Raw genomic sequence first — 72,089 nt, 5'->3', positions numbered from 1 at the left:
TAAATTGATTAATATAAACCAGTAACAAACAGAGTGTGCTGTGCAGGTTCATATAGGCTGTGCAGGCATAAAGGCAGGGTCTGTAATCTCAAAACCATAGGCTATAGCATCTATAATAACACAATTTCACATATCATTTTATTGGCAGGATTGTTAATTGTTTTATTCCCTAGATCAAGATTAAAACTCATCAAACCTCCTTATCACTATTCCGACCTTGTAACAACTGGATGATACCAGATGACTCACCGCTATAATCCTATTCCGACCTCCTGAATTAATCATATTCTTTGCTTCTTAGCTCAAGTCAGTCCTGTATCTACTTTTCAAGACATTTGATTCACATTGATTTTGCCAAATGCTCTTACATATGCTAAAGACATTGAGTACAGCACAAAGACTGCAACATAACCTTGTCCCCAGGCTCAGTTGTCAGCGCAGAGAGGGAGCCAGTAGGTGGACAAGATTAGGATCCCGTTATTTTAGGGCCTTGCGACAGACAAGCATCCTGTCTAGGGGGTGTACTTGCACAACCGAAGGCTGTTGCGTTTTTAACAACTAGCTGACCAGGTGAAATAAGTTAAGGTGTGGAAGTAGGCCTAAACTGTTTACATCTGGTGATGCTGAGTCATGATGAGGATATACCAGCAGATCCTACACCACTTTAGAATAATAAAATCCACATGTGAAACATCCAAGTAGACGTCTATGCTACGAGCTCCAAGGCTGTTGTGTAAGACCCGGCATGGCAGACTCCCCTACAGATGGAAACCCTTTGCTCTCCCCTCCTTATGTGCCCCTTCTTAAAATCATGTGTATGTTGTGTCAAAGGATTAGGCCCAACAGAGAGGTTGAATTATGTGTTATTATGATAAAAGGTACAGGGGCAGCTGGCAAAAAAACCTCTTACAGCTCCCAAATGATTCCAATAAGTGTGTTTTTTTTCTTGACACTGAAGTGTTTAATGAGACACTCCAATGTTCCAGGACAGAGGAGGGTGAAAGGTCTTCTGTCTGGAGTAGTGTTGTAGTATTGGAGTCCGGTCTCCAGACCACATATTGAGTGTCTCAATCTTGTCTCGGTGTCAGATATTGGACATTGGGGACTGCTAATTTCTTCCTGAGACCAGCCGAGACCAGCGGAGTAAAAAACTCATAATTATCAGTTTCCATTCAGTCAGCGCATTAAACCACTTCGCCAGGCCAAATATATACACTCCTTTCTTGAAACATTAAGACTATAGCTTAACAGGTTAACAGTCTGACAGCAAAACAGTTCATTCAGCCTCATTTACTACCTTTAAAAAAAAACAACTCGGAAGTTTACATACACTTAGGTTGGAGTCATTAAAACTCTTTTTTCAACCACTCCACACATTTCTTGTTAACAAACTATAGTTTTGGCAAGTCGGTTAGGACATCTACTTTGTGCATGACACAAGTCATTTTTCCAACAATTGTTTACAGACAGATTATTTCACTTATAATTCACTGTATCACAATTCCAGTGGGTCAGAAGTTTACATACACTAAGTTGACTGTGCCTTTAAACAGCTTGGAAAATTCGGTGACAAGCCAGCCTCTTGTGGTTGAAGAGGCGCTGTTGCGCCTTGTTCACCACTCTGTCTGTGTGGGTGGACCATTTCAGTTTGTCCATGATGTGTACGCAGAGGAACTTAAAACTCTCCACCTTCTCCACTACTGTCCTGTCGATGTGGATAGGGGGCTGCTCCCTCTGCTGTTTCCTGAAGTCCACGATCATCTCCTTTGTTTTGTTGACGTTGAGTGTGAGGTTATTTTCCTCACACCACACTCCGAGGGCCCTCACCTCCTCCCTGTAGGCCGTCTTGTCGTTGTTGGTAATCAAGTCTACCACTGTAGTGTCGTCTGCAAACTTGATGATTGAGTTGGAGGCGTGCATGGCCACGCAATCATGGGTGAACAGGGAGTACAGGAGAGGACTCCCAGAACAACAGCAAAGGACCTTGTGAAGATGCTGGAGGAAACAGGTACAAAAGTATCTATATCCACAGTAAAACGAGTCCTATATCGACATAAACTGAAAGGCAGCTCAGCAACGAAGAAGCCACTGCTCCAAAACCGCCGTAAAAAAGCCAGACTACGGTTTGCAACTGCACATGGGGACAAAGATCGTACTTTTTGGAGAAATGTCCTCTGATGAAACAAAAAATAGAACTGTTTGGCCATAATGACCATCGTTATGTTTGGAGGAAAAAGGGGGAGGCTTGCAAGCTGAGGAACACCATCCCAACCATGAAGCACGGGGGTGGCAGCATCATGTTGTGGGGGTGCTTTGCTGCAGGAGGGACTGGTGCACTTCACAAAATAGATGGCATCATGACAAAGGAAAATTATGTGGATATATTGAAGCAACATCACAAGACATTAGTCAGGAAGTTAAAGCTTGGTCGCAAATGGGTCTTCCAAATGGACAATGACCACAAGCATACTTCCAAAGTTGTGTCAAAATGGCATAAGGACAACAAAGTCAAGGTATTGGAGTGGTCATCACAAAGCCCTGACCTCAATCATATAGAAAATGTGTGGGCAGAACTGAAAACACATGTGCGAGCATGGCGGCCTACAAACCTGACTCAGTTACACCAGCTTTGTCAGGAGGAATGGGCCAAAATTCACCAAAGTTATTGTGGGAAGCTTGTGGAAGGCTACCAGAAACGTTTGACCCAAGTTAAACAATTTAAAGGCAATGCTACCAAATACTAATTGAGTGTATGTAAACTTCTGACCCGCTGGGAATGTGATGAAGAAATAAAAGCTGAAATAAATAATTCTCTCTACTACTATTCTGACATTTCACATTCTTAAAATAAGGTGGTGATCCTAACTGACCTAAGATAGGGAATTTTTACTAGGATTAAATGTCAGGAATTGTGAAAAACGGAGTTTAAATGTCTTTGGCTAAGGTGTATGTAAACTTCCGACTTCAACTGTAGCTGATATGGCTGATTTGCTTAAACAAATGTGGTTACTACTAACTCCTTTTGAATTTGGGTAAGTCAATAAGAACCGCATTCTCCTTCAATAATAACATTTTTACATTTACATTTTAGTCATTTAGCAGACGCTCTTACCCAGAGTGACTTACAGTAGTGAATGCATACATTTCATGCATTTTCTTTTTGTACTGCCCCCCGTGGGAATCGAACCCACAACCCTGGCGTTGCACACACCATGCTGGCGTTGCAAACACCATGCTCTACCAACTGAGCCACAGGGAAAACTCCAAAATGAGTTTTGACTTTTGAACCATATACAAACCTTATTACATTTATTTTCACAAATTCATCATGTTTATTCTAATATTATTAACACTTAGCTCTAAGTAAAAGCACGTGCAAGCAAACGTGCTGCGACGATGTAGGACTACTCCTTCAGCCCTTTCAAAATGGACACCGACAGAAATTCAGATAGATGTTAGTGCAGATATATTCAGCAAGATGTTGCGGCCTTAACTTTACTCTTCTTTAAGTCCCCACACAGAGAGCGAGCGAGAGAGAGACGGTTAGTCTATCATTTAAAGTATTTTATTAGGCATATGTGGTCTAAAAGGGAAGGAAAATACAATCATGAGGATCCACTTTTATAGACAATATACTGACACACAACCTTCGCAATATGGAATTACTGGCAAACATGGTTACAGACCCAACAACATTATATAGTATTTTCTCCTCCTCAAGAAAAGCACATGAGCTAATTATAATACACAAAGTAAGCAAAACAATGATATCATTCCAACATTGCCTAAAATGATGAATAAGATACCAATGAGCTAGACTTATATAAGCAATAGGCCAATAACACTTGAGATGTACAAACTATGGCATAAGGGATTGATGAGTGATAAAGAGGCAATCCGTCAATTCGATTAAGACATTAATGAGCGAGCTAAAATGGATGTAGTCAATATAACTATTTTTTCAGCACTTTTGAAATGTACAGCGACAGAATTCAGAACATGGGCCGTCTTACAGTGTTCTCCCTGTACACCAAGTCAGAACCATAGGATAAATAAAGGGGGCATTTAAGCAGACAATGAAAGCTCTTACAATATTCAGTGATAACATTTCTCTAAAACATGCTATAGGCAACATGTGCACCACCAAGTCAGAACAGTAGGCTAAGTTCTGAGGGGGAAAGGGACAAAATGATTAGGGTGAGGCACATGGGCTACTAACAGCTTACTACACAACATACACTTAGTATTACTTTCTTAGCTACAGTATACATAACTCCCTGACATATTACATCATTTATGCAGCAGCATACAAGACATTTTTGGACTCACCATTGTCGTGCTGTGCTCACTTGAACAGGAAGGTGGCACGTCAGTCCTTCTAATGGGCAAATGTTGTCATCAAACTTTGTCATCAAAGTCTGGCATTCTCTGGATTTATGGTGCTTTCAAGACAACTGGGAACTCTGAAAAAGGTTCAATCATGACGTAAGTGATCTTCAGGTCAGAGCTCTAGAAAGAGGCCCGAGTTCCCTACTTGGAATTCCGAGTTGGATGACCGTTCAAAATGTATTTTCCCAGTCGGAGCTAATTTTTTTCAGAGTTCCCAGTTGTCTTGAACTCACTGAAGTCTGAGATTTCCCAGTTCCAAGTTTCCAATTGTTTTGAACAGGGAAGAAGTCATGCTGGATTGACAGCATGGCCAATGTATTCAACTTTTTCTGGCCCATGGTGTTGCGTGTGTATGTTTATCATTTTAAGCTTGGAAAAGAGACCCTGTCAGAAAGATGTTTTAAATACTTAAACCCAGACTTGGACCACACACCCTCTCCACAGAATAGCAGGCAGGGAAGCAAAATGGTGATTGCTTTGCAACACTTTCAGTTAGCCACTGATTCCTTCCAAACCACTCATTGTTGAATTTGTGATTTCTGAATTGTTGTGTAATGTTTATGTCCAATGGCCGATGAGCACCGATACATTTTATCTATAATTTATCTTAATATGACAAGGTTGAAAAGGATTTGCCAGTAGATTGTCGACTTGATTCATGATGATGACTGCTTGTCTAGCTTGCTAGCTAAGATTTTCAAAGTATGATGTTGATATGATCAGTCCAATCAAAGCTATGGTAGATATAATGTGCTTTGACATAATTTTATCTGTGGCTAATGACCATGAGCCTTCTTAGATGGGCAATTCTAATGTAAATCTATGGTAGCACCCAAGGGGGATTGAACTGTCTAGCTCTCCCTGTAGATACTGCGGTGACGTAGTGTCCCCATGAGTGAACACTGACAGAACACTGAGCCAATCATGGCGCAACTAGAGAAGATTACCAACGCCTATGCTCTGTATTTCCCGCTGGATGCCCCTCCACCACAGAAAGCACTGAGATAAACTGAAACACCTGCATTTTGGAGCTGCCTTACTCAATAAAGAAACCCTGTTTGTGTGCAGCTTTATTCACTCAATAAATTTGTTTTCACATTGTTTGCAAACTGATATGTGACATGAATGAATGCCAAAATAACATGCAAAACAGACAACGCATGAATTAATTAATTTGTATTTTTTAGCTAGCCCCACCTGCCCTGAATGATGAGTCGCCACTGTAAACCGTATACCCACTTTTCTTTCAGTGAGCATTGCATATACTCACTTCTTAATCCTTACTAATGCATATCAAAGTAGTGTAGTGGAGGTATACGATTTATCAATTATGTAGTACAATAGAGAAATCATGCACAAAGTAGTCTACACATTCGCAAAGCACGTGAAATATATTTGCATGCCTGCTGCACACATCCTAGTTTAGCGGAATATCATCAGCAGGCAGCAAGAGTGTGCAGCTCTCAGCTGGTTTTGGCATGGAGCAGCTCACAGAAGAATGACATCGGTAGCCGGTAGGGTAGGAAAGACGTTTCAACTTGTGATATCTACCATTATATGCTAACTAAGGCAACAATGGCTATGCAAACCAAGTATTGAAAAAGTTTAGTCCGAAGTGTTGGTAAGTAGGCTATTTGTGAACCGTAATCAGGGGCACAGACATGGATGAGCCTGGGTGGTCAGAGGCCCACCCACTGGGGAGCCAGGCCCTGACAGGCCCACCCAATCAGATTGATGTGATTTAAGCATTGTTGTGGACTTAGACCATCACATTTTTATTATATAAAAAAAGGTGTGGTTTTGAGAGTGAAAATCTGAAAAATCTATCGGAAACTCATTAAAAAACATTGGAAATAATAGGATTTTTCCCACAGGGTGCTTTCCTTCGCTGGGCGAGCTGTTTGGGACTTTTTGGCAAAATTAGAGTATACCCAGTTCTCCAGGCACCACTACACCACTGCATAGGGCTGATGGAAAGACAGCAGTCACACACAGCATGACGTTAAAGGATAAGCAGTCCATAAACATGGACATAATAAGCCAGTAGGTCCCAATCATAAGAATACAAAAACACCCAACCATTAAAACCTCTTAAGGATCGGCCCCTTTTTAAAATGTTCATCTAAAATGACATACCCCAATCTAACTACCTGTAGCTCAGGCCCTGAAGGCCCTGAATTTGTTTATTAATAACTTTTCAAAACTGTGCACTCTCCTCCTAGCATGGTATTCTTTCATTGTAATAGCTACTGTAAATTGGACAGTGCAGTTAGATTAACAAGAATTTAAGCTTTCTCACAATATCAGATATGTCTATCTCCTGGGAATTGTTCTTGTTACTTACAACCTCATGCTAATCGCATTAGCCTACGTTAGCTCAATCATCCCGCAGAGGACCCACCAATCCTGAAGAAGTTTTAACTTAACGATTTCCTTGCCCAAAAAAACTGAAGAGATTAAATCAGAACATAATTGAAAATAATAGTATAATCATCATGATTATTATATTATTATAATAATTATTTGATAAATCCTTAGCCCCTCTCTGATGGTGCAGAAGGCCCATTGTTCCCCACTGTGTTTGGGTTAGTAATAATGTGTAGAGTGGCTTTATTTTTCCTCAGCAGCATTTTCTCACTATTCTGAATGTCTAAAGAATCCATATGTTGTTCTGAAATATGAACACAGAAATACTGGACATTTTGTAATGTTTTGACAACATTACAATCATTGTCTTGTATTGGACTAACATTTTCTGGCCTCCGTCTTGACCTCTGTCTCGAACCCCTTGTCCCCCTCCCAGTGTTGGTCTTGTCCCCCCCCCCCCCTCCCCTCCCCTCCCCTCCCGGTCTTGATCTTGACTCTGACTTGATTTCCTCCGAGCTTGGTCTTGAATCGGTCTAGCTTTAGGTGGTCTCGGACACAACACTGGTCTGGAGACATATGCTATTGTAACATGTCTTGGTTGTTTTGAAGTTGGACAAGATGGGTGTGTTATGAAAATAATTCAATTTATAAATCTGATCAAGCTGAAGCAAATATATGGATTGACTAACTTTGGACTTAGCCTTAAGTCTAGTCACAGGATTGACTACCACCACCTCAACACATGGTTCATCATTGAGCCTCTGGCTTTATCAGCAATCACAGGCTGAGAAGGACCGTCACTGGGAAACAATCAGCTTCCTCAACTGACACAAGCTGCCTTGTGATAATAAGGACACATAACAATGCATGGCTGAAATGACCATGCTCCCTGAGAGGATAAGTAAGTGTATTACTTTAAAACATGAAATGATATTAAAAACAACTGAGTGCATGATGCATGTAGAATCACTTGGTGCTAATAGAACTTTAAGCATTTCCATCTGTTTCTGTTGTTACGTGTCTCTCAAATATTATTGGAAGAAAGTATTTGGTTCACTAAAGTCAATGGTTTGGGTCTGCAGTTTTAAATCTTACTTAGCACACTATTGTATGTGTATGGCACTCTAGACTAAGGATAAAGATAGTATAAAGATGCTCAATTTTGTAAAAGAAAGCAGGTGTGTATCGAGTAAAGTCTCTGCCCCACTTACACGCCCATTTTTTTTCTTCCAGTGGTCAAAATTGAATTTTACAGAGAGAAGATTGATCCCATTAGATAAAGAGCTGTAAGTGAGGTTAGTTCTATACTTCTCTACCATTTAGAATGTCGTTTTAGGTCTAAAAAGGCAACCCAATCGGGGAAAAAAGTGCAGCTTTATTTATGTTTTAGGTCAACTGAATGTATTGCATTTGCATTGGAATATACATAATTCATGACCTGATTATGAGTTATCGACCAGCGATAAACCAAGAAAATGCCACATGTAAACAAATAATACATAGAAATATAAACAACTTCATCATAAGCGCAAAACTGTAAACATTTCTTTACACAGTCAAAGGAAAAGAATGAGGGAGAATAAGAGGAACGGTCTATGGCTCCGCTCTACTATCTAAAAGTGGCCATTGTTTCACAGGCCATTTGCTACCAGACCATTTCACATGGGCCCCATTTGGGCCTTACACCTTAACATGTATAGTGGTGGATAATCCTACCACAGGAGGCTGCTGATGGGAGGACGGAGCATAATAATGTCTGGAATGGAGCAAATGGAATGGCATCAAACACATGGAAACCATGTGTTGGATGTATTTGATACCATTCCGCTCCAGCCATTACCAGGAGCCTGTCCTCCCCAATTAAGGTGCCACCAACCTCCTGTGAATCCTACATATCTGACTCTCTGGCTTTAAAAATGAATATATGTCACCACTGTTAGAAGCCCACTCCAGAAATCCATTTCATGGAACAATGGGGGCGAACGGGCGTGATTTCCACTGTGCTGTGGTGAAGCCTTCAGGCCTGCAAGGCTCAGTCCAGAGAAACATTAGAAAAATAACACAAAATCAGAATGGTGACTCCCAGGAGGCCTTTGTCCTCATCATAGCCCTCTTGATCTGCTCATAAGACACAAACATCACAATGTTCCAGGACCCCAGTCGCAGGAAGGAGGGCACAAACCTGTGAGAGAGTGGAAAGGAGATGCTATTATAGCTGTGTAGCAGACAGGTGTTTTCAAATCAAAGTTTATTAGTCACGTACACAGTTTAGCAGATGTTACAGCGGGTGCAGCAGTTTTCCATGCTAATCTAGGATAATATCATTCAAAGTGTTTTCTAGCAAGCCTTAATGATCAAACTCTTACCCCTTGTAAAAGGCTGTTGGCCCCTCCTTAGTCACCATAGTGTAGGCACAGTTCATTGCACTGCTGTACTGGCCTGACGTTGAATTCATGAATCTGGTCTTAACCACATCTACTGGTGATGCGACAATGGTGGTACAGAACCCTGCACCGAGCGCAGCCGTGAAGTGGCATGGAAGGTTATCTGGGGGAGAAATATCAAACATTCAATACATTAACATTACATAGCTACATTAATATGTTATGTAACACTGTTCTAGGTCAAAACTAGAGAGTAACCTTACCTGTCATTAGGTCGTACTTCAATATGAGTTCCTTGATGATGTCGTAGGTGACCAGCTCGCAACAATTCACAATGGCATTGCGCGTTATATTCGGCATGCAGCCTAGAACAGAGGAACATAGATTTAAGTAAGTGTTTTGTTCTTAGTTGCTCTAATATTTTCAGGTCAGGCATTTTTCCTTCCTGACTGTGAGATTGCTACCAACCTTTCCAAAGGCCCCGCACCCCTTCATCTCGGGCGATGGACCGATAAGCGTCCATAGTACCGTTGTATCTCTTCACCCCGTCAGCCAGACGTACTTGAGCCTGGAAACGTACCTTGACCACGTCTGTGGGCTGAGCAAACATCACAGCCATTGCTCCTGTGGTGCAGCCTGCCATGAGCCGAGTAACGATGCTAGCACCTGAAGAGAGGTGTGCACAGTTAGTTATGGGTCCCCAATAAATTAAGTGTATAAGATAGAGGTCAGCACAAGTGAGGTTATAAGGTTATATAGGGGTTTTAAAACTTACTGTCAGAGCCATGAGTGTAGAACTGCTTCATGGAGTCATAGAGGCCGATACGGACGGAGGCGAAGCTCATCTGCCTCTGGAGCCCTGCCACCAGCCCGCTGTAGAGGCTCCTGGCCCCCTCCGTACGCACCATGGTGGTGATGGTACCAAACACGCCCCGATACCTCACAGCCTGGGCCCCATGCCCCAACTGAGCCTCCCCTTGAATCTGGAATACAAAGTAGATAGGATTGCTTACACCTGACTGGGGGATGTTCACCATGACTTGCGCTTTCTCACATTCAGTCTACATTTTAACTGATTTGTGCAGATTTAATGTTCAGTTTTAATCAAGGCCACCTAGCCTGCCTCTCATCCATCCACGCCCCTCACCTGTAGTCTGACTTTGGCAGTATCCAAGGGGAAGGTCACAAGGTCAGCGATGCAGGCTGCTGTGCCTGCACCAACAAACTTGACAGCCGTCGTTGGCGCCAGGTCTGTGGGTTTTATTCCAACCATAGCTGTGCCGGAGATGTGTTGCTTGAGTTCAAGACAATCAATTCAACAGTAGAACAACAAGGATCAGCCAGCTGAGCAACTCTGTGGTTACCAGAGGGGACAGGACACAGAGATAATGATTGGATACTATATCACATCACACAGAGGTATTTTCATGAAGGACAGGTGACCACTTGCATATCAACATTCCATTCCATTATATATGAATTTGCACATGACTTGTCTGGTTAAGATTACTGCTGCTAGCATAGTATGTTCATCCAAACTGACATAGTGAACTTTCATTGTAGCTATACAGAGAATGGTGCTGTCAATCACTGTCATCCAATGCTAAGTGGGACATGCTTTGATTTATTTGCTAAGGTTTTCCCATACAGTGCAACTCTCAGTGGGATGTAGTACCTGTCAGTGAGCGATATTGATGAGGAGAATCTTCAAGTCTCTTTCACAGGTAAACTTCTTGTTTGGAGGTGTTTTACTGATGAAATGCCTTGGTCCATAAAATCTGCCTGGAGACAGCAAAGCAGCATGCCACTACCTGTGAACATCAATACACTTTCATCAATGATTATGATCATGACTATAATGATGGTAAAGTATGACTTTAGCTGGCATGAAATATGGTAACTTATCTTTTACAACTTAAAATGCTACCACTCATTACAGTTGCTGCTAGTCCTACCATAGGTACCATTTCTCCTTATTTTACCATCAAGTAGACCTACTGTTGCTACTTCTATTTAAATTTAAACCAATTTTAACTCAACAAAATGACCTAGTGACTTGTAAAACAAATTGTCACAAAAATACATCTATAAGTGCAGGCTATATAGTCAAGTGTAGGTTAAATTACTAAATGCTCTTATTCTGTCATATATCAAGCAATTAATCTGTATATTTACCTCTTGGAATTTTGTAGAAAAAATGTAATCCAATATATGACCTCAAAAATAAAAATTAATCCTCAATTTTTTTATCCTGTTGTGTTTTGCTCCTTGCTGTTTCAGGGTACTGCACTTTTACAAAAGCACTCTTCAATTTATAGGCTCGTCTTACGCGCTGCAGCTCAGGCATACCGTCAAATTGCGTAGTGAGTCACACATGCTATGTTTATCTCAAGTCAAGTGTTTATGGTAGGACAACAAGTTCAGGTCGTGCGTCTTGGGCTGTTGTTTACTGTATCTGCATCTTCAAAAAATCTGAACAGAAGTTATTTCTAAACTTGTGAAGTTGTTCATTATGCATTTGGGCCATTTCAAACATGCTCTTCACAGGTTACTAGGTTGAATTTAGCCTATATGAGAGCATGTTTTTATCCAAATTATTTCACCTATTTAGTGAATTTCTTTAAATATATGTCTCACTAATGTATGCCTTTGTAAGTAACACATACAAAAATAATAGGCCTACAATATCTAAATTTAGTATACAAGAAACAATATGGTATGAAAATTATTCAAACCATTGTAGGCCTAATTTTCTTTTTTCAAACACAGATCTAACAGCTGTGTACTGAGCTATTGAAATAGGCCTACACTTGATTTCACATAGGCTATAGAATTTTGATTTATTTAGAGAAACAATAGAATATGTGATTCCTTTTTTTTATAAGAACTGCATTAGTTTTGTTCCTAAAGAGCTGTGTGCTTAATTTATTCACATGATGAAATAACATTGACACATCATCTGTCACCTCTTTAACACAGAACATTTATTTACATATTACCTCCTGCGTCCCTGCTTACATCTTAGGCACACTCATGTTATTGGTCACGTATTGTATAATAGGTGAGAGTCTAGCCAATCAGGCGGAGGGGCTTGTCTGGATTCCAAAATTGTTCTTCCTTTTTTTTTCTTCAGTCAGTGAGTGCAGAACTCTCACTACTCTCAGTCCTATGTCACGTTCACTGGCTAGTCGGAAATGTCTGAGTATTCTAGTTCCGACCAGTGGCAACCCGTTATTCAAGGCAGGTTCATTCAGGGCAGGTTTTTTGCCTGTTTTGCATGTTATTTTGGCATTAATACGTGTCACATATCAGTTTGCAAACAATGTAAAAAAAAGAAAATAATAATTAAAAAAACATGCTCTCTTTTTTTTCCTTTTTGATTAAGGCAGCTTCAAAATGCAAGTGCTTCAGCCTAGATCAGTGCTTTCTGTGGTGGGCCAGCCAGTCGAAAATACAGAGCGTAGGGGTTGGTAATGTTCTCTAGTTGCGCCGTGATCGGCTCAGTGTTCTGTCACTCATGGGGACACTGTCACTGCAAAATATACGGGGAGAGCTAGAAAATTCAAGCCCCTTGGGTGCTGCCATAGAGTTACATTAGAAGTACCCATCCAAGAATGCTCAAGGTCATTGGCCACAGATAAAACAACGTAAAATCACATTATATCTACCGTAGCTTTGCTTGGACTGATCATGTCAACATCATACTTTCAAAATCTTAGCTAGCAAGCTAGACAAGCAGTCATCATCATGAATCACATCGACAATCTACTGGCAAATCCTTTTCAATCCTTGTCTTACGAAGAGTAATTATATCGGTGCTCATAGGCCATTGGACAAAACATTACACAACAAGTTGGAAATCGCAAATTCAACAATGAATGGTTTGGAAGGAATCAGTGGCAAACTGCAAGCGTTGCAAAGCAATCACTAGCCTGCCCATCAGTGGAGTAGGCGTGTGGTCCAAGTCTGGGATAAAGGGTCTCTATTCCAAGCTTAAAATGATAAACATTCAACACCATGGGCCAGAAAAGGTTGAATACTTTGGCCATGCTGTCTATCCAGCATGACTTCTGCCCCGTTCAAAACAACTTGAAACTTGGAAATCTCAGACTTCAGTGAGTTCAAGACAACTGGGAACTCTGAAAAAAACAAGCTCCGACTGGGAAAATACATTTTGAACGGTCATCCAACTCGGAATTCCAAGTCGGGAACTCGGGTCTCTTTCTAGAGCTCCGACCTGAAGATCACTTACGTCATGATTTAAACTTTTTCAGAGTTCCCAGTTGTCTTGAAAGCACCATAAATCCAGAGAATGCCAGTCTTTGATGACAAAATTTGCCGACAAAGACTGTCATGCCATCTTCCTGTTCAAGTGGGCACAGCACAATGACGAGTCCAAAAATGTCTTCTATGCTGCTGCATAAATTATGTTATATGCCAGGGAGATATGTATACTGAAGCTAAGAATGTAATACTAAGTGTAAGTTGTAACAGAGACGCTGGAAGTCAGAAAGCAGGTGCAGGTGGTGAGTTTAATAGTACAAGAAACATGGAACGAAACACATAACTAATACTGCCTTGGCAATGGAGCTAAGGGAGTGACTGATATAGGGGAGGTAATCAGTGAAGTGATGGAGTCCAGCAGTGCCTCAATGAGGCGCAGGTGTCCGTAACAATGGTGCCAGGTCTGCGTAATGATGATTGACAGGATCAATGGACGTGATGAGATACGGTAGTCAATGGGGGAGCGGGAGACGATGTCCTCCGGAAGGCCATAATGCCGGAAAACCTGCTGGAACAGTGCATCAGCGACCTGGATGGCAGTAGGGAGACCAGAGAGGGACAAAATGACAGGATTTGGAGAATCTATCCACGGTGATGAAACTGTCAGAGGAGGGGAGATCAGTGACAAAATCAATGAATAGATGAGACCAGGGACGCTGAGGCACGGGAAGGGGAAGGAGCTTCCCTGCTGGAGCTTGCCGGGGAAATGTAGTTTTCGCACATATGGAACAGGAGTTGACGTAGCGAATAACGTCCTGCGCCAAGGTGGGACACCAATACATTTCGGCGATAGATTGAGTAGTGTGAGTGATACCTAGATGTCCAGCGATGACAGCTGTGTGTGCCCAGGCCAGCAGCTGATTCCTTATCCTCGTGGGAACGTAAATGCACTCAGGAGGACAGGTAGTGGGTGCAGGTTCCCTCTGCAGGGCCTGCCGAACGTCCACATCTACGTCCCAGACCACAGGGGCTACAATTCAAGAGGGAGGAATTATGGGTGCACTCAGGGTAGGACCCTCTCCCAAATTGTAGAGACTGGACAGGGAATCGGCTTTGGTGTTTTTTGAACTTGGACGATAGGTCAGCGTGAAGTCAAATCTTGTAAAGAAAAGGGCACACCTTGCTTAGCGCTGATTCAGCCGCTTAGCTGTCCGTATGTACTCCAGGTTCCGATGGTCAATGAGGATGACGAATGGGTCCTTGGCGCCTTCCAGCCAGTGTCTGCACTGCTCTAATGCCAACTTCGCCGCCAGAAGCTCTCAATCGCCTACGTCATAATTCCTCTCTACAGGAGAAAGTTTCTTAGAGTAATACGCACAAGGATACAATTTGTGGATTACCTTGTCGTTGAGACAGGACAGCCCCCACGCCCACCTCTGAAGCGTCCACCTCCACCACAAAGGGTATCGTAGGATCTGGGTGTTTGAGTAATGTGGAGGAGGTGAAACGTCCCTTCAGTAGGTGGAAGACTTCATCAGCATCTGGACTATACAAAAACCTACGGGGACCACCGTTGAGGAGAGAGGTGAGAGGAGAGGCGATGGAGCTAAAATTCCTGATGAAATGGCAGTAGAAGTTGGCAAACCCCAAAAACCGTTGTAACCTCTTTAAGGTGGTTGGGACTGGCCATGACCTGACCGCATCTACCTTCTTAACGTCCATCATCACTCCTTGCGGGCGGATCTGGTTGTCTAAAAAGGAGACGGCTTCGTGATGAAATTGGCACTTCTCTGCCTTGACATATAGTTGGTTGGCCAGAAGGCATTGCAGGACTACTCGGACATAGGCGATATGATCCTCCAAGGTAGCCGAGTAGACCAAGATGTCATCGATATACATGACCACCTGGTGTCCGAGCATGTCCTAGAATACCTCATTGACAAATGTCTGGAACACTGATAGAGCATTGACTAAAAGGCATCACCAAATACTAGTAGTGACCAGACATTGTGCTAAAAGCTGTCTTCCATTCATCCCCCTCCCGGATGCGGATGAGATTGTGTGCACTCCACAGGTCCAATTTGGTAAAGAACCGGGCCCCGCGGAGCTGTTCGATAGCTGCCGGCACCAATGGGAGAGGGTAACGGTATTTGGTGGTGATCTCATTGAGTCCTCTAATCAATACACGGCAGTAATCCTCCATCCTTCTTCGCCACAAAGAAGTCTGCAGACGCAGGGGCGGTGGACGTGTGGCTGAAACCTTTTTGGAGAGCCTCATGGATGTACTCCTTCATTGCATTGGTTTCAGCCACTGACAGAGGGTAGATGTGTTTGCGTGGGGGCGCAGAGCCTGCAAACAGATCAATGTCACAGTTCCAGGGGTGATGAGGAGGAAGACAAGTGGCGCGGGTTTTGGAAAAAAACTCCTGCAGGACCTGGTATACCTCCGGGATGTTGGGCTGAAGAGCAACCACAGGACTCTCAACCGACATGGAACCACAGGGGACAGGAAAACATGTTCTCCGGCATTCAGGTGCCCAGTCCGTTATTCTCATCCTCACCAGGAGATGCTGTGGTTATGGCGTTGGAGTCATGGGAGGCTGAGGATGATCTTGTGAGCTGGTGCACTAATGATGAAGAAGGGAAGGTTTTCCTGATGGATGACTCCACGGTGATGGTGAGTGGCGTGTGTAATGGTAATAGTGGCTGAATATCAAGGGCTTGCACTGGAAACGGAGAGGAGAGCAGGTAGGAGGTGATGTTGAGAGAGGAGGCAAGGGTCTGGTCAATAAAATTCCCTTGCGCCCTGGAATCCACTAGCGCTGTAGAAATCGACACTAAAGGGTTTGATGGAAAGTGATGAAGATGGAATACGCACACCTACCCCAGGAGGTGGAAGATCACATGACCGTCCCTCTGCTCTCGTGGATCCCGAGTTGGAACGTACCGGACACTGCCGAAGCTGGTTTCCCTCTTGACCACAATAGGGACAGAGTCCCAGCTGTTTCCGTCTGCGTCGCTCAACCGCGGGGAGGCGTTTGACCCTACCTCCATGGGTTCAGGCTCTGATACAGAATGGTCACTGAGGGATGGAGAGAAGCGATGAGGGTACCGACACTCCCAAAGTAGGTTTTCCAGACGGATGGCCATCGTGATGAATGCTTCCAAGGACAGGTTGTCGTCTCGACATGCCAGTTCCGTCTGGACCTCCTCGCGCAGTCCTCTTCTGAATAGCATACAGAGCGCTGGCTCATTCAATCTTCTGGATGCTGCTACTGTCCAGAAGGTGCGCACGTACTCGACAGCAGTCTGGACATCCTGCCGTAGTTGGAGTAGGCTCTCACCCACTCACACTAAGCAAGTCAGCCATATCAGCTATGTTTTATAAAAAGGCAGTAAATGAGGCTGAATGAACTGTTTCGCTGCCAGACAAGGCTCTGCTGATAGCCAGGTGTAGCGGTGGTAAGAAATGAAAAGAAAGCTCTGCTGTTGGGACAGCTTTATGTAGGCCCTAACAGTTTGTGGGCACCGTTTGCCACCGTTATAGTGCAATGAATGTATTGTTTAGTTTTGTGAAGTGGCTTTAATGGCATTTATTTTGATACATTGATCTTTATGGTATTTTGTATCTGTATTTTGGAATTTTTGCCCATCCCTGCTTCCTCCACATACACTGCGCTCCAGCCTCCTTTTCTGCTCCATCACTTAACTCTTGATGCTGACTTTAGTTTAACTTAAAATATTTTATCTACTCGTTCTTCCTCTCTCCCACACATGCATGCACACGCACACTGAGTAGAAAATGTTTTTTCTCACCAGCTGATAACCTTGGATTTTACATTTAGAAACAGTCCATACACAGATAGAACATTTCACACAGTATGATGAGTAAATGGCAAAGCCTTATGTAACATCCATTTGCACTTCTATTTGAGTCCCGAATAAAGGTCAAGCATCGTGCTGGCCTGGGATAGCCCTTCACTGTCTGGGGTTGATGTTACTCAAATTAACCTTATACAGTGCCTTCAGAAAGTATTCATACCCATTGACTTATTCCACATTTTGAGAATGGATTTTTCTTTTTATCTCACCCATGACAAAGTGAAAACATTTGATCAAATTTAATTTGAGCAAATGTATTGAATATTAAATACAGAAATATCAAATGTACATAAGTATTCACACCCCTGAGTCAATACATGTTAGAATCACCTTTGGCAATGATTACAGCTGTAAGTATTTCTGGGTAAGTCTCTAAGAGCGTTGCACACTTGGATTGTACAATATTTGCACATTATTCTTTTTGAAATTCTTGAAGGTCTGTCAAGTTGGTTGTTGATCATTGCTAGACAGCCATTTTCTAGTCTTGCCATAGCTTTTCAAGCTGATTTAAGTCAAAACTGTAACTAGGCCACTCAGGAACATTAAATGTTGTCTTAGTAAGCAACTCCAGTGTATATTTGGCCTTATCTTTTAAGTTAGAGTGAGTATTTGTGGTTGAATCTGTGTTTGAAATGCACTGCTCAACTTAGGGTCCTTACAGATACAGTAATTGTATGTGTGGGGTACAGAGATGAGGTAGTCATTCAAAAATCATTTTAAACACTGTTATTGCACACAGAGTGAGTCCATGCAATGTATTTTGTGACTTGTTAAGCAAAGGTTTACTCAAACGTATTTAGGCTTACCATAACAAAGTGGTTAAATACTTATTGACTCAAGACATTTCAGCTTTTCATTTTTAACGAATTTGTAAAAATTTCAAAAAACAAATCCATTTTGACATTATGGGATATTGTGTGTAGCCCAGTCACACAAAATCTAAATTTAATATATTTTAAATTCAGGCTGTAACACAACAAATCTGGTAAAAGTCAAGGGGTGTGAATACTTTCTGAAGGCACTGTATAATGCAAAACATTTTGCTAAAAAAGATAATTAGTTGAAAATGCGATGGACATCCATTTAACTTGTATTTTTTATTCAGTATATGGGAATTTAACCGCAAAAGGTATTTTTATGTACACTATGACTACAAGTCAATTTGATGGAAACAAATCTTTGATGGGAAAATGCGCAAATTTGATTTATGCAGATTTTTGAATATTCTCTTGAAAATCTGTCACCAATTGAATGGAAACCTAGCTACTAACAAACTCAACTGCCACCCAATAGCACAGGAACACACCACTACACCATAGCTCTGCCTTTGTTCAAGCTCCACAAGGCACTACGACAGGAATCCCAGGCATGTACTGTAGTTTGGGCACACTGTGACACGTTACTACAGGGAAGGAGAGACTGAATTTCTGATGCCACCTGCATGTCTTCTCTCTCTCTTTCTGGAACCAGTTTCCTTGACACATCCTATGACCTTTACGCACACACTCTGGTAAACAGCCACCCTACCCTCTCGCTCACAAGCCTGCCCTGCCCCCACTTCTCTTCTCTTATAAAACTGAAACTGATTCCAGACATGGCTGCCTCACACAGCCACCAGATGTCTCGTTCCCCTCCTCCCTCAGTCTACTATGTACTCTGGCTCAGGCTGGTGAAATAGATCATTCCTGCATCACTATAAATATATCGGTCAGTACATCCTTATGAGGTTAGTAGAGCCCACTGACCTGATGGAAAACTGCCGTGTGACTGAGATATTTGGACGTTTGTGTGAGGGTGGGTTTTTGTGTGAGGCCTCCTTTGACTGCAATTCATTTCTCAGATAGTATGATATACATGTACACCTGCTCCCTCTATGGACATAAGAGATCAGAACATGACCTATGGTCTATATTTCAGCAAATAGGTTTAAGCAAGGGCTCACAAACTCCCCAATGCAAACTGCACAGTAAGATATTATCAATCCAAATACTTTACAAACCTTGAGCACTGTTACCTTGTGTCATAGCCTCACAGGTTTGACAAGTTGCCTCATTGACTAAATGAGCAATTTGATTGGATAATGGACTGATTGATTTTACAGGTAGCATGTATTTAAACCCTGTTTTCTTTCTGTGTTTTAGGTGGCTGTCCATGGGAAGTGATGCAGTCCAGCGGTCTGGCAGGTTACTGTTTGCTGGGCTATGTGTGAGATGGTTTAGGTTTGTAGGACAATGGAAGTTAAAAGACCATGGACAACCTGCCTCCTGGGCTTGTGTATTTTCCTTTGTTATGTTTTTGTGTTATAATCCTGCATAGTTTTTAAAGCCATTTATTGCTACAATGTAATGGAGCAGCAGAGGATTGTTAAGTTATGGAAAGAACCATGCCTTAAAATAAATGTTTTGAAACTGATCCTTTGTCTCTACGTCACACAACTGCTCAACCCAGATCCTAAGAACCTGGTAATTTTTCCACCTTGTGACATGTACCTAATATGCTGTATGTTGTTTACTAAGAGGGGTGAGTTAGGGCTTCATGGAAATATCTGGGATCAAGTTCCAGGCCACTGGCCCCCCAGCAAAGCTCTCACGCATGAAGACAACTAACACCTTTGTATGAGCACAACACAAAATAGAAAAATAAAGTGTAATCAGTTTGTTGGCAATTGTCTCAGAGTGAGAGAGAGCTTGAAGGGATGTCTGCAGCATAGACTAGGTTAGAGGTCACTGGTGTGTAAGCAAGCTGATGGTGGGGTAAGAATCTGCTGACTACCCAGCCAGGTTCCCAGACATACCAGACAATGTTCCTGTTTTCAGATGCACGAGGCTGTATCAAACACGTAGCCTGAGGGATATGGGGTGCTTTCTGCCAAGTCACGTTATTGAGTTGGACATGATGGTGTTCACACCACAATGCAGCTCAGTGTAAACAAGCTGACAGTGGGGTCGGAATCTGCTGGCAACCCAGCCGCCAGCTCTCCCCAGGTACCCACAGCCCGTATCACATTTGAGCTTACAGCAAACTTCCACCATCAGCCCCCAGTCTTTACTAGGTCAGTTGGTGGGGGTCAGAGGGCATGTAGTGGTGTAGGATGGTGACCCAGCTCCACATTCTGTGCCAACCCTCCCTGCACAATGACTGAAATAGTTGGGCAGTGAGACAGGCTGACAGGGCATATTCAAGACTGTGGCACTGGCGCCATCATATCGGATCAATCGTATGAAATGGAGGTTGTAGTAGTACTGTTACGAACCGGCTCTGAGTTCGCAACAAAAGGGAGACAACGTGGAGACAAGGAGTACCAAAATATATATTTATTAAATAAAGTAACTAAACAAAATGAACAATTAACAATGGTGTGTGTAATCAGTAGTGTAAGTGAGTGTTTTGCATACCTGAATGTAATAATGCAGAGTGTTGAAAGGTGCCAAAGCAAACAACCAAAAACAACAAGGTGTCTGCATGGAGAGAGTCTCCCCAATGAATGTGGAAGAGGTGCCTTTATCCTGGGACACACCCGGGCCCAGGTGTTTCCCATGTAGCTGACGACCCTCCCAACTCCGCCCACCGGCATCCTAATAAGGAACAAGAACAAAGAGAGAGAATACGGCAGACAGAGTGGGAGGGTCGTCACAGTACATATTGTTGAACCCTTCAGTGAGAACTTTCAATGGACATTTTACATGGATTTATTCTACCACTTATAAAAACTGTTTGATGTTGTAGCGTATCTGATGACCATGCTACATCAGTCATCTATCCACTATGCCCACATGGCACTGACCCACCATATACATTCAGACCCCTTCCCCTTTTCCACATTTTGTTACGTTACAGCCTTATTCTAAAATTGATTAAATAAAAACTTTTCCTCATTAATCTATACACAATACCTCATAATGACAAAGCAAAAACAGTTTTTTAGAGATCTTTGCAAATGTATTAAAAACAAAAAAACAGAAATACCTTATTTACATAACTATTCAGACCTTTTGCTATGAGACTCGAAATTGAGATCAGGTGCATGCTGTTTCTATGACCTCAGACTGGGGTGAAGGTTCACTTCCCAACAGGACAACGACCCTAAGCACACAGTCAAGACACTGCAGGAGTGGCTTCGGAATAAGTCTCTGCATGTCCTTGAGTGGCCCAGCCAGAGCTCAGACTTGAACCCAATCGAACATCTCTGGAGAGACCTGAAAATAGCTGTGCAGCAACGCTCCCCGTCCAACCTGACAGCTTGAGAGGATCTGCAGAGAAGAATGAGAGAAACTCCCCAAATACAGGTGTGCCAAGCTTGTAGCATCATACGCAATAAGACTTGAGGCTGTAATCGCTGCCAAAGGTGCTTCAAAGTACTGAGTAAAGAATGGGTCTGAATAATTATGTAAATGTTATATTTCAGTTTTTTATCTTTAATACATTTGCAAACATTTCTAATAACTTGTTTTTGCTTTGTCATTATGGGGTATTGTGTGTAGATTGAGGGGGAAAAAACAATTTAATACATTTTAGAATAGGGCTGTAACAAAATGTAACAAAATGTGGAAAAGTCAAGGGGTCTGAATACTTTCCGAATGCACTGTATCCCACCGAGCCAAGCGGGGACAGACTGCCCATTGTCACAGTTCCAAGACCAGTCAGAAATGTCAAACTAACGCTACGCCAATGACGCTGGTGCATCTCAAAACTGAACTTGGATCCGCTTTAAGTAGTAATGATATCCTTCGCCACCGTAGTCTTACGACATAACAGATAGCTCAAACCAGTCATGACTATTAAAAAAAACTAATCATTTTAAAGATTCTTTCTAGCGAATTTCTTACATGATTGTATAACTTGTCAAATAGTTTTGAAGTTGAGAATGCAGTATTTAGAAAGTTTGGCAATGAGGACTAAAACTTGTATGGTTCCGCTAGTTTAGCCCAAGGGGCCAGGGTTCTGGTCTAGAAGCACGGTTTCGACTCCTAAGGTTTTGATTCGTTACTGCTGTTTAACTGACTCCCGGCCCAGAAAGAACATTTCTATACGGCCACATAGAAAGTCAGATTAGAAAATGACTAAACAATTTTGTCATCACCTTTGTGCACAAAACATCCATTGAATTATTAAAATAATAGTCGCTGAGGCCTTTATATTCATCCAATGTCTGCATGTTTTTGGATGACGTTGTCCCAACTCGCGCTGCTCCCTGTGCGCACTGAGTGCTATTGCACATGTAATGTTGGTCTGTATAAACCGGATGCAACCCGTTACCTTAACAAGAGGACATCTTGGACACAGTCTCCAGTTCTTATTATACCTCAGTCAAAGACAGTATGAAGATAGGATAAAACTGCTTCTCCAATAGAAATCCCTGATCACACTTGTAAGCGATATCATGGCAACGTTGGCTAGCTAAACTCATGCGTAGAAACACGTCATCGGGTCTAATGGTCGCCTGGCGCCGAACTGCGCATGAGCAGGCCGTCAAATCAAAGGCACTCATTTGATTTAAAGTTGTTTTGACAAATGAAAACGTGTCAGTTTGTCACTTTCACGAGGTTGGAGTAAAGTGTTTAAAGACATTGGCTTGAATCTAGGTTGTGCCTTTAGATTTTGAGAAAATTAACTAAGAAATCATTTTTCGCTTCTCTCATTGACTTCTCAAACCCCAAACCCCGGCTTGATCTGTTTCACAAGCGTTCCCAGAAGTCTCCTGTATTGCACCTTGGTTTAGAAACTCTGTGCCTCAGTGGATTAGCCAAGGAAAACCGGGGAAAACAAATTCGGGACAGGATATAGCTGGGAGCACACTAGGAAAATTCAGGACACAGATTGTAGTTTTTATGCCCTGATATCGGGAACTGGCGGCGAAAAGTTTGATTAAACAATTCAGAGACTGAAACGAATACATCAGATGACAAATATTTAAGGAGCGCTAATTGATATACAACTCCGAAATCAGCTGTTACTGTCAATAGTAAAACAAAGCTTAAAATGGTGTTTGGATTAACCTGAATCCTGAAAATGAATAGTGAAGTTGCTTCTGGACATGGTAGACTCCTCCTCCTCCTTATTTTTCACCCCTTTTTTCTCCCCAATTGGTAGTAGTTACAGTCTTGTCTCATCGCTGAAACTCCCGTACGGACTCAGGAGAGGCGAAGGTCGAGAGCCATGCGTCCTCCGAAACACAACCCAACCTAGCCACACTGCTTCTTGACACAATGCCCATCCAACCCGGAAGACAGCAGCACCAATGTGTCGGAGGAAACACCGTACACCTGGCAACTGTGTCAGCATGCACTGCGACCGGTCTGCCACAGGAGTCGCTAGTGCACGATGAGACAAGGACATCCCTGCCAGCCAAACCCTCCCCTAACCCAGACGACGCTGTGCCATTTGTGCGCCGCCCCATGGGCCTCCCGGTTGCGACAGAGCCTGGACTCGAACCTAGAATCTCTAGTGGCACAGCTAGCACTGTGATGCAGCGCCTTAGACCACTGAGCCACTCGGGAGGCCCCAGCACCACCATTCTATACCTGGGTATACCCTCCACTACACCACTGATATGGAAGAAAGAACGGAAAACTGGTTACTGACACTGTGAACAATGTAGCACATGCTGTTCTGGAACAATATAGCACATGCTGTTCAGGAACAATGTAGGACATGCTGTTCAGGAGCAATGAGGGTGAGATTGGGGCAGAAGGCTAAAATACAGAGAGAGGAAAGTGCCCAGTAAGCAAAATGGTGTTGAAAATACTTATTTTAAATGTCTTTTCCAGACATCACATGCATTTCAGGTGCTGAATGAAAGTTTGGAAGACATATTTTCCAGACGTCAAAAATACGTCTTATGCTCTTTATACAGTATACCTTAGTTGAATACACTGACTGTTAGTCACTCTGGATAAGAGCGTCTGCTGAATGACCAAAGTGTAAATGTAAAATAAACACGATGCGGACCAGATCCAAATCTGAACGAATCATAGACGTCTAGGCTATGTTTCACAAGTTTGATCATCACAGTACAGTAGAGCACAGTTTAGTACAGCAGAGCAGACTAAAACACAGAAGAGTACAGTACAGTTCAGTACAGTACGGTACAGTACAAGAGAGTAGGGTTTTATTCAGTAGAGTACAGTACAGTACAGTTTAATTCATTAGAGTACAATAAAGTACAGTACAGTGTAGTTTAATTCAGTAGAGTAGAGTACATTAGAGTAAAGTTTGAGGGGATTACTAGAAGGAATAGTATGGGTTTACTAGTGAGAGCAACACAGGATCCCAGTACTGTAACGATCGTCTGGAAGAGGGGACCAAGATGCAGCGTGGTAAGTGGTCATAATGATTTTTAATGATACACTTCAAAAAGACAAACAGGGAAAACAAAAGCCAACAGTTCTGTCAGTGCAAACCACACAACAGAAACAACTACCCACAAAACCCCAAAGGAAAACAGGCTGCCTAAGTATGATTCCTAATCAGAGACAACGATAGACAGCTGCCTCTGATTAGGAACCCTACTCGGGCCAAAATAAAGAAATACAAAAACATAGAAAAAGGAACATAGAACGCCCACCCAATGTAACCCCCTGGTCTAACCAAAATAAAGAACAAAAAAACCCTCTCTATGGCCAGGGCGTTACAAGTACAGAGATACAGTATTAAATAGAGACACTGTTTAACTCAAGCAACACACGCACACACTCTCACGCACTCGCACGCACGCACGCACACACACACACACACACACACACACACACACACACACACACACAGGAGGAGAGAGGATATATACTACATGTATGTGGACACCTGATTGTCAAACATTTCATTCCAAACTCCTGGGTATTAATATGGAGTTGGTCCCCCCTGTGCTGCTATAACAACCTCCACTCTTCTGGGAAGGCTTCCACTAGATGTTGGGACATTGTTGCGGGCACTTCCATTTAGCCAAGAGCATCAGTGAGGTTGGGCACAGATGTTGGGCGATTAGGTCTGGCTCGCAGTCGGCATTCCAAATCATCCCAAAGGTGTTTGATGGTGTTGAGATCAGGGCTCTGTGCAGGCCAGTCAAGTTCTTCCACACCGATCTCGAAAAAGCATTTCTATAAGGACCTCGCTTTGTGCACTGGGGCATTGTCATGCTGAAACAGGAAAGGGCCTTCCCCAAACTGTTGCCAGATAGCTGTAAGAACAGAATCGTATAGAATGTCATTGTACTCTGTAGCGTTAAGGTTTTCCTTAACTGAAACTAAGGGGCCTATCCCGAACCATGAAAAACAGCCCCAGACCATTATTCCTCCTCCACCAAAATGTACAGTTGGCACTATGCATTGGTGCAGGTAACGTTCTCCTGGCATCCGCCAAACCCAGTTTCGTCCGCCGGACTGCCAGATGGTGAAGCGTGATTCAACACTCCAGAGAACGTGTTTCCACTGCTCCAGAGTCCAATGGTGGTGAGCTTTACACCACTGCAGAGGACACTTGGCATTCCGTATGGTGATCTTAGCGCATGGTGATGCGGCTGCTCGGCCATGGAAACCCATTTCACGAAGCTCCTGTCAAACAGTTCTTGTACCGATGTTGCTTCCAGAGGCAGTTTGAAACTTGGCAGTGAGTGTTGCAACCGAGGACAGATGATTTTTACACGCTACGAGCTTCAGCACTCGGTGGTCCCGTTCTGTGCGCTTGTGTGACCTGCCACTTCGCGGCTGAGCCGTTGTTACTCCTAGACGTTTCCACTTCACAATAACAGCACTTACAGTTAACCGGGGAAGCTCTGGAAGGGAAAGAAATTTGACAAAATTACTTGTTGGAAAGGTGGCATCCTATGACGGTGCCACGTTGAAAGTCACTGAGCTCTTTGGTAAGGCCATTCTACTGCTAATGTTTGTATGTAGAGTGCATGGCTGTGTGCTCAATTTTATACATCTGTCAGCAAATGGTGTGGTTGAAATAGCTGAATACACTAATTTGAATGGGGAATGGCCCCAGCCCTCACCCTCAGATCCAACAGGTACCAGACGTGCTCAATGGGATTGAGATCCGGTGGCCATGGCAGAACACTGACATTCCATTCTATCCCTATAACGTACAGCATTGAGATTGCCTGCAATGACAACAAACTCAGTCCAATGATGCTGTGACACATTGCCCCAGACCATGACGAACCCTCCACCTCCAAATCGATCCCGCTCCAGAGTACAGGCCTCAGTGTAACGCTCATTCCTTCGACAATAAACGCAAATCCGACCATCACCCCTGGTGAGACAAAACCACGACTTGTCAGCGAACAGCACTTTTTGCCAGTCCTTTCTGGTCCACAGACGGTGTTTTTTTGCCCATAGGCACAATGCCTGCCTTACAACAGGCCTTCAAGCCCTCAGTCCAGCCTCTCTCAGCCTACTGCGGACAGTCTGAGCACTGATGGAGGGATTGTGCGTTCCTGTTGTAACTCGGGCAGTTGTTGTTGCCATCCTGTCCCGCAGGTGTGATGTTCGGATGTACCGATCCTGTGCAAGCGTTGTTACACATGGTCTGCCACTGCGAGGACGATCAGCTGTCTGTCCTGTCTCCCTGTAACGCTGTCTTAGGCGTCTCACAGTACGGCCACATCTACAGTCCTCATACCTCCTTGCAGCATGCCTAAGGCACGTTCATGCAGATGAGCAGGGACCCTGGGCATCTTTCTTTTGGTGTTTTTCAGAGTCAGTAGAAAGGCCTCTTTAGTGTCCTAAGTTTTCATAACTGTGATCTTAATTGCCTACTGTCTGTAAGCTGTTAGTGTCTTAACGACCGTTCCACAGGTGCATGTTCATTCATTGATTATGGTTCATTGAACAAGCATGGGAAACAGTGTTTAAACCCTTTACAATGAAGATCTGTGAAGTTATTTTGATTTCTACAAATTATCTTCGAAAGACAGGGTCCTGAAAAGGGATGTTTCTTTTTTTGCTGAGTTTACTTAAGTCGTTTTTTGGGGTATCTGTACTTTACTATTTATATTTTTGACATCTTTTACTTTTACTCCACTATATTCCTAAAGAAAATAATATACTTTTTACTCCATACATTTTCCCTGGCACCCAAAAGTACTCGTTACATTTGGAATACTTAGCATGACAGAAAAATTGTCAAATTCACGTGCTTATCAAGAGCACATGCCTGGTCATCTCTACTGCCTCTGATCTGACTGACCCACTAAACACAAATGCTTAGTTTGTAAATGATGTGTAAGTGTTGGAGTGTGCCCCTGGCTATCTGTAAATGTTAAAAACAAGAAAACTTTGCCTTCTGGTTGTTTTAATATAAGGATTTTGAAATGATTTATACTTTTACTTTTTATACTGAAGTATATTTTAGCAATTACATTTACTTTTGATACTTAAGTAGATTTAAAACCAAATACTTTTAGACTTTTACTCAAGTAGTATTTTACTAGATGACTTTCACTTTTACTTGAGTCTTTTTTTATTAAGGTATCTTTACTTTTACACAAGAATGACAATTGGGTACTTTTTGGCTATCCTATATTTTAAAAAAAACAAGCAAATCCTGCTGTCTGGTTTGGCTAATATAAGGAATTTGAAATGATTTATACTTTTACTCAAGTATAAAAATGGTGTACTTTTTCCACCACCGATCATCCCGGGGGGACCGGAGGAGAGAAGGAGGCGAAATGGAGAGATGTGAGTTTCTCCTCAGGGATTGTTGTTGGGGGAGTGGTAGGGGAGGTTGTAGGGATACGTGTGGGATGGATTGAGAGATGAGGTACATCTTACAAGGTCATGTGAGGGAGAGGAACATATAGTGTATGCCCTAGACGGTCCCCGCTCCTTTCTAAAGGATACATCACCTGTTACAGATGAGAGTAAACTGAACCATATGGTCCATATCCACCATAAATCCTCAGGTCCAGTGTTTATCCCATCCTTATCGGCAATGACTAAGCACGTTGTGGGGTACGCTAAATAAAAATGTGATTCACATTTAAAAAATCTAAAAAGTAAAAAAATAAAAAATTCATAAATGGTTAAAAAAAAAGTAAGGCTCGCGTCCATAGAGACACATATCAGCTCTACTGGTAGTACTGCTACTACCAGCAGTACTACACCTGCACCTGTCGACGACACAAGTTGTTCTGCTTCCACGAGCACATCCAATGCTAGCATCAGTAATTCTTTTGTTGTAAGCCCAGCTAGCATGTACATTGACAGTTTTGAATCTGATGCAGCCGAAGAGCTATTGCCACCTTACCCGGGAAAGCACCGAACAACAGACGGGGACGTCGGACCATCGAAGAGGGGCAAATATGATGAGAACTACATTGATTTGGGGTTCACTTATATTGGGAGTAGTGCCTTTCCTCAGCCACAGTGTGTTATACAGTTGATGTCAGAAGTTAACATATACCTTAGCAAAATACGTTTAAACTCAGTTTTTCACAATTCCTGACATTTAATCCTAGTAAACTTTCCCTGTCTTAGGTCAGTTAGGATCACCACTTTATTTTAATAATGTGAAATGTCAGAATAATGGTAGAGAGAACGATTTATTTCAGCTTTTATTTCTTTCATCACATTCCCAGTGGGTCAGAAGTTTACATACACTCAATTAGTATTTGGTAGCATTGCCTTTAAATTGTTTAACTTGGGTCAAACATTTCGGGTAGCCTTCCACAAGCTTCCCACAATAAGTTGGGTGAATTTTGGCCCATTCCTCCTGACAGAGCTGGTGTAACTGAGTCAGGTTTGTAGGCCTCCTTACTCGCACACGCTTTTTCTGTTCTGCCCACAAATTTTCTATGGGATTGAGGTCAGGGCTTTGTGATGGCCACTCCAATACCTTGACTTTGTTGTCCTTATGCCATTTTGCCACAACTTTGGAAGTATGCTTGGGGCCATTGTCCATTTGGAAGACCCATTTGCGACCAAGCTTTTACTTCCTAACTGATGTCTTGAGATGTTGCTTCAAGATGCCATTTATTTTGTGAAGTGCACCAGTCCCTCCTGCAGCAAAGCACTCCCACAACATGATGCTTTCACCCCCGTGCTTCATGGTTGGGATGGTGTTCTTCAGCTTGCAAGCCTCCCCCTTTTTCCTCCAAACATAACAATGGTCATTATGGCCAAACAGTTCTATTTTGTTTCATCAGACCAGAGAACATTTCTCCAAAAAAGTACGATCTTTGTCCCCATGTGCAGTTGCAAACCATAGTCTGGCTTTTTTATGGCGGTTTTGGAGCAGTGGCTTCTTCCTTGCTGAGCGGCCTTTCAGGTTATGTCGATATAGGACTCGTTTTACTGTGGATATAGATACTTTTGTACCTGTTTCCTCCAGCATCTTCACAAGGTCCTTTGCTGTTGTTCTGGGATTGATTTGCACTTTTCGCACCAAAGTACGTTCATCTCTAGGAGACAGAATGCGTGTTCTTCCTGAGATGTATGATGGCTGCGTGGTCCCATGGTGTTTATACTTGCATACTATTGCTTGTACAGATGAACGTGGTACCTTCAGGCATTTGGAAATTGCTCCCAAGTATGAACCAGACTTGTGGAGGTGAACAATTTTGTTTCTGAGGTCTTGGCTGTTTTCTTTAGATTTTCCCATGATGTCAAGCAAAGAGGCAATGAGTTGAAAGGTAGGCCTTGAAATACATCTACAGGTACACCTCCAATTGACTCAAATGATGTCAATTAGCCTATCAAAAGCTTCTAAAGCCATGACATCATTTTCTGGAACTTTCTAAGCTGTTTAATGGAACAGTCAACTTAGTGTATGTAAACTTCTGACCCACTGGAATTGTGATACAGTGAATTATAAGTGAAATCATCTGTCTGTAAACAATTGTTGGAAAAATTACTTGTCATGCACAAAGTAGATGTCCTAACCGACTTACCAAAACTATAGTTTGTTAACAAGAAATTTGTGGAGTGGTTGAGAAATGAGTTTAATGACTCCAACCTAAGTGTATGTAAACTTCCGACTTCAACTGTATATGCAAAAGTACAATCTCACAACTCGATAAAACCTTCACTCTTAGAAACAAAACATGCCAATTTGAAAAATAAGCCACGGGAGTTTTTTTGAGCGAGAATTAAAACGACTTTCGAGTAGTAAGACATGTATAAAAGCAACAGATACCATTAATAAGAAGGGGCTAGAAGCGTCTTATATGGTGAGCTACCGAGTGGCTAGGACAGGCAAGCCCCATACAATTGTGGAGGACTTAATTCTTAGGAAGTTTGGTGCTGACGAGTTTCTCACACGACTGGCCTATCTGGGTGATGTTTTTTCTCGCCTGAATGATCTGAATCTAGGATTACAGGGACTCTCTGCAACTATATTCAATGTGGGGGACAAAATTGAGGCTATTATTAGGACGTTTGGTGCTCTTCTCTGTCTGCATTAACAAGGACAACACAGGTCTTTCCATCATTGTATGATTTTTTTGTGTGTAAAGGAACTCAAGCTTACGGACAATGTCAAATGTGATATAGCGAAGCACCTGAGTTGGGTGTGCAATTACGCAGGTCCTTTCTGGAAACGGATGACACAAACAACTGGATTCGTTATCCATATACAAGAGAGCCTCATCGAAATTGAAACAAGCGGTTCTGTGAAAATTGTATTTAATCAGAAGTCACTGCCAGATTTCTGGATTGGGCTGCGCTCAGAGTATCCTGCATTGGCAAATCGCACTGTTAACATTTAAAAAACATTTATTTTTTTGTCATTTAGCAGACGCTCTTATCCAGAGCGATTTACAGTAGTGAATGCATACATTTCATGCGTTTTCTTTTGTACTGGCCCCCTGTGGGAATCGAACCCACAACCCTGGCGGTGCACACACCATGCTGGCGTTGCAAACACCATGCTCTACCAACTGAGCCACAGGGAACACCTAAGACACTGATGCCCTTTGCAACCACGTTCCTATGTGAGAGTGGATTCTCGGCCCTCACTAGCATGAAAACAATAAATACAGGCATAGACTGTGTGTGGAAAAAGACTGAGACTCTCTCCAATACAACCCAACATTGCATAGTTATGTGCATATTTTCAAGCACACCCTTCTCATTAACCTGTGGTGAGTTATTCACAATTTTTGATGAACAAATAAGGTTTTATATGTAAGCTGGCTTAGTAAAGAGCAAAATTATTGATTATTATTATATTATTATTTGTGCCCTGGTCCTATAAGAGCTCTTTCTCACTTCCCACGAGTCAGGTTGTGACAAACTCACACTCATTCTTATGTTTAATAAATGTATCATATAGTGTATGTGTGGCAGGCTTACAATGATGGCAAAAAACAACATTTGAGAGTGTGCTGACCCTGGTGCTAGAGGGGGTACGCAGCTGGAGGTTGAAAGTTTGGGAACCACTGGTTTAGAGCAACATCTGTTCATTATTCCCCTTGATGCATAGGAAAGGCAAGAGAAAGAGTGGAATGTGTATACACAATTGCAGCCCGTCAAGAGGCTAAATTAGGAGAAACACTGTTTTGGTCTTTACAAACTGGAACAAACATCAATCATCAGAATTAGATTGAGTCAACCAAAATGATATTTTCTTCTTGCATAAATAAAAGGTGAGACAAAACAAACTCACATAAATGCGCAGTGATGTGATGTGCACAAAATACAGCAACACTGAGTGAGGATAAATAATAGTCTAGGGTGGCAGATACTAGTACTGTCTGTTAAAATCAAATCATGTCCTTTTGTAGCAATAGTCACTTCAGTACAGCACTGCTCCTCGACATGGCAAACTGAGTAAACAAAGGAGAAGGGCGTTTCTTGACTCACTATATTAGAAAATGGATCAAATCAAATCATGTCCTCTCGTAGCAATAGTCACTTCAGTACAGCACTGCTCCTCGACATGGCAAACTGAGTAAACAAAGGAGAAGGGCGTTTCTTGACTCACTATATTAGAAAATGGATCAAATCAAATCATGTCCTCTCGTAGCAATAGTCACTTCAGTACAGCACTGCTCCTCGACATGGCAAACTGAGTAAACAAAGGAGAAGGGCGTTTCTTGACTCACTATATTAGAAAATGGATGCTCTGCAAGCATTCGGAAGCAGGTGTTTGTTCAGTCTCGTAAGCATTTAGGGCAGCACCTACGGCCTACTGATTGGTGTTGTGCACTATATCTCTACATGAAAACCATGGCAATAGCAGCCAGAGTCTGCCTGCCAGCACTTGGTTTCACTGATACTATATAAAACATATTGGAATCAAAATGTCTACAAGGCCTTGTACGCTGATTCAGTAATGGGTAAAAGTACATACAGTATACATGTGGTACATTGAGCACCTGCTGCATGTGCAGAAAGTGAATGCTGTGATACAGTGAAATAGGTTCCTCTGAGGAACACTGGGGATTTGTTTGTTCCATGTAAAACTCTGATTCTATAAGCCTGACGGTTCATTTCCTTCTGTGTCACTAGTATTACTAGTATGAGAGGCCCTTTAAACACTGGAGAGCGTCACAGCTGACATCTGAAAGACTTTTTGAGTGTGTGTTCGTGCTTGAAGCGAGCAAGAGAGTGTGTATGTGTTTATGTCTGTGCTCAATGATAGTCTCCCACCACCTCATTCAAGTTAACAGTACCAGGAAGTTTCCAAACCACAGCTTTGTATTCTCTATCACATCAATAAGCCACAACTTCACCAACAACTGTTATGTCTGCTGAGTTATGATACGGAAACAGAGGGTGTTATACTGTATGTACTTTATGTACAGTGTAGAGGGGAACCGTAAACAAGAATTTGTCTATTACTCAGTCACTCTCTGCAGCCAAGGACAGTTTGTTCCTGAGAGAGCTCTACAGGATTATACTGGTCTGTAGTTGAGCTCTGATGATATCTTCTGTATTGCCCTCTAGTGCTTTGTTGCAGTGAGGGATATTCTCTAGTAGTAGGAGTCACCTAGGTAATTTAATAGATGATGACATGACCATATACATAGGGGATGACTCTATTTGCATTAATGACAGTTTGCATACTTTCAGGATAGAGGAAGACATCTGTTTGAGTATAGAAGGTTAACTGAAAGCCAGAGCCGTAACCCGGGGTTGTTGCCTGTGTTCTCCATGATTACATGATATGTGTGTTGTTACCTCATGGCATTCAGCACCAAGGGAATCTCAGAAATATCAACCTTCATCCTGGTCAGGGGGGAAGGGAATGATGGGGGAGATTGAAGCAATGATGATGATGGCATGGTGTAACAATCCCTGTTACCACGGACACACCAGAACATACACACATCATTGCACATGTCAGAATTGAGGCTATTTCTAAATTGCTTTGACTTAGGAGTCAGGTGTGTATAAAAAGGACTGAGGAGTCAGGTGTGTATAAAAAGGACTGAGGAGTCAGGTGTGTATAAAAAGGACTGAGGAGTCAGGTGTGTATAAAAAGGACTGAGGAGTCAGGTGTGTATAAAAAGGACTGAGGAGTCAGGTGTGTATAAAAAGGACACTGCTCATCTCTGCCCTGCATCACACTGCCGTCTACTGGTTACTGTATGGTAGTGCCCACCAGTAATATACTTCACCTTCTTTTATTGATGCACACTTGCACACAAAGATGTACATACCTCTATGCAGGGAACTGATGCCTTTCACCCATAGAGGTATTACATTAACTTGCACTCCAGGGATGATGATTAGGTTTCCAGTTCTGACTATTATGATTATAACCGTTGGTGTTATGATAATGATTACAATTTCGGTAAAACTGATTACGTCATCTTTTACTATTTACATACGTCAAGCCATGTTTTCTGGGAAACGTAGTTTTTGTATGTCTGTATCTTGATGTTTTAGTTGAGAATGGTGTACAGTGTGCAAACATGCCCCATAGTGCAATGTGGCAAACGGGTTGGTGGAGAGGATTGGTTGTTTCGTGAAAGGAGAACAATCTTAGCTGCATTTGCACATTTCTTTTCAATTTGTTGCTGCGAAAAAGCTACCCGGTATTGGAAGAAAAATCGTAGCGTATGGTTGGTTCGAAGGAGGGGCAAGATTTGGTAGTTGACTGAACGGCCTTGGCCCCGCGTTCGACTGAATGGAGAAACAGCTGCATTTGAATTTGTTAGCCTCCAGACCTCCCGTGCCAGGAGGTTTGCAGTCTGGGTCTAAAATGAGAATGGGGTGAGTTCATAGTCAGTACAGTAGTTGAGGTGCTTAGCGAGGTTTTCTCTGATAGTTGTGACTAAGCACTGCAACTGGAGAATGCATAGCTAACTAACATGGCCCAACAACAGTCTCTTTCTATTTTTAACTGTGGTAAAGCTAGCTAGCTAAGTTCACAACATAGCTAGCAAGCTAAATGGGTAACGTTAGCAAGCTAACTAAAGTAACAGTTCAATCTATCTGACAGTTGACATTTGGTACTGAAACTAGTGAGGCGTTTCAATTGTATTATCTTGTCGTGAACAATGCTCGTATTCACTTGTTGTTCCATTCAAGTGCGACAGACAGCTGGTTTTGACAGGTCAGAAGGCTGTCATCATCAGTAACTTGAGTCGAGTCAAGTGACCGTTCTGAAAGCAGTTGCTAAGCTTGCTAGCTACGACTCTTTTTATGGGTTGTGCTGCCTCCATATTCTTCACTATTGTTATTTGAGTGAGTACTACTGGGCTTGAACTAGGGGATAATGTAGGACTGACTACACAGTTTGTTTAAAATAATCTTCCTGTTTCTATACTCCACCTGACACAGACCTGGACGGAAGAGAGACTTCTCCCCTCTGTCCTGGAGTCAATACTTTGAAACGATGGAAGATGTTGAAGTGGAAAACGATAACGGCAAAGATATATCCTTTACTGCGTAGGCCATAAGCTTGCTACTGTACTTCTACACATTGAATAGGACCATGAATAATGTATCTTATTTTTGAAAAATAATAAAAGGCCTTTCATACAGTGTGTAACTCCTGATCCAGTGCATCATGAGCATATAATGTGGCACTGGGCAACGTGACCAGGAAGATTTTAATTTACCAGCCATTTGAGAAATGTAAATTGTAAGAGACAATTTATGCTTGAACTGAAAATGTGGTCAGAGACTCCATATGAGGATGTGTAAATTGCCGAGCCTCAGGAGGCATACAGAGGCCTTATTGAGCTCTGTACTGCATCACCATGCGCTGCCCACATTTTGTAACAATGCGGTGGGCTCCATATAGCTCTGCATTGACATGATTGGTTGACAGTAGGTGGGGGCAGGAGGTCCTGGAAACACAAACTCACTTCCTTGACAACAGCTCTGCACTTCTCCGTGAAGTGCAAGAGGTATAAATGCCCTGCCTTCTGCAGTGGCTATAAATGCTGCACGGCCAATACAGACAGCGGATTGACCATGCAACGCCTTTAAGAACCCATTAGGGCATCCACCCATGGTGCTCAGAATGACATGCATCACATTTGGATTATGTTAATGCATTTTAACAGAACGTGTAACTCCTGTGATGAAGCAGCCAATAAAACTTCATTTTCAAGCAATTGCCAAAATGCAATTTGTGGGAAAACAATATTCTAAACAGCAAACCTTATAGCGGTTCCATATGTTAGAAACTTAGAATAGAGGGTTAATCTAAAGATGCAACAACCAAGATGGGTTGCTATTATGACTAGTACAGTATGGTGCCTTTGGCTTCTGGACATCAATAGAAAGTTGAGATGAAAACCAATAGAACAGGAGAGAAATGGCATAGCGGTGGATTCAATAGGAAAGTAAATGGAAATATGACTTGGCCACAGCGGAATCGATAATCATTAACTTATAAAAAGAAAAATACCTGTGAATTGTTTTAAATCATAAACTCGTAGACCTATGCCAATTTGGGGGTGCCTGTAATTTGGGCAGCGCCGGTGGCAATAGTCCCAGCTGATTATTGAGTTGCTGCTTTCAGTGAACAGAATCTTAAATATGTGTGAAAATAATGTGCCTTGAACGGTGGCGATTTTGGCATGTAAATCTTGGTGGGGCAAACTCCTTTATTAACATGAATTTTTTTTTTTTATATATACTTATGCATGCCAGCAAAGCCGCTAAACAATACATGAATTGCACTATAACGGTGACAAACGGTGCCCACAAACTGTTAGGGCCTACATAAAGCTGTCCCAACAGCAGAGCTTTCTTTTCAGGACCATGGAGTGATTTCTTACCACTGCTACACCTGGCTTTCAGCAGAGCCTTGTCTGGCAGCGAAGCAGTTCATTTAGCCTCATTTACTGCCTTTTTTATTAAAAAAACAGCTGATATAGCTGACTTGCTTAAACAAATGTGGTTTTTACTTACAATTGAGATGTACAAACTATGGCATAAGGGAATGATGAGTAGATAAGAGGCAATCTGTAATTTCGATTAGGACATTAATGAGCGAGCTAAGACGGACGTAGTCAATATAACTATTTGTTCGGCACTTTTGAAATGTACAGCGACAGAATTCAGAACATGGGCCGTTCTTAGTTTTCTCCCTGTACACCAAGTCAGAACCGTGGTATAAATAACGGGGTCATATAAGCAGACAATGAAAGCTTTCAATATTCGATGATAACATTTCTCTAAAACATGCTATAGGCTACATTTTTTTTATTTATTTCACCTTTATTTAACCAGGTAGGCAAGTTGAGAACAAGTTCTCATTTACAATTGCGACTTGGCCAAGATAAAGCAAAGCAGTTCGACAACATACAAAAACACAGAGTTACACATGGAGTAAAACAACATACAATCAATGATGCAGTAGAAAAAAAAAAAATAATAATAATAATCCATAATACATGTGCACCACCAAGTCAGAACAGTAGGCTAAATTCTGAGGGGGAAAGGGACTATATTATTAGGGTGAGGCACATGGGCTGCTAACAGCTTAATACACAACATACACTTAGTATTATGTTCTTAGCTATCGTATACGTATCTCCTTGGCATATTATATCATTTATGCAGCAGCATACAATACATTTTTGGATTCATCGTTGTGCTGCGCTCACTTGAACAGGAAGTTGGCACGGCACTCCATCTTTTGGGCAAATTTTGACATGAAACGTTATCAAAGTCTTGCTTTCTCTAGATTTGTGGTGCTCAAGACAACTGGGAACTCAGGAAAAACTAGAGGCCCGAGTTCACGACTTGTGATTCTGAGTTGGATGACCGTTCAAAACGTATTTTCCCAGTTGGAGCTAATTTTTTTCAGAGTTCCCATTTGTCTTGAACTCACTGAAGTCTGAAATTACCCAGTTCTGAGTTTCCATTTGTTTTGAACGCGGCAGAAGTCGTGCTGGATTGACAGCATGACCAATGTATTCAACTTTTTCTGGCTATAGTGTTGCATGTGAATGTTAATCCTTTAAGCTTGGAAAAGACACCCTTAAACCCAGACTTGGACCACACGCCCTCCACTGAATAGCAGGCAGGGGAAGCAAAATAGTGATTGCTTTGCAACGCTTGCAGTTAGCCACTGATTCCTTCCAAACCACTCATTGTTGAATCTGCGATTTCCAACTTGTTGTTTAATGGCCGATGAGCACCGATACGTTTTATCTTCATATGACAAGGATTGAAAAGGATTTGCCAGTAGATTGTCGACATGATTCATGACTGCTTGCCTGCTAAGATTTTGAAAGTATGATATTGACAGTCCAATCAAAGCTACGATAGATGCATCTTCACTTTTTCCACATTTGTGTTACGTTACAGCTTTTTACTTAGGTATTTGGCAGCGATTACAGCCTCGAGTCTTCTTGGGTATGACGCTACAAGCTTGGCACACCTGTATTTGGCGAGTGTCTCCATTAGTTTTTTCTGCAGATCCTCTCAAGCTCTGTCAGGTTGGATGGGGAGCGTTGCTGCACAGCTATTTTCAAGTCTCCAGAGATGTTAGATCGGGGTTCAACTCCGGGCTCTGGCTGGTCCACTCAATGACATTCAGAGACTTGTCCCGAAGCCACTCCTGCGTTGTCTTGGCTGTGTGCTTAGGATCGTTGTCATGTCGGAAGGTGAACCTTCGCCCCAGTCTGAGGTTTTCATCATGGATCTCTCAGTACTTTGTTCTGGAGTGGCTTACGTCTGTCCACTCTAGTCACCACTCTGATTGGTGGAGCGCTACAGAGAGAGGCTACTTTGAAGCAAGCTAAGACATGCCTCATCATATGAAGTAAAACATTCAGGTTTCTTTTTGCAAAATGCATACTGCTTCAAGTTCACGTTGTAAAGTGGTGGGTGATGCGCTGATAGCCTGTTGCCGGCAGTTTAATGGTGCTTCAATTACCAATAAAAATGGTAGCTATTTTTTATCATGCACAGAAACTGTTCTTAATAGGCAATTGCTTTTAGAATTTTTATGCAATGAATGGGCTTTGGAGAAGCAAAATAAATCCCCTTTAAAATAGGTTCTGTATGTTGTGCACAAACTCAGCAAAAAAAGAAACATCCCTTTTTTCAGGACCCTGTCTTTCAAAGATAATTCGTAAAAATCCAAATAACTTCACAGCTCTTCATTGTAAAAGGTTTAAACACTGTTTTCCATGCATGTTCAATGAACCATAAACAATTAATGAACATGCACCTGTGGAACGGTTGTTAACTAACAGTTTACAGACGGTAGGCAATTAAGGTCACAGTTATGAAACCTTAGGACACTAAAGAGGCCTTTCTACTGACTCTGAAAAACACAAAAAGAAAGATGTCCAGGGACCCTGCTCATTTGCGTGAACGTGCCTTAAGCATGCTGCAAGGAGGCATGAGGACTGCAGATGTGGCCAGGGCAATAAATTGCAATGTCCATACTGTGAGATGCCTAAGACGGCGCTACAGGGAGACAGGACGGACAGCTGATCGTCCTCGCAGTGGCAGACCATGTGTAACAATGCCTGCACTGGATTGGTACATCCGATCATCACACCTGCGGGACAGGTACAACAACAATAACTGTTGCGACATTTCTGTAATTAATCAAATTAATTAAGCAAGTACCAATCAAAAGTTTGACACACCTACTCATTCCAGGATTTCTTTATTTTTACTATTTTCTACTGTTAGGTTCTTATTTTTCTGAGTAAATAACTCACGGACACTAGAGAAGCTTAACCAAGTTTAATACTTCCCGAAGTTTCTGTACAGCTGTATTCAACCCCGGTCTCCCGCTTGCCCGCATTCTCTATTACAGCCATTATTGAAGGTACTTGAGGTCACCGGGAAAGTCTGGACATGGCCTACTCTCCCTTATGTAAGGAATTAGGCACTTTCCCATGTTTACTACAGTATGTATTAGAGGTCGACTGACTGATTTTTCAACGCCAATACCGATTATTGGAGGACCAAAAAAAGCCGATACTGATTAATCGGCCAATTTTTATATATTTGTAATAATGACAATTAAAACATTACTTGAACAATGAACACTTTTATTTTAACTTAATATAATACATCAATAAAATAAATTTAGTCTCAAATAAATAATGAAACATGTTCAATTTGGTTTAAATAATGAAAAAACAAAGTGTTGGAGAAGAAAGTAAAAGTGCAGTATGTGCCATGTAAAAAAGCTAACGTTTAAGTTCCTTGCTCAGAACATGAGAACATATGAAAGCTGGTGGTTCCTTTTAACATGAGTCTTCAATATTCCCAGGTAAGAAGTTTTAGGTTGTAGTTATTATGACTGTTTCTCTCTCTATACCATTTGTATTTCATATACCTTTGACTATTGGATGTTCTAATAGGTACTTTAGTATTGCCAGCCTAATCTCGGGAGTTGATAGGCTTGAAGTCATAAACAGCGCAATGCTTGAAGCATTGCAAAGAGCTGCTGGCAAACGTAGGAAAGTGCTGTTTGAATGAATGCTTACGAGCCTGCTGCTGCCTACCACAGCTCAGTCAGACTGCGCTATAAAATCATAGACTTAATTATAATGTAATAACACACATACGAGCCTTAGGTCATTAATATGGTCAAATCCGGAAACTATCATTTAGAAAACAAGACGTTTATTCTTTCAGTGAAATACAGAACCGTTCTGTATTTTATCTAACTGGTGGCATCCATAAGTCTAAATATTGCTTACATTGCACAGACGGCCCAAACTGTTGCATATACCCTGACTCTGCGTGCAATGAACGCAAGAGAAGTGACACAATTTGCCTAGTTAATATTGCCTGCTAACATTAATTTCTTCTAACTAAATTGATGTTTATGGTTAGGTTCATTCGTGCAACAATTTGCTTTTTTCGCAAATGCGCTTTCGTTAAATCATCTCCCGTTTGGTGAAGTTGGCTGTCTTTGTTAGGAAGAAATGGCCTTTACACAGTTCGGAACGAGCCAGGCGGCCCAAACTGCTGCATATACCCTGACTCTGTTGCACAGAAGGCAAGAGAAGTGACACAATTTCCCTAGTTAAAAGAAATTCATGTTAGCAGGCAATATTACCTAAATATGCAGGTTTAAAAATATATACTTGTGTATTGATTTTAAGAAAGGTGTTGATGTTTATGGTTAGGTACACATTGGTGCAACGACAGTGCTTTTTTCGCGAATGCGCTTGTTAAGTCACCCGTTTGGCGAAGTAGGCTGTGATTCAATGATAAATTAACAGGCACAGCATCGATTATATGCAACGCAGGACAAACTAGATAAACTAGTAATATCATCAACCATGTGTAGTTAACAAGTGATTTATGTTAAGATTGATTGATTGTTTTTTACCAGATACGTTTAATGCTAACTAGCACCTTACCTTGGCTCCTTGCGGCACTCGCATAACAGGTAGTCAGCCTGCCACGCAGTCTCCTCGTGCAGTGCAATGTAATGGGCCATAATCGGTGTCCAAAAATGCCGATTTACCGATTGTTGTGAAACCTTGAAATCGGTCCTAATTAATCGGTTGACCTCTAGTATGTATTGTAGGCTATGTTTACTTCTCAGATGGCAACAACAACTGCCCGAGTTACACCAGGAATGCACAATCCCTCCATCAGTGCTCAGACTGTCCGCAATAGGCTGAGAGGCTGGGCTGAGAGGCTGGACTGAGGGCTTGTAGGCCTGTTGTAAGGCAGGTCCTCACCAGACATCACCGGCAACAACATTGCCTATGGGCACAAAACCACCGTCGCTGGACCCAGACAGGACTGGCAAAATGTGCTCTTCACTGACAAGTCGTGGTTTTGTCTCACCAGGGGTGATGGTCGGATTCGCGTTTATCGTCAAAGGAATGAGTGTTACACCGAGGTCTGTACTCTGCAGCGGGATCGATTTGGAGGTGGAGGGTCCGTCATGGTCTGGGGCGGTGTGTCACAGCATCATCGGACTGAGCTTGTTGTCATTGCAGGCAATCTCAACGCTGTGCGTTACAGGGAAGACATCCTCCTCCCTCATGTGATACCCTTCCTGCAGGCTCATCCTGACATGACCCTCCAGCATACTGCTCGTTCCGTGCGTGATTTCCTGCAAGACAGGAATGCCAGTGTTCTGCCATGGCCAGCGAAGAGCCCGGATTTTAATCCCATTGAGCACGTCTGGAACCTGTTGGCTCGGAGGATGAGGGCTAGGCCCCCCCCCCCCCACAGAAATGTCTGGGAATTTGCAGGTGCCTGCCTTGTTTGAAGAGTGGGGTAACATCTCACAGCAAGAACTGGCAAATCTGGTGCAGTCCATGAGGAGGAGATGCACTGCAGTACTTAATGCAGCTGGCCAGATACTGACTGACTTCTGATTTTGACCCCCCCTTTGTTCAGGGACACATTATTTAATTTCTGTTTGTCACATGTCTTTGGAACTTGTTCAGTTTGTCTGTTGTTGAATCTTGTTATGTTCATACAAATATGTACACATGTTAAGTTTGCTGCAAATAACCGCAGTTGACAGTGTGAGGACGGTCTTTTTTTGCTGAGTTTAGTTGTGATTATTGTTGGATAAATAAGATACACGATGACTCGAGGCCGAATTCCACAAAGTTGTGGAAATTATCCTATAGACCGATAAGCATGAGGGTCTACTGTATTTCCATCAATTGGTATTTCCATCATTGAATATAAAGCATTATTTTGCCATAGGATATTTTTTTTTCTCCTGGCAAGTTTTATCAGCTTTAGCAGAAGCCCTGATGTGTCTGTACTCTATATTCCTTGACTACTCTGCACACGTTCAGAATCTATAGCAGTGGCCAGCATGGTCCTGTGCTTCTACTGCTCCATGGAGGAGGCCACTCTGCTCTCTCCTGGGCTGTGTTCACTGTGAGTAATACTATCAAATAGCAGAGAGCACCCATCCTGTTTTATGTACACACACTACAGTGGTTCCTCCTTTAAATGTTGCGACATTACGCCGCGGGACTTAGAGGTAATTTGTGATTACGGTACGGTACCCTTCGTCACCACGTCATTGCTCCAGACCAGCACAAGGGGGAGTTCTGATTATGCTTTTGGGTCCTACTGTGTCTCTGACAATGAATGGACGACATAAACCTAAAAAAAAGTTGCGGCTGTCAGTGAAACTGATAATTGTGCACGACTTCAGTATTACTTACTAAAACTGTTACACTAAGGTTTTTATTTTGTTAGGATTATTTTGCTCTTACTGTGCTGTTAAAAGTGGTTTAGGTCTTATTTATTTAAAGAGCATATTGAAGTTAGACGCAATAGCCTACAACTATTTTAGCACGGTTTCGCGCTGCTCTGAGACAAGCATGGGGACTTGTCTTGATAAATCAATGAGATTTTTATTTTCACTAAATCTCCGTTTGGGGTTTGGTTAGACTAGGATTAGAAAATAGAAATGTTATGCTCTTAGTGTAGCCTTTATTTAACCAGGCAAGTCAGTTATGAACAAATTCTTATTTACAAGGACAGCCTACTCCTTCCTCCCTGTCGGGGAATTGAACCCCGTTCTCCCGCGTGCCCTGGCCGCACAACATGGGGATTCTTCAGCTAAATAGCCCGGTACTGTACTGCTGACCGTCACGTTGTACAGTGCCATACTTTCCAACCCATCCTAACGGAAACCCAGAGGGTTTTTTGTTTTTTTTGGAATACAATCACCATAATATTAATCAAATGAATTAAACAAGTACCAGTCAAAAGTTTGGACACACCTACTCATTCCAGGATTTCTTTATTTTTACTATTTTCTACATTGTAGAATAATAGTGAGGACATCACAACTATGACATAACACATATGGAATCAGTTAAGAACAAATTCTTATTTACAAGGACAGCCTACTCCATACTCCCCATCGGTGAATTGAACCTTGGTCTCCCACTTGCCCGCATTCTCTATTACAGCCATTATTGAAGGTACTTGAGGTCACTGGGAGAGTCTGGACATGGCCTGCTCTCCGTTATGTAAGGAATTAGGCACTTTCCCATGTTTACTACAGTATGTACTGTAGGCTATGTTTACTTGTCAGACTGCACAGTAGCCTAATAAACAAATGCAGGTGGCTTATATCTTCAAAATGCTTTATTATCCAAATGTAAAGCATATGCTGATGAAGAAATACAGTACTGTACAGTATCTTTATACTGTCATTAAGAAAATAAAGATAAAAATACTCTTTCAAAATGCAGATGTTGATTTAGTTATGGATCCATAATAAATTACTATGGGAATAAATATCACTGAATGACAGAAATATTGGAACAAAGTTGTCTAATGAAGGCAAATAAATTGTTGCTTACTGTAAAATACTCTTTCAAACACACATAGTCACGTTGTATGCATGCGCCTTCCCGCTGTGGACGTCTATTTCAGCAGTGTTTCTCGCTGCTCTGAGACAAGCATGGAGAAACGAAAGTGTTCAATTATATTCCATGATATTCTTAAGATATATGTGTTGACAGAATATAAGCAAGTGATGTCTGCTAAATAATCAAGTTAGGTTTCTCCAGAAATAAGTGATTCTAAATAACAAACTGCCTTTATTTACAAATTGTTGAGAATGTTTCACCCCATGTTCAAGAATTGCCTTTTTCTCGCTCACGCTAGGTTAAATGAAAACGAAATTTCCAAAATATCTTTACTTTTTAAACAAGCGATTTATTATTAATTAATATAGAATAATATAAAATATAATATTCTCACAGATCCTAACGGAAAATGACCCTTAGATATTAATATAGAATCCTCAAATCCTCTAAATGTATTTATTGGCGGAGAGTCACGTCATTGAAAAAAATATTTGTAGATATACTGTATGCCTACCATAGGCGAAATGAGTATTGGTTACACTTCAATTAGGGTGTGGAAATGTTATGCCCCTTTAGATATTAATTTAGAATCCTCCAATCCTCTTATGCTGTAGCCTACTCCCGACCGTCACGTTGTACAGCGCAATATTTTCCATTCCATCCTAACGGAAACCCTGAGTGTTTCGTTTTTCTCGGAATAGAAACCCCATAATATGAATCAAATGAATTAAGCCACATTTCTTAATCAATCCCATATACTATGTTATTACAAAAAAGGTTTTCAATTATCTAGTAATGCCAATAAGGGAGATTATCAAATGCTTCTCAAAGTTGCCCTCTGGTGGTCAAACTAGCACTAACTTGCATTAACGTAAAAAATGGCTGACAATTAAATAACGTGCCATAGAATGCTGCAGCAGCCCGCAAGGTGTGCTGCAGTATGACGCAACTTTTAAAGGAGGAACCACTGTATCATCACAACATGTCCTGCATTTAAGGTTGTGTTAAGTGACTGTTGAATATGGAGCAGTATGTTTGTGAGCCTGCCTTATAGCACAGATTGACACTGCATTCAGGCCAGAGTTAACACAAACCCACTCTGTGTAAACTTTTTTCAGGAGGTGATATATAGCAGAATTAACTGCAGGGTGGTGGCTATGGACCTCAGGGCCCATGGTGAGTGGCTAACTCTTCCTCATGATGACACACATTTCATCTGGTTACCTCATATTCATCTCAATAGTATTATTTTATTTTATTGTTTTCTGTCCCACACAGGTGACACCAAAGTAAAGAATTCTGACGATCTCTCAGCGGAAACAATGGCCAAGTAAGTTGTCAGGAATTTTTGGGCTACTAACATTTACAGATAAAATTACCCACATGCTCTGTCATTCAGAGATGAGTGTTATGCAGGGCGAGTGATGAGGGAGGTATTGTGTTGTTGAGATGGTATGGGAGGGAACAGGACAGGACAGGAGGCAGTGGTGTAGGTGTACTGCAGGGGGGTGAAGAGAACCTGCTGGAGAGAGAGGACTGAGTCAGATGAACCATCTGCTGCTGCTGCCTCCCACTGAGACACTGATCTGCTGTTTGATGCAAGGAGAAAACAGGCTTGCTGCATCCCCCAAAATAGTGTTTATATCAACAAAGTGCCAGTGGGAAGAAACTGACATCTCTTCCTGTCTCTGCTCTGGAAGCTAAGGGATAGAGATTCCTATATTGTCCATATTCTGTTGTCTGTGGTTGTTTGAGGAGCTGGATAAGGCTGGTTTGTATGAGTGAGATTGTTCCTGCAGTTGGTTGATGCTGGTGTTGTCTCCACCAGGGACATTGGCAAAGTGGTTGAAGCACTCTATGGAGAAAACCCGCCTCCGATCATGATGATTGGACACAGCATGGGTGGAGCTATAGCAGTTCACACTGCTGCAGCCAAGCACGTGCCGTCGTTACTTGGCCTTTGTGTCATTGACGTCGTGGAAGGTGATTATAGTACTTGTTTTTTTGTTTTGTCCCATGATCGGGACTTGTCTTTTGATGATCAAACAAGCAGCAGTTGGGGAGCTGACAAAAGAGAAAATTGATTAATTCATTGTTTTATATGCTTCTAGTAAAGTGATATGACACAGCTAGGCGTATTCATCAATTTATTGATTGACTGATTAGTTAATCATATTTATGCTATTGTGTTTATTCAGGCACAGCAATGGATGCCTTGAACAGTATGCAGAATTTCCTCAGGAGTCGACCAAAGACCTTTAAGTCTGTGGAGAATGCCATTGAGTGGAGGTGAGGTGCTGTCCATACACGCTGAAGCGTAAAAATACTCAAATGCTTTACTATTAGAGCATAATCCAAGTAATGTGTTCTCTGAACTTGTCCATCCCCCCATCAGTGTGAAGAGTGGACAGATCCGAAACATTGAGTCAGCCCGGGTGTCCATGGGAGGCCAGGTGAAAAAGTAAGTCTGGACTTTATGATGTGACTGTTCAGGACCTGTAACTAAATACAAGTCTTTACCTCCTCCATAGATGTGAGGAACCCCTCAACAGTCCAGGTGTCTCCAAAAGCATCGGTGAAGTCATCATTGAAGAGGAAGAGGAGGAGGAGGAGGAAGGAGAATCCAATCAGAAGAGAAAGAAGGAGGACGACCAAGAGGTCAGGGCTGGGCTGATTAGTGGGAAATGTTGTTGATTTAAAAACATAACTACATTTTATACGTGCATTTGGAAAGTATTCAGACCCCTTGACTTTTTCCACATTCCAGAAATATTTACAAATGTATATAAAAATAATAAATGAAATCTGCTAATGCTGCGTTTTATGGTCTCCACTCTAGCACCGTGCCGCTAGTCTGGGTGTTGAGGACATGGGTTGTACTAGAGATAGCTTGAAGCTGACAATTGATTTGTGTTGGTGATAAAAACCTAAAAGCTAGCATTCTATAGACAAGATGTGGAGAGAGAGAGCGAGAGAGTCATCTTCCTAGCATCTGGGAAACTAAGTAAAATACCATCCTGTGTAGGTAACCAAGGTGGCTTATGGGAAGGTTAGAAGTGACTGACTAAGCAATCTTGGTATCAGCTATAGAAAAACTGTGCATCATCTAAAGGCTAGACTCTCAGCCTAACAGTCAGTCAAGACTGGTGGGCTGACGGTCTCATTATTGCAATAATTAATCGATATTAAATAAAGATGATTGTTTGAAGAAATTACCAAGACCAAGTCTCTCAGTACTGAATTTCCACGACAGTCTTCTTGGATATGACGCTACAAGCTTGGCACACCTGTATTTGGGGAGTTTCTCCTATTCTCTGCAGATCCTCTCAAGGTTGGATGGGGAGCGTCGCTGCACAGCTATTTCCAGGTCTCTCCAGAGATGTTCGATCGGGTTCAAGTTCGGGCTCTGGTTGGGCCACTCAAGGACATGCAGAGACTTATCCCGAAGCCAGTCCTGTATTGTATTGGCTGTGTACTATTGGTCACTGTCCTGTTGGAAGGTGAACCTTCGCCCCAGTCTGAGGTCCTGAGCACTCTGGAGCAGGTTTTCATCAAGGATCTCTCAGTACTTTGCTTTCCCTCGATCCTGACTAGTCTCCCAGTTCCTGCTGCTGAAAAACGTCCCCACATCATGACCACCATGCTTCACCGTAGGGATGGTGCCAGGTTTACTCCAGACGTGACGCTTGGCATTCAGGCCAAAGAGTTCAATCTTGGTTTCATCAGACCAGAGAATCTTGTTTCTCATGGTCTGAGAGTCCTTTAGGTGCCTTTTGGCAAACTCCAAGCGGGCTGTCATGTGCCTTTGACTGAGGAGTAGCTTCTGTCTGGCCACTACCATAAAGCTCTGATTGGTGGAGTGCTGCAGAGATGGTTGTCCTTCTGGAAGGTTCTCCCATCTCCACAGTGGAACTCTGGAGCTCTGTCAGAGTGACCATTGGGTTCTTGGTCACCTACCTGATCAAGGCCCTTCTCCCGCGATTGTTCAGTTTGGCCGGGCAGCCAGCTCTAGGAAGAGTACGTATTTTCAAACGTCTTCCATTTAAGAATGATGGAGGCCACTGTGTTCTTGGGGACCTTCAATGCTGCAGACATTTTTGGTACACTTTCCCAGATCTGTGCCTCGACACAATCCTGTCTCGGAGCTCTACTGACAATTCCTTCGACCTCATCGTTTGGTTTTTGCTCTGACTTCCACTGTCAACTATAGGACCTTAAATAGACAGGTGTGTGTCTTTCCAAATCATATCCAATCAATTGCATTTACCACATGTGGACTCCAATCAAGTTGTAGAAACATCTCAAGGATGATAAAAGGGAAACCGGATGCTCCTGAGCTCAATTTTGAGTCTCATAGCAAAGTGTCTGAGTATTTATGTAAATAAGGCATATCTGGGGGTTTTTACATTTTGAATACCCAAATTTCTAAATGTGTTTTTGCTTTGTCATTACTGGGTATTGTGTGTCGATTGATGACAAAACATTTTATTTAATACATTTAGAATAGGGCTGTAACGCAACAAAATGTGGGGAAAGGGTCTGAATACTTTCCGAATGCACTGTATGTATTCAGGTGGGTTTCTATGCATGAGTCTTCTTAGGCGTTAGTGGTTGGGCCGTTCCACAAATTGATGTTGAGAAGTGTAACTTGTTTCTTTAGACATTTTTTTTTATTTTTATGAATGGTTTCACCATATTAAAACAAGAGTTCAGTTCACATTACAGGGGTGACCATAAAATGAGGGACAAATTAATAACTAATCACATGAAATAAATAATACTCTTAAGAAATTATTCGAAAGCAACAAAATAACTAGGGCTTTTCAATTCTGATTAAAATCTTATTGGAAGTGATAGTGTTGACGAAGAGACATGTCAAAATACTGAATTTTGGCCCCTTAGCGAGCCTTTATTTATACTGAACAAAAAATGTAAACGTAACATGTAAAGTGTTGGTTTCATGAGTTGAAATAAAAGATCCCCCAAATTTTCCATGAGCACAAAAAGCTTATTTCTATAAAATGTTGTGCACAAATTTGTTTACATCCCTGTTAGTGAGAATTTCTCCTTTGCCAAGATAATCCATCCACCTGACAGGTATGGCATATCAAGAAGCTGATTAAACAGCATGATCATTACACAGATGTACCTTGTGCTGGGGACAATAAAAGGCAACTAAAATGTGCAGTTTTGTCGCACAACACAATGCCACACATGTCTCAAGTTTTGAGTGAACGTGCAATTGGCATGCTGACTGTAGGAATGTCCACCAGAGCTGTTGGCAGAGATTTGAATGCTAATTTTGCTACCATAAGCTGCCTCCAATGTTAATTTAGAGAATGTGGCAGTACGTCCAACCGCAGACCACGTGTAACCACACCAGCCCAGGACCTCCACTTCCGGCTTCTTCACCTGCGGGATCGTCTGAGATCAGCCACCCGACAGCTGATGAAACTGAGGAGTATTTCTGTCTGTAATAAAGCCCTTTTGTGGCCTATGCCCACCCATGGCTGCGCCCCTGCCCAGTCATGTGAAATCAATAGATTAGGGCCTAATGAATTCATTTCAATTGACTAATTTCTGTATATGAACTGTAACTCAGTAAAATCATTGAAATTGTTGCATTTTGCGTTTACATTTTTGTTCTGTGTGTGTATATATATATATATATAAAATCTGTATTGAGTTCTCAATGTGGTCTATATTAAAGGGAACTTTATTTAATATATCAGGCTTTTAAAATTCCATATTGGTGCACCTATTCTACTTAAAATATAAAAGGCAAAAAAAAATTATTGGAACAACCCAGTTGGTGTATTCATCTGGGTGCATATGTCATCTTGGGGAAGTGTGTATTACATTTCCCACCTTTACACAGTCTGTTGTAGTGTGTACATGAAGAGTAAATTAACATAGGGCAGCGCACAATTATCCCAGTGTCGTCCGGGTTAGGGCTTGGCCGGGGTAGGCCGTCATTGTAAATAAGAATTTGTTCTTAACAGACTTGCCTAGTTAAATAAACTGTCTCTTGAGCTTCTTTAGGTGAAGAAGGAGAGCCTCTATACCTGGCAGATTGATCTGTCAAAGACAGAGAAGTACTGGGAGGGCTGGTTCAGTGGCCTGTCTGCCCTCTTCCTCTCCTGCCCTGTGCCGAAACTGCTCCTGCTCGCTGGTGAGTCCCTTAGTTAAGTCAGTTTTAATCCACATGACTTTAAATTGTTTTCAATATAATTAAAATACCTTTTTCGTCTTTGACATTGGACTAGAGCACACATTGTTGATATAACATTTCCCTCTTTACAGGTGTGGACAGGCTTGATAAAGATCTCACAATTGGACAGATGCAAGGTGAGGACGGCTTCATAGATTGTGTGTTAGGTTGGTTGGTTGTTTACAATTATGGCTCCGATAGTGACCGTGAAATCCCACTGTAGATCTACCCCCACCCACTCCTTGTTGGTTTACTGTCACAACATTTAAATCCAATAGAAGTGTGTTGCACATGAAGATTTGTGTTCTGTTTGTGTGCAGGGAAGTTCCAGATGCAGGTGCTCCCTCAGTGTGGCCATGCTGTCCATGAGGACGCCCCTGAAAAAGTGAGTGGGTTTTAACTGTCTGGATATGAAGGTATGAGGCTGAACAACTGCTTGGTGAATGTGCAGGCAGGTCACTAGAAACACATGTCGATTTTGGACGTTTGAAAATAAAATGTCGATATATGCTGTCCTCGGCGCTCACCCCAAAAATGTTAAACTACGGCATCACTCTGGGCTGGAACACACGACGCTCAGACCCAGAGCGCGCTGCTTAGACCACTGCGCCCGGCAGTTCACAATTGTCTAGCAAGCACGGAGAGTACTTGATGAGTTTTTATTTAATTTTGTTTAAAAAAAATTATGCTTGCCCCAAACCATAGCCCTAACCTTGACCACTAGGAATGAATGCCTAAAGTTGAGTTGTTTCTGTTTTAACCCTGTGTCTGTATGTAGCCTCGCTACTGTATATAGCCTGTCTTTTTACTGTTGTTTTTCACTATTGGTTAGAGCCTGTAAGTAAGCATTTCACTGTAAGGTTGTATTCGGTGCACGTGACAAATAAACTTTGAATTGATTTGAACCACGTGGAATTAATGGTTAAAAAATGTACGTTCATCCAACTCCCGACGTGAAACTATGAGATCAAGTTGGCATGTCTTTCTTTTCCATTTTGTTGCGATAGTAGAGGTTCAGGCCAAGTAATATTGCACACAAAATACTATTCTCAATTAGGGCTCGTTGATATGGCCAAAATATCATATGTTATTTTACAATTTTTTTACGGTATTTTATGTTTTTGATTAATAAAAGTTCTAAATTTGCTTTTATGAGTAGTGCGTGACCATAGGGTGGCATCACATATATTCCAAATTATTTTAATGGGTCTTTCTCCATTCGGTTTGTTTTATACGCCAGGTCGCAGTTGTAAATGAGAACTTGTTCTCAATTAGCCTGCATGGTTAAATAAAGGTAATTTCCTGCATTTCCATCAATTTCTGCATTTCCTGCAGTCATTTGAGATCATTTCCACACTGCCACGATATGGGCAAAAATACTTGACCTTATTTTTAACCAAATGTTGCAATTGCGATTTAGATCAAAACACTTGGGTGAACTTTTGGAATTATGGAAATAGAATATTTATTATAATTATATAGTTAGAATATAATTAATAGTGGGCACTTTGAGTACAGTGTTGTTTGACATGACAACGAATGAAAATGCCATGGATGAGTTATTGTGACAGGGTAGGAACCAAAGTGATGTTCAGTGTTTGCTAGGGGACCCTACAATCTTTGGCTACATTAAATATTTATTCATACAGCCAACATATTCATGCTTTGCCTATTCCTCTTTGATTTAGAAGATACTGTTGCACAAACAACATGCTGATTTAAGCCTCCACCAGTACTGGTATCAGGCTGTATTAGCTAGCTACGTTTGCTCTGACTCAGTACTTTTATTAGCTCGTTTATTTTTTTATTGAATATCCGAAACATACAATGTACTTGCAGTGAAGCCGCTCAACAACTACATCATACCAGTCATCCAACAGACTCCCATTCAGAGCGATACACAGAAGCATCCAGGGTCAATTCCCTGCTCAAGGGCACGTTGACAGATCTCCCACCAGGCCAAAAAACGTGAACCCGAACCCTCCAAGATCCCCCCCCACAGTTCCCCAATAGCTGTTCCTCAACCATTCGAGACCCCTCCCACAGTCATCCCCCCCCCCAATAATAAAAATAAACCCCCCAATGCACCAACAACCAAGAGAATGAACTAAAGAGAAAAAAGAAAGACAGAAGAAAACAGCAAACAACAATGCAAAAAATTGTTTAAATGAAATAAACAAAAAAAATTCAACAAAGGACATCAAGGACAACTAAAATCATAACAGCAATGCCAACTGTATATGTTTGTGTGCATGTCTGGCATTATTACATGTATGTGTGTGTTCTTGTATGCGTTTATTTGAATGAGAGTGTGTGTATATGCATGTATACAAACACCTGCACGGCATCAGCCTCAGGCAAACCGGCATTAGTTGTTGTAAAAACACGCCCCCTCAGTGTCATTCAAAAGTACTTTTTATTATGTTTTATTTAAACTTTTCTCTCTTTTTTTAACTTTGACAATCATATCTTCCACACAGCAACTCCACTCCCACTTGTCTCCAATTCCACATCCCAACCCTCAGCTTCCTTCAGCCCATCCCATCTATCTCTGCTGGTCACCCTCTTCGGATTTCTACGCAACACATATCTTTCAACTATGCTGTGATGTTTAACGTACAATTTCAATCTATCTAAACGAATAGAATCCACAGTTTAAGATAAATATTTTTGCTAAGAGTATTAGTAATTGACTGTCCCGGTTTCTCCAGATCTCCTAACAATACTATTTCTAGGGTCAATTTTAGATCAATGCTATGCATTTTCAGCCATTCCTGAACCTGAGACCAGAAACAGGCTACCTGAGGGCAATACCAAAATAAATGGTTTATTGAATCTGTATCCTCACAACAAAATCTGCTGAGCTTCGATGATTTTATGCCCCAAATATTCAACATTTTGTTGGTGGCAAGAATTCTATATAATAATTTTAGCTGAAAAGCACAAAGTCTTGAATCTTGCGTTTTATATATCAACTCATACACCCTGTATCATGGAATCGGTACATCAAAAATCTCTTCCCAACTATTTTGCAATCTGTATGGCACAGTTGTCAACATCCTGGTCCTCAAATGAAACTGGTATACTTTCCTATTTATGCTATTTTTATTCCTCCGCCAGTTTTGATCTTTTATATTGGGCAGACAGACCAGTTCCCTACCTCCTTCCACTGCCACCTGCCGCCTCCAGTTTTGGGGTAATGCTGTTATCAATTGGTTGTACTCTTGGATTGAGCAGACCTTCCCGTACAATTCTGATAACTCCATGAAGGACATAACTCTACCATTCCAATTTACAATATAATTTAAGAACAAAATACCTTTTTCAAACATCTTTCCCATAAATACAGGTATTTTATTAACCAGCACACAGTGGGATGAAATTGAAATTGTAGCCAGCTCTGCAATGCTCGTTTGAAAAAGAGAGATACTTTTTTCAAAGTATCATTTTCAATTAATCGAAAATGAGACATGGCAATCGGCAAAAAGGCAATTTTTTTAAACAATGGATGAGCTTTTCTTTGTAATCTATTTGGGAACCATTTAGGGTTCAAGTAAAACTTTTGAATAAGTGAAGCTTTTAGAGAGCGGTTTAGTTATTTTATATTTAATAATGTCAACCCACCCAATTCATATTCATTATATAGATAGGCACATTTTATTTTGTCTGGTTTAGCGTCCCAGATAACGCAAAATATTTTTTGCTCATATGATTTGAAAAATGAACCATCAGGAGTAGGCAGCGCCATAAGTAAGTGAGTAAACTGAGATATATGACTAAGGAGTTAATCAGGGCAGTTTTTCCATGGTTGCAGGATCCTGTCTATTATTACTAGTTTTCTCTTGAAATTCATTGTGGAGAGCTTATATATATCTTTTGAGATATGAATACTAAGTATGTCTACTTCACCATCAGCCCATTTTATTGTAAACTGCAGGGTAATGTAAAAGTTGTATTTTTTTTAAATATCAATACATAATATTGTACACTTATCATAATTAGGTTTTAGTCCAGAGAGTACAGAAAGGTTATCTAGATCTTCAGTGAGACATTGCAGGGATCTAGCTTCCAGACTTAATATAAAACTTGAGTCATCGGCATATGTGGACACCTTTGTTTTTAAGCCTTGGATTTCTAATCCTCTAATGTTGTTATTGGATCTGATTTTAATAGCTAGCATTTCAATGGCCATAACGAATAGATATGGTGACAGCGGACACCCTTGTTTAACGCCTCTTGACAATACAAAAGTCTCTGAGAAGTAGCCGTTATTTACTATTTTACACCTGGGGTTGCCTTGCATTATTTTTACCCATTTTATAAGAGAATTACCAAAATTGAAAAAAAAAAAAATATATATAAATAAAATCCCGTCTTAATTTATCAAATGCCTTTTCAAAATCCGCTATAAATACCAGGCCTGGCTTCTTAGATGTTTCATGATGTTCTATTATTTCTAGTAGTTGTCGTATATTATCTCCAATGTATCATCCATGTAAAAAACCTGTCTAATCAGGATGAACAATACCTGGTAAAACCCTTTTTTAATTCTGAGTGCTATGCATTTCGCTAGTATTTTTGCATCACAACATTGAAGTGTAAGGGGCCTCCAGTTTTTTAGATGGACTGGGTCTTTATATTTGCCATCTGGGTCTTGTTTCAGTAATAGAGCAATCAGACCTTCCTGCTGAGTCCCTGACATACTACCATTTCTATAGGAGTAGTTAAAACAATCTAACAATGGAGCTTTTAGTATATCAAAAAAGGCTTGACATACCTCTACCGGTATGCCATCAAGCCCTGGGGTTTTTCCAGAGTGAAAGGATTTAATAGCCTCAAAGTTATTCCTCCGTAATTTGGCCTTCACACTGATCTTTCTATACATTTTGTTAATTTTCAATTTTTTAAATATTATTTGGAAATAATTCCTTACCGTAAGCTCCATTCAGTGGGAGAGGATGAGACGGAAAAGAGAACATCTGTCTAAAATAATTAGCTTCCTCTTTTAAAATATAATTCGGAGAATCATAGATGACTCCGTATTCAGTAGCGAGTTTCTGCAAAATCTTTTTGTTAGCGTTCCTGTATAAGAGATTCAGGAAGAATTTTGTGCATTTTTCAGATCTTTTGCTTTATTTTTGTAATAGATTACATTAGATTGTTCTTGAAAAAGTTCCTAAAGTTATTTTTGTTTTTCCTCTAACTTATTTTGTATCTCTGTAGTATTGTTTTTATTTCTATCTACCTGTACTATTAGTACATGGATTTACAGTGGGGGGGGGGGGAGTATTTGATCCCCTGCTGATTTTGTACGTTTGCCCACTGACAAAGAAAGGATCAGTCTATAATTTTAATGGTAGGTTTATTTGAACAGTGAGAGACAGAATAACAACAAAAATATCCAGAAAAACGCATGTCAGAAATGTTATAAATTGATTTGCATTTTAATGAGGGAAATAAGTATTTGACCCCCTCTCAATCAGAAAGATTTCTGGCTCCCAGGTTACTTTTATACAGGTAACGAGCTGAGTTTAGGAGCACACTCTTAAATGGAGTGCTCCTAACCACAGCCTGTTACCTGTAAAAAAAGACACCTGTCCACAGAAGCAATCAATCAATCAGATTCCAAACTCTCCACCATGGCCAAGACCAAAGAGCTCTCCAAGGATGTCAGGGACAAGATTGTAGACCTACACAAGGCTGGAATGGGCTACAAGACCATCGCCAAGCAGCTTGGTGAGAAGGTGACAACATTTGGTGCGATTATTCGTAAATGGAAGAAACACAAAAGAACTGTCAATATCCCTCGGCCTGGGGCTCCATGCAAGATCTCACCTTGTGGAGTTGCAATGATCATGAGAACGGTGAGGAATCAGCCCAGAACTACACGGGAGGATCTTGTCAGTGATCTCAAGGCAGCTGGGACCATAGTCACCAAGAAAACAATTGGTAACACACTACGCCGTGAAGAACTTAAATCCTGCAGTGCCCGCAAGGTCCCCCTGCTCAAGAATACATATGCATGCCCGTCTGAAGTTTGCCAATGAACATCTGAATGACTCAGAGGACAACTGGGTGAAAGTGTTGTGGTCAGATGAGACCAAAATGGAGCTCTTTGACATCAACTCAACTCGCCGTGTTTGGAGGAGGAGGAATGCTGCCTATGACCCCAAGAACACCATCTCCACCGTCAAACATGGAGGTGGAAACATTATGCTTTGGGGGTGTTTTTCTGCTAAGGGGACAGGACAACTTCACCGCATCATTTGACGGGGCCATGTACTGTCAAATCTTGGGTGAGAACCTCCTTCCCTCAGCCAGGGCATTGAAAATGGGTCGTGGATGGGTATTCCAGCATGACAATGACCCAAAACACACGGCCAAGGCAACAAAGGACTGGCTCAAGAAGAGTCACATTAAGGTCCTGGATTGGCCTAGCCAGTCTCCAGACCTTAATCCCATAGAAAATCTGTGGAGGGAGCTGAAGGTTCGAGTTGCCAAACGTCAGCCTCGAAACCTTAATGACTTGGAGAAGATCTGCAAGGAGGAGTGGGACAAAATCCCTCCTGAGATGTGTGCAAACCTGGTGGCCAACTGCAAGAAACGTCTGACCTCTGTGATTGCCAACAAGGGTTTTGCCACCAAGTACTAAGTCATGTTTTGCAGAGGGGTCAAATACTTATTTCCCTCATTAAAATGCAAATGATTTTATAACATTTTTGACAGTTTTTTTTCTGGATTTTTTTGTTGTTATTCTGTCTCTCACTGTTCAAATAAACCTACCATTAAAATTATAGACTGATCCTTTCTTTGTAAGTGGGCAAACGTACAAAATCAGCAGGGGATCAAATACTTTTTTCCCCCACTGTACCTTGTTAGTCTTGTCACTTTAGCCAGAAACTGCTTTTTTATTATTGATGAATATTGAATTGAATGACCTCTGAAGGTACATTTGAAAGGTATCCCAAACAATAAGGGGATTTGCTGAACCTATATTATACTGGAAAAATTCAGTTAAAGTTATTTTGTTAAAAATAAGTTATCCTCCAGTAAACTTTGATTAAATTTCCAATATCCCCGTCCACGTGGGAAATCTATTAGAGTTATGTGAATGCCAATTAGATGATGATCCAATCACATTCTGTCTCCTATTAAAACTTTTTTAAACTTTGACGAAAGAGACAAAGTAGTCAAGATGACTAGCTTGATTAAGTCTCTTCTGTATAGCTCACTAGGTCGGGTTTTTTTAGTCTCCAAATATCCACTATTTCTAATGTGTCCATAATATTTGTGTTTTCCTTAAGGGCACGGTGATAGTTTGTGGAGTGATTACCTTTACGGTCCATTGAGGTACTTAACACTGTTTTATAAACTCAGCCAAAAAAGAAACGTCCTTTCACTGTCAACTGCGTATATTTTCAGCAAACTTAACAACTGAGACACAAACTGAACAAGTTCTACAGACATGTGACTAATGGAAATGGAATAATGTGTCCCTGAACAAAGGGGGGGTCAAAATCAAAAGTAACAGTCAGTATCTGGTGTGACCACCAGCACTGCAGTACTTAATGCAGCATCTTCTTCTCATGGACTGCACCAGATTTGCCCGTTCTTGCTGTGAGATGTTACACCACAGAACGAGCAGTATGGCTGGTGGCATTGTCATGCTGGAGGGTCATGTCAGGATGAGCCTGAGGAAGGGTACCATTTGAGGGAGGAGGATGTCTTCCCTGTAACGCATAGCGTTGAGATTGCCTGCAATGACAACAAGCTCAGTCCGATGATGCTGTGAGACACCGCCCCAGACCATGACGGACCCTCCACCTACAGGCTTCGGTGTAACGCTCATTCCTTTGACGATAAACGCAAATCCGACCATCACCCCTGGTGAAACACAACCGCGACTCGTTAGTGAAGAGCACTTTTTGCCAGTCCTGTCTGGTCCAGCAACGGTGGGTTTGTGCCCATAGGCAACACTGTTGCCGGTGATGTCTGGTGAGGACCTGCCTTACAACAGGCCTACAAGCCCTCAGTCCAGCCTCTCTCAGCCTATTGCGGACAGTCTGAGCACTGATGGAGGTATTGTGCGTTCCTGGTGTAACTCGGGCAGTTGTTGTTGCCATCCTGTACCTGTCCCGCAGGTGTGATGTTCAGATGTACCGATCCTGTACAGGTGTTGTTACACGTGGTCTGCCACTGCGAGGACGATCAGCTGTCCGTCCTGTCTCCCTGTAGCGCTGTCTTAGGCATCTCACAGTACGGACATTGCAATTTATTGCCCTGGCCACATCTGCAGTCCTCATACCTCCTTGCAGCATGCCTAAGGCACATTCATGCAGATTAGCAGGGACCCTGGACATCTTTCTTTTTGTGTTTTTCAGAGTCAGTAGAAAGGCCTCTTTTAGTGTCCTAAATTTTCATGACTGTGACCTTCATTGCCTACCGTCTGTAAGCTGTTAGTGTCTTAACGTCCGTTCCACAGGTGCATGTTCATTAATTGTTTATGGTTCATTGAACAAGCATGGGAAACATTGTTTAAACCCTTTACAATGAAGATCTGTGAAGTTACTTGGATTTCTACAAATTATCTTTGAAAGACAGGGTCCTGAAAAGGGGACGCTTCTTTTTTGCTGAGTTTAGTCTCCTACCATAGCCAGCTAACTAGCGATTAGCATGAGTGGCTAACACGATTTAGCTTAACTTGCTAAGAAAATACAAACTAGCTGTTTGCAGATGTAAGAAACAAAAACGAATTGTAATTGTAGAACGCTTGTGGATTTATATTAAGATCAAAGTGGAAACAGCATCGTTGTCATCAACATTGTTGCATGTGCTGCATTGACCATACAGACTGAACGAAAGTGTCTCGTGGTCAAGCAACACCAACATGCGGTCCTTGAGTGACAGGATGGGACTAGGTCTGTGTGGAAAGCGTCATGGAGAGAGGGAGCAGAGAGAGATGACTCAAGTAGCGGAGTAAACTATACAAATGGACGTTACACACGGCATATCACATTTAACAAACCAAACATTCAAATACCGTTAGAAGGTAAAGTAAAAACCCAAACCGGTCCGTGCATAAATACCGGTGTATATAGTTAAATATAGTATACCGCCCAACCCTATTCTCAATGTCTGGGAAGTCAAGTCTGGGAACTAAACCCACATTGTTTTTGTTTCCCCAGGTAGCAGACGCTCTGGCCTCGTTCATGGTCCGTCACAAGTTCACTGAACTCAAGGAGGGTTTCCTGTGGTAAGACTCATTTAACTCGAATAGAAACATATCACACATTTGTTTACAACATTGTTTATTACTTTTAAGTCTGCTTGTCCAATAGTCAATGTACAATCTCATTGTTAAGACCTGCATAAGCGTGTATCGCTTCTCTGCGCTGTTAAAATCACATGATTTGTGGCCTGGGTGGTCTAGCAGTTAGGACTGCTGCCTACAACACATGCTTGCCGGTGCCGGCGGGGGTACAAATCCGTCCCACTGCCTTTATGACTAACTCTGTCTATCTCTCTCCTCAGTGAAATAAAAAACAAAACCCTCAATGTATATATACATTTTTAAAAAATCAACTCATAAATTATGGACTTCATACAATATAAGGTTTTGTAACAATTGCTGACACCAATATTGGTAGTTACTTTATAAGGTCTGTTTTGACAAGTAATTATTTTTGATATCTAATGGGATGCTAACTGGTACAGGAAAACCAAAAGGCATGTGTTGATGCTTTCGTGTTCTTGTTTTTTTTGTTGTCAAATTGTAACAGCTAATGGGAATGTGATCCAAATAAATAGTCATCTACATAGAAAAGAACCAGTTTTGCCCTGGACCCAAACAGCACTTATGGAGGAGTTGCCTGGAGCCTCATGGACACCATCTTCTGCCAATTACTCCCAACTGGAAGAAAATGGATTGGGATAAATTAAATAAACATGAGCACTATACAACTGCAAAATTCTCAGCACTTTGGTTCTTAAATTTAAATTAGCTTTTGTAATTAATTATTACTTTGCGAAATGTACATGTAGATCTTTTGCCAATATGACTTTGCCATTTTAGTTTTTTTTTTAAATACAGGGATTTGGTTTCACCCATCCCACTCAACCTTTTTTTCTTTTCATTTCCTGTGATGGCTTGCCTGTTTCTTGTTCAACTCCATGTTGTGCTATGTGTTTAACATCGTTGGATTTTAAGAATGATGATTAAAAATGCATTAGGACAATTTCTACAGATCGTTTCATTTCTGTTCTGTTGCATGTCTGGTTTATGCACTGTTTACTTCCATGGTGAACAGAGACACCCATTAGGGACTATTCTGCCAGTGTACAAGACTGACGATGGGCTCCCAATTGTCTTATTAACCTGCCCGGTCAGTTATCTGTCTCGAAGGAACATGAAGAAAAATAGTGCCAGGTTTTCTTCTATTGTACCATCACAGCAGCCCTGACCTTTCTAGTTCTGCAAGTTAAGTAGTGTAGGAACAGGGGTCGTATGGCGTCATCCCTCAGCCCGTAAATGAGTGGGCTCAGACATCTTGGCAGGATGATGAGAAAGAGGAAGTTGATGTATCGCAGGTCAATGAAGATGGTATTACTGCCTACACTGGCCAGTGCACTTTCTATGGGTGCGTACAGAAAAGAGGAGAGAGACAGGCCCAGCTGAACCAGGTGCAGCAGCACTGTCTTGTGGGCCTTACTGGCTTTAGTTTTGTCAGAAGAGGCAGCCCTGGCTGTGACAATTATGGCAATGTATGTGTAAATGATGATGAGAGACACAGCTACAAAGCAAAAAGTATTGAACCCCTGAAACACTTGCATCTGCCACAACGCAAAGAATAACTTCTGCCGTGTGCAAAATATCGGGGTAACAAAAAAACCGGGATCTTTTGCTGTAGAATAAAGCATATCAATTATAAGATTTATGAGTATGACAAACCAGATGACAGCAATGGCAATGCCAGATCTTTTGGGTGTGGCTATGTCACTATGCCGTAGAGGGAGGCAGATGGCTGCATAGCGTTCTAGAGACATCAACGCCAGGTTAAGTGGGGCAACACGGGACATGCCACTGCCAAACATGACAAACAGTCCACAGACAACCTTTACCAATCGTAGATAAACCAAGGCAAACACATACATAAGGCAGCTGACCAGCAACTGCATGGAGTCATTTAATAGCAAGTGTGTGAAGAGAATGTAGCGGGAAATTTCCATAAAAGTCATTCTGCTACTCATAGCAAAAATCATCACACAATTTATGTAGATAAAAAATACAGCCATCAGGATTGCCACTGCCACTTTAACCATAGTCCTCTCATTCATCTCAAATATGATCATCTGTTCATGTATAAACGAAGTATCTTGATAGGTTTCATTGGTTACTGCCATACTGAGTGCCTTTGAAAAGAAATAACTTATTAGAACATCATTATTACAAGAAACTTAAACATGAATGTTTATCTGATTAACATTATTCAAAATCTAAAAAAAATTAAGTGGTGACAGTTCTAACAAGTCATTCACAGATCTGTACACCGAAATCTGAAATACAAACCTTTGTGATTGGTAGGACTGAGAGAGCCTTCCTCAGACTGTTGTGCTGTTGAGCTCTGTATTTATAAATGGATGAATTCAGTGACATCATTGGCCCTAAGGTAAAGATAATCACTGATTGGGCTACCCTTTCACTCACTCACACACACACATATGAGATGGGTACCAATACTCCCCAAGAACAGAATGATCTGAGAGGAGAGATGGCCAGTTGACAACTTACTGATCATTCTCCCAGCTTACTTCAGTAGCACCGTATAGGCAGTGGTGGAAAAAGTACCCAAAAGTAAAGATACCTTATTATAAAATGACTCAAGTGAAAGGCACCCAGTAAAATACTACTTGATTTAAATGATTAAAGTATTTGGTTTTAAATATAGCTAAGTATCAAAAGTAAAAGTGTAAATAATTTCAAATTCCTTATATTAAGCCAACCAGACGGCACCATTTTCTTGTTTTTTTATTTACGGATCGCCAGGGGCACACTCCAACACTCAGACATCATTTACAAATGAAGAATATGTGTTTAGTGAGTCCCCCAGATCAGAGGCAGTAGGGATGACCAGGGATGTTCTCTTGATAACTGTGTGAATTGGACCATTTTTCTGTTTTGCTAAACATTCATAATGTAATTATTTTTTTTAGGAATGAGGTGAAGTAAAAGTAAAAGTTGTAAAAAATATGATATATTGAACTATACACTGATTGTACAAAACATATTGAGTTGCACCCACTTTTGTCCTCAGAACAGCCTCAATTCGTTGGGGCATGGACTCTACAAGGTGTCGAAAGCGTTCCACAGGCTTGCTGGCCCATGTTGACTCCAATGCTTTTCACAGTTGTCTAGTTGGCTGGATGTCCTTTGGTTGGTGGACCATTCTTGATACACGTGGGAAACTGTTGAGTGTGAAAAACTCAGCAGCGTTGCAATTCTTGACACACTGAAATCAGTGCGCCTGGCATCTACTACCATACCCCATTCAAAGGCACTTTTGAATGGGGTATCTTTTGTCTTGCCCATTCACCCTATGAATGGCACACATACACAATCCATGTCTCAAGGCTTAAAAATCCTTCTTTAACATGTCTCCTCCCCTTCATCTACACTGATTGGAGTGGATTTAACAGGTGACATCAATAAGGGATCATAGCTTTCACCTGGATTCCCCTGGTCAGTCTGTCATGGAAAGAGCAGGTGTTACACATTTTTTGGACACTGTGTATGGTGGTAAATTCAAAATGCATCTACATGTACAGTTCTTCTGGCCAAATACATTGACACCCTTGCACTTTTCTTAAATAATTCCCTATTTCTTTTAAAATAAGTTACTGGATTTTCAACATTGCACAATACATTTTATTATTGTAAATAAAAAGAAGAAAAAAATATAAATGGCATGGACAAAATGATTGGCACCCCGGAGCTAGTATTTGGTTGCACATCGTTTAGCCAAGATAACTGCTGACAAATATGCAATCAATGAGCTTGCTGCACCTTTATACTAGCACGTTGGCCCACTTTTCAGCAGTAAACTGCTCTAATTCTTCAATGTTTAAGGAGTGCCCTCCGCCAACTGCTGTTTTCAGATCTCGCCATAGATTTTGGATGTGATTCACATCTGGACTCTTTCCTGGCCACTCCAGAACAGTCCAGTGTTTCTTCTGGAACCATTCCAGGGTGCTTTAGATGTGTGTTTGGGGTTGTTGTCCTGCTGGAAGACACACAACCTTTAACTGAGAGACAGTTTTTGGACACTGGGTTGAACATTGCACTCCAAAACACCTTGATAATCTGCTGATTTCATGATGTCTTGCACACGTTCAAGGCCCCCAGTACCAGAGGCAGCAGAGCAACCCCACAGCAATATCCAACCTCCCCATGTTTGATTATAGGGAGGGTGTTATTTTCTTTCAATGCTTAATTAGGTTGTTGGTAAACATAGGAAGACCCCAATGTTGAGAGAATGTTATGTGGACTAATGAAACAAAATTAGAGGTATTTTGCAGTACAGATCAGAGCTGTGTTTACCAATGACCAATATATTTGGCTGCAACTGTACCTGTCTGTCTCGTTAGACCTCTGACTATCCTGCTGTGAGTTGTCTTGACCCATATTCACAAAGCGTTTCCAAGTAGGAGTGCTGATCTAGGTACAGGTCCCCTCTCTTATTCATTATGATTTATAAAGCTAAACTGATCCTAGATCAGCACTCCTACTCTAAGATGCTTTGTATTACATGCACTGGACTCCTCTACAGTATGTATTTCAACTACTGGGTGCTGCCTAGGATTACATTCTGATGACCTCACACATGGTCATAAAAAATCCTTACAGACAGAAAAACTAAAATATTTACAATAGAACATGTGAATCATCACATTAAATATGACTGTGTGTATTTTTTATTTAACGGCCTACCAAAAGGCAAAAGACCTCCTGCGGGGACGGGGGCCTGGGATTTAAAATAAAAAATAAATCCAATATAAATCCAGGACAAAAACACATCACAACAAGAGAGACAACACAACACTACATGAAGAGAGACTTAAGACAACAACATAGCAAGGCAGCAACACATGACAACACAGCATGGTAACAACATAACAACTACATGGTAGCAACACAACATGGTAGCAGCACAAAACATGGTACAAACATTATTGGGCACAGACAAAAGCACAAAGGGCAAGAAGGTAGAGACAACAATACATCACACAAAGCAGCCACAACTGTCAGTAAGTGTCCATGATTGAGTCATTGAATGAAGAGATTGAGATAAAACTGTCCAGTTTGAGAGTTTGTTGCAGCTCGTTCCAGTCGCTAGATGCAGCGAACTGAAAAGACGAGCGACCCAGGGATGTGTGTGCTTTGGGGACCTTTAACAGAATGTGACTGGCAGAACGGGTGTTGTATGTGGAGGATGAGGGCTGCAGTAGATATCTCAGATAGGGGGGAGTGAGGCCTAAGAGGGTTTTTATAAATAAGCATCAACCAGTGGGTCTTGCGACGGGTATAAAGAGATTACCAGTTTACAGAGGAGTATAGAGTGCAGTGATGTGTCCTATAAGGAGCATTGGTGGCAAATCTGATGGCCGAATGGTAAAGAACATCTAGCCGCTTGAGGTCTCCCTTACCTGCCGATCTATAAATTATGTCTCCATATTCTAGCATGGGTAGGGTGGTCATCTGAATCAGGGTTAGTTTGGCAGCTGGGGTGAAAGAGGAGCGATTACGATAGAGGAAACCAAGTCTAGATGTAACTTTAGCCTGCAGCTTTGATATGTGCTGCGAGAAGGACAGTGCACCGTCTTGCCATACTCCCAAGTACTTGTATGAGGTGACTACCTCAAGCTCTAAACCCTCAGAGGTAGTAATAACACCTGTGGGAAGTGGGGCATTCTTCTCACCAAACCACATGACCTTTGTTTTGGAGGTGTTCAGAACAAGGTTAAGGGTAGAGAAAGCTTGTTAGATACTAAGAAAGCTTTGTTGTAGAACATTTAACACAAAATCTGGGGAGGGACCAGCTGAGTATAAGACTGTATCATCTGCATATAAATGGATGAGAGAGCTTCCTACTTCCTGAGCTATGTTGTTGATGTAAATTGAGAAGAGTGTGGGGCCTAAGATCGAGCATTGGGGTACTCCCTTGGTGACAGGCAGTGGCTGAGACAGCAGATTTTCTGACTTTATACACTGCACTCTTTGAGAGGGGTAGTTAGCAAACCATATCACCATTAATGAGGGGGCAGGGGAGAGGGTCAGAGGGGATGTTTCTGATCGGCACCCTGGAGCTCTGCAATAGCAGCTCCCTCCCTCCCTCTCACAGCACCGACAGACACCAGGGCCTGCTGCAACACAGCCTCTTATGTGGCCTCACACTCTCCAATGTACCCTATTGAACTTTTAACTTAGCTGTTCAAAGTGTGCCATACTTTCCTGACCTTTCACCTGTCCGTGCTGCACTGTTCTGACACACTGCATAAGATGCTTAGGTTTACCTCATTGTCCTGACCTTTAACCTTCTAAAGACAACCAACACAGTGACCACAATATCATGATCTTTGAAATATTCCACTTTTAAGCAAATGTTATTCGACTATTTATAATGTCCTACAACAAATAAAATGTCTATCAAATCTAAAACCATGTTTCACCCTAACCCACCAAGTTGTTGATACTGTAATTCACAACTGTTTCTCCTTATTATACTTACCCTTGTTTATTTTCATAAAATCAATGATCTAGATAAGAGCGTCTGCTAAATGACTAAAATGTAAATGTAAATCCCATTTACCTATATGCTGTTGCAACCCTAACAATTTGCCTCTACAAATATCATGTATTTTGAAAACTGTGTGAGTTCTGCACCACACACAGATACAAGTGTTTTCATTGTAACAGTAATGATACCTCTAGTTTAATGCATCTTGAATTAATTAAAGCAATCATAATATTGGGCTTGGTGATATAGGGCTTGGTGATTCATAGAGCTTGGTGATATAAGACTTGATGATATAGGGCTTGGTGATATAGAGCTTGGTGATATATGGCTTGGTGATATAGAGCTTGGTGATATAGGCTTGGTGATTCATAGAGCTTGGTGATATAAGACTTGATGATATAGGGCTTGGTGATATAGAGCTTGGTGATATATGGCTTGGTGATATAGAGCTTGGTGATATAGGGCTTGGTGATTCATAGAGCTTGGTGATATAAGACTTGATGATATAGGGCTTGGTGATATAGAGCTTGGTGATATAGGGCTTGGTGATATAGAGCTTGGTGATATAGGGCTTGGTGATCATAGAGCTTGGTGATATAAGACTTTTATATAGAGCTTGGTGATATAGAGCTCGGTGATATAGGGCTCGGTGATATAGAGCTTGGTGATATAGGGCTCGGTGATATAGGCTCGGTGATATAGTGCTTGGTGATATAGGGCTTGGTGATATAGTGCTCGGTGATATAGTGCTTGGTGATATAGGGCTTGGTGATATAGGGCTCGGTGATATAGAGCTCGGTGATATAGGGCTTGGTGATATAGGGCTCGGTGATATAGAGCTTGGTGATATAGGGCTCGGTGATATAGAGCTTGGTGATATAGGGCTCGGTGATATAGAGCTCGGTGATATAGGGCTTGGTGATATAGAGCTCGGTGATATAGAGCTCTGTGATATAGAGCTTGGTGATATAGAGCTCGGTGATATAGAGCTCTGTGATATAGAGCTTGGTGATATAGGGCTCGGTGATATAGAGCTCGGTGATATAGAGCTTGGCTCAAATAGAAGAACCAGGTTCTTTGTTTCTGGACCACAATGTTCAGCAGGACATGAACAAAGATTAAAGCACAGTTTGGAGGGGAGGAAACCACATATAGCCAGGGACTTCTACAGTAATTATGGGGTGTGGAGGAAGCAAAATGAGAGATGTGAGTCGCTCCTCAGTGGGTGTTGTCTCCTCAGGGAGAAATAAATAATTATTTATTGTTACCCTCTTCCTGTGGAACCATAAGATGTAAGGATTGGAGAGAAGGAGGGGTGTCCAAAGTGGGGTATATATACTTGTGATGATGGAAAAATGTCTTTGTCTGAACACAGCTGTGTCGACCCTTTGGGAAGAATTAAACTTGGTTAAGCTTCTCTAGTGTCCATGAGCTATTTACTCTGACAAATTAGAACCTAACAACGTTGAGGTTATTTTCTGGCACCACACTCCCAGAGCCCTCACCTCCTCCCTGTATGCTGTCTCATCATTGTTGGTAATCAAGCCTACTACTGTTGTATTGTCTGCAAACTTGATAATTGAGTTGGAGGTGTGCGTGGCCACGCAGTCATGGGCGAACAAAGAGTACAGGAGGGAGCTGAACATGCACCCTTGTGGGGCCCCAGTGTTGAGGATCAGTGAAGTAGATGTGTTGTTTCCTACCTTCACCATCTGGGGGCGGCCCATCAGGAAGTCCAGGACCCAGTTGCACAGGGTGGGGTTCAGACCCAGGGCCTCGAGCTTAATGATGAGCTTGGAGGGTACTATGGTGTTGAATGCTGAGCTATAGTCAATGAACAGCATTCTTACAAAGGTATTCCACTTGTCCAGATGGGATAGGGCAGTGTGCAGTGTGATGGCGATTACATTGTCTGTGGATCTATTGGGGCAGTAAGCAAATTGTGTGGGTCTAGGGTGACAGGTAAGGTAGAGGTGATATGATCCTTGACTAGTCTCTCAAAGCACTTCCTGATGACAGAAGTGAGTGCTACGGGCGATAGTCATTTAGTTCAGTTACCTTTGCTTACTATGGTACAGGAACAATGGTGGCCATCTTGAAGAATGTGGGAACAGCAGTCTGGGATAGGGAGAGATTGAATATGTCCGTAAACACACCAGCCAGCTGGTCTGCGCATGCTCTGAGGACGCAGCTAGGGATGCCGTCTGTGCCGGCAGCCTTGCAAGGGTTAACACATTTAAGTGTTTTACTCATGTCGGCCACGGAGAAGGAGAGCCCACAGTCATTGGTAGCGTGCCGCGTCAGTGGCACTGTGTTATCCTCAAAGCGGGCGAAGAAGGTGTTTAGCTTGTCCAGAAGCAAGACGTCGGTGTCCGCGATGTGGCTTGTTTTCCTTTTGTAGTCCGTGATTGTCTGAGCCGTTGAATTGCGACTCCACTTTGTCTCTATACTGACTTTTTGCCTGTTTGATTGCCTTACAAAGGGAATAACTACACTGTTTGTATTCTGCCATATTCCCAGTCATCTTGCCATGGTTAAATGCGGTGGTTCACGCGTTCAGTTTTGCGCAAATGCTGCCATCTATCCACGGTTTCTGGTTAGGGTAGGTTTTAATAGTCACAGTGGGTACAACATCTCCTATACACTTCCTGCTAAACTCATTCACCATATCAGTATATTCGTCAATGTTATTCTCGGAGGCTGCCCGGAACATATCCCAGTCCGCGTGATCAAAACAATCTTGAAGCGTGGATTCTGATTGGTCAGACCAGCGTTGAATGGCCCTTAGCATGGGTACTTCCTGTTTGAGTTTCTGCCTATAGGAAGGGAGGAGCAAAATGGAGTCGTGATCAGATTTGCCAAAAGGAGGGCGGGCCTTGTAGGCATCCCGGAAGTTGGAGTAGCAGTGGTCGAGTGTTTTAGCAGCGCGAGTACTACAGTCAATGTGTTGATAGAACTTCTGCAGGCTTTTTATCAAATTTGCTTTGTTAAAATCCCCAGCTACAATAAATGCAGCCTCAGGATATGTGGTTTCCAGTTTGCATAAAGTCCAATTATTTGAGGGCTGTTGTGGTATCGGCTTGAGGGGGAATATACACTGCTGTGACTATAACCGAAGAGAATTCTCTTGGGAGATAATATGGTCTGCATTTGATTGTGAGGTATTCTAGTTTGCGTGAACAAAAGGACTTGAGTTCCTGTATGTTACCACAATCACACCATGAGTCGTTAATCATGAAACATACACCCCCGCTCTTCTTCTTCCCGGAGAGATATTTATTCCTGTCTGTGCAATGAACTTTGAACCAAACTGGCTGGACGGACTCAGACAGTTTATTCCGAGAGAGCCATGTTTCCGTGAAACAGAGTATGTAACAATCCCTGATGTCTCTCTGGAAAGAAATCCTCGCCCTGAGCTCGTCAACTTCATTTTCCAGAGAATGAACATTAGCGAGTAATATACTCCGGAAGCGGTGGGTGGTGTGTGCGCCTCCCAAGTCGGACTAGAAGACCACTCCGAGATGCTCTCTGCTGCCAGTAGTGTTTTGGGTCAGCCTCTGGAATCGGTTCAATTGCCCCAGAGGATCTGATTCTGGAAGTCATATTCCTGGCCGTAATACTGGTAGTGCTTGTGAGTTACCACCGCTCTGATATCCAATAGTTCTTCCCGACTGTATGTAATAAAACCCAAACAATTCTGGGCTAATAATGTAAGAAATAATACATAAAAAAACGAAATACTGCAAAGTTTCCTAAGAGCTAGAAGCACAGCAGCCATCTCTGTTGGCGCCATTTTCAACAGTTAAGCTAAAACTTTTAATTTGGCATTCCCCAGCCTCAGCTTTTTCTGTGTAATGCTGAGGGATGGGGCTGGAGAAATGTAACCATTCTCAAAATCATAGACAGAGCTATGAATGCAAGGACTGACCATCCATGATATCAACATTTAAGTTTTAACCATATTTTGAGGCTATATAGTTTATCTTTAGCTTTTGAAAATGCCCTAAGAGCATTTAACATCATACAACAGAATCTGTATGATTTAAAGCTGGTTCTAAATTCTGGTAAAACAAAATGCATGGTATTTTCAAATGCCAGGCATGTTACTAATCATGTCATTGCTACATTGGCTGGACATACAGTGGGGCAAAAAAGTATTTAGTCAGCCACCAATTGTGCAAGTTCTCCCACTTAAAAAGATGAGAGAGGCCTGTAATTTTCATCATAGGTACACATCAACTATGACAGAAAAAATGAGAAAAAAAATCCAGAAAATCTCATTGTAGGATTTTTAATAATTAATTTGCCAATTATGGTGGAAAATAAGTATTTGGTCACCTACAAACTAGCAAGATTTCTGGCTCTCACAGACCTGTAACTTATTCTTTAAGAGGCTCCTCTAATCATTTTGGCTATTTCAGCTCTGAATATCAGAAATATTTAATTTTTTGCTATGATCAGCTCGTTAAAAAAGTAAACCATTGATCATGACAATTTAGCCCACGGGTTAAAACTACTGGACAGCAGTTGTGAGTAGCCTGATTGTCCATTTCATACAGTATGATCCATTTTACTTTGACCTGTCCTGTTTTTAGGATATGGTGTTTGTTAACATGTCAGCACATTTTTTATTTTATTTGGCGCCATTTAGGTTAGGCTATTTGATCGGAGAAACGTGCATGATGTAAAAAAGTGTCCGTCTCATTACATTGTCATACATTTTATCTCCACCACATACTCTTTCTACCGTATCCTATATCTGCTACATGATTTATGTTAGATATTTTTGAAGGTATGCTGGTGGAGCGCCGCAGCGATAAGTCTCACCAACAGCACCATGGAGAGGCGCGCTGGGAACGCACTTGGTCAATTTAGCTTGGAAAATGCTACCCTTGTCAATCTGCCGCTATAGGCAGCCACCTAATCTTGCCTAATGGGCCGGCTGGCCTTGGATCATGGAATAAAAATATATATTAAAACATAACACAATTTCTCGAAAATGTAGCAAAATATTGGGACAAAACTCATACGTTTTATACACTCATCTGCACAGGTAGTTTCTAAAATGTCAATATTTTGTGATCCAAATGAAATCAGTTTTCTTGTGCACAACATTATACAAGCTAGTCCTCCATGGTTTTGCATTAATATACATGTATACTTAGCGCTACCACTAGGAGAAGGCGTACCATTGCCCCTTGGTCCGTGACCATTGAATGAAGCCAATGCTATTCTGTGTCTATTTATCCTGTTTTCAGTTCTGTAAAATTAAAAGGCATGGTTTTGTTTTCAAAATGTAGATATGACATGTTTATCTAAACTGTGATGAGTGTTTTTGGTCATTTGGTCATGTATAATTGAAGTGTTTTGACCGAGTGAAAAACTAGTGAGATTTTCCCATTCATATGTGTAGCCAAGCCAGCTACCTTTGAAGGTCAATGAGAACAAGCGGTTTGGGGTTTGTGAAGTCAATGAGATGTTCTTTTTTTCTTCTTCTTTTTTTCTCGATTTCTTAAAGGCACAACCTAGATCCGAGACAACGTTTTTAGTAGCTGAACATGTTTTTACTCCAATCTTGTGAAAATGACAAATTGACACGTTTTCAGTTGTCAAAAACAACTTTATACCAAAGGAGTGCATTTGATTTGATGGCCTGCACATGTGCAGTTCGGCGCAACACGACCATTAGACCCGACGACGGGTTTCTGCGTGTGAGCTTAGCTAGCTAACGTAGCCATGGCATTGCCTACAAGAGTCATCAGGGATGTCTATTGAGGAAGCAGTTTCTAGACATCTTCATACTAAACCATATTTGACATTACTTCAAACAACGAACATTGTTTTTGCACATCATTTTGCGCACGATAGAAAAGCAGAGCAGCAGAACACCATTACATTTTAGTCATTTAGCAGACGCTCTTATCCAGAGCGACTTACAGTAGTGAATGCATACATTTCATGCATTTTTTAAATATATTTTTTTTGTACTGGCCCCCCGTGGGAATCGAACCCACAACCCTGGCGTTGCACACACCATGCTCTACCAACTGAGCCACAGGGAAGCCAAGCCACCATGACCTCCTCCATATTATAATAACTATAACAAATGCGCCTAGGGCAACAAGGGGCGCTGTTTCACCTTTCAC

The 72,089-nt window shown here is 41.7% G+C and overlaps 3 protein-coding genes across 3 annotated transcripts; 1 reads left to right on the top strand and 2 right to left on the bottom strand.

Annotated features, from left to right (window-relative positions):
- Positions 1–8,111: 8,111 nt before the first annotated feature.
- On the bottom strand, positions 8,112–11,416 carry LOC106603347 (mitochondrial uncoupling protein 2). The gene is made up of 8 exons (XM_014196908.2): positions 11,316–11,416; positions 10,816–10,951; positions 10,288–10,494; positions 9,916–10,123; positions 9,609–9,806; positions 9,404–9,505; positions 9,123–9,303; positions 8,112–8,938 (listed from the first exon to the last, which is right to left on the bottom strand). The coding sequence occupies exons 3-8, from the start codon at positions 10,411–10,413 to the stop codon at positions 8,824–8,826; spliced, it is 930 nt and encodes a 309-aa protein (XP_014052383.1). The 5' UTR covers positions 10,414–10,494; positions 10,816–10,951; positions 11,316–11,416; the 3' UTR covers positions 8,112–8,823.
- A 22,678-nt stretch (positions 11,417–34,094) lies between these two features.
- On the top strand, positions 34,095–60,387 carry LOC100195184 (protein phosphatase methylesterase 1). Its single transcript, NM_001140213.1, is given in 14 exon segments — positions 34,095–34,402; positions 34,973–35,066; positions 42,395–42,487; positions 45,060–45,117; positions 45,220–45,271; positions 45,770–45,924; positions 46,140–46,230; positions 46,337–46,402; positions 46,473–46,599; positions 49,984–50,113; positions 50,245–50,289; positions 50,473–50,537; positions 59,338–59,405; positions 59,932–60,387. Coding segments are annotated over 14 exon segments (1,134 nt in total). The 5' UTR covers positions 34,095–34,316; the 3' UTR covers positions 59,936–60,387.
- Positions 60,388–60,393: 6 nt separating this feature from the next.
- On the bottom strand, positions 60,394–61,556 carry LOC106603346 (odorant receptor 131-2-like). The gene has a single exon (XM_014196907.2). The coding sequence runs from the start codon at positions 61,550–61,552 to the stop codon at positions 60,587–60,589; it is 966 nt and encodes a 321-aa protein (XP_014052382.1). The 5' UTR covers positions 61,553–61,556; the 3' UTR covers positions 60,394–60,586.
- Between the last annotated feature and the right edge of the window lie 10,533 nt (positions 61,557–72,089).

The sequence above is a fragment of the Salmo salar genome, chromosome ssa04 (genome assembly GCF_905237065.1).
Source record: "Salmo salar chromosome ssa04, Ssal_v3.1, whole genome shotgun sequence".
Lineage (NCBI taxonomy): Eukaryota > Metazoa > Chordata > Actinopteri > Salmoniformes > Salmonidae > Salmo > Salmo salar.
This window is presented reverse-complemented; position numbering and strand designations above follow the sequence as displayed.

Coding starts and splice junctions, on each gene's coding strand:
- LOC106603347 (XM_014196908.2), bottom strand. CDS start 10,413: ATGGTTGGAATAAAACCCACAGACCTGGCGCCAACGACGGCTGTCAAG. Junction 9,304..9,403: donor GAAGTACGACCTAATGACAG/GTAAGGTTACTC, acceptor TTTCTCCCCCAG/ATAACCTTCCATGCCACTTC. Junction 8,939..9,122: donor CCAACAGCCTTTTACAAGGG/GTAAGAGTTTGA, acceptor ACTCTCTCACAG/GTTTGTGCCCTCCTTCCTGC.
- LOC106603346 (XM_014196907.2), bottom strand. CDS start 61,552: ATGGCAGTAACCAATGAAACCTATCAAGATACTTCGTTTATACATGAA.